This window comes from Melospiza georgiana, chromosome 14 (genome assembly GCF_028018845.1).
Source record: "Melospiza georgiana isolate bMelGeo1 chromosome 14, bMelGeo1.pri, whole genome shotgun sequence".
Lineage (NCBI taxonomy): Eukaryota > Metazoa > Chordata > Aves > Passeriformes > Passerellidae > Melospiza > Melospiza georgiana.
Window position 1 is genome coordinate 3,583,845 of NC_080443.1, and position 69,450 is coordinate 3,653,294.

At 50.9% G+C, this 69,450-nt stretch overlaps 3 protein-coding genes across 3 annotated transcripts in view; all 3 read right to left on the reverse strand.

Annotated features, from left to right (window-relative positions):
* Window positions 1-7,419, reverse strand: part of LOC131089619 (hydrocephalus-inducing protein homolog) — a 21,149-nt gene extending 13,730 nt beyond the window's left edge. The window contains exons 1-8 of the mRNA XM_058034448.1: window positions 7,249-7,419; window positions 4,225-4,350; window positions 3,853-3,972; window positions 3,584-3,718; window positions 3,195-3,394; window positions 1,264-1,388; window positions 493-694; window positions 1-82 (exon numbers count right to left, since the gene is read on the reverse strand). The exon at window positions 1-82 is cut by the window's left edge and continues 102 nt beyond it. Of these exons, the coding sequence (XP_057890431.1) occupies window positions 1-82; window positions 493-694; window positions 1,264-1,388; window positions 3,195-3,394; window positions 3,584-3,718; window positions 3,853-3,972; window positions 4,225-4,350; window positions 7,249-7,419 (1,161 nt within the window). The remainder of the gene's footprint in view (window positions 83-492; window positions 695-1,263; window positions 1,389-3,194; window positions 3,395-3,583; window positions 3,719-3,852; window positions 3,973-4,224; window positions 4,351-7,248) is intronic.
* A 5,345-nt stretch (window positions 7,420-12,764) lies between these two features.
* Window positions 12,765-44,141, reverse strand: LOC131089621 (hydrocephalus-inducing protein-like). Its single transcript, XM_058034449.1, has 29 exons — window positions 44,070-44,141; window positions 43,486-43,623; window positions 42,981-43,158; window positions 37,996-38,180; window positions 34,900-35,025; window positions 34,528-34,611; window positions 34,259-34,393; window positions 33,870-34,069; window positions 31,944-32,068; window positions 31,172-31,373; window positions 30,578-30,761; window positions 30,122-30,221; window positions 29,513-29,631; window positions 28,251-28,474; window positions 27,453-27,520; window positions 26,492-26,727; window positions 25,654-25,754; window positions 23,742-23,877; window positions 23,131-23,295; window positions 21,563-21,715; window positions 19,558-19,796; window positions 18,956-19,211; window positions 17,821-17,964; window positions 17,510-17,653; window positions 16,709-16,836; window positions 16,176-16,524; window positions 15,063-15,161; window positions 14,163-14,372; window positions 12,765-12,959 (listed from the first exon to the last, which is right to left on the reverse strand). Exons 1-29 carry the CDS (start codon window positions 44,139-44,141, stop codon window positions 12,765-12,767), a joined length of 4,695 nt encoding a protein of 1,564 aa, XP_057890432.1.
* A 3,896-nt stretch (window positions 44,142-48,037) lies between these two features.
* On the reverse strand, window positions 48,038-68,730 carry LOC131089622 (hydrocephalus-inducing protein homolog). Its single transcript, XM_058034450.1, has 21 exons — window positions 68,653-68,730; window positions 65,534-65,659; window positions 65,162-65,281; window positions 64,893-65,027; window positions 64,504-64,703; window positions 62,573-62,697; window positions 61,802-62,003; window positions 61,208-61,391; window positions 60,752-60,851; window positions 60,143-60,261; window positions 58,884-59,107; window positions 58,086-58,153; window positions 57,129-57,364; window positions 56,290-56,390; window positions 54,388-54,523; window positions 53,777-53,941; window positions 52,210-52,362; window positions 50,206-50,444; window positions 49,604-49,859; window positions 48,469-48,612; window positions 48,038-48,301 (listed from the first exon to the last, which is right to left on the reverse strand). Exons 1-21 carry the CDS (start codon window positions 68,728-68,730, stop codon window positions 48,038-48,040), a joined length of 3,375 nt encoding a protein of 1,124 aa, XP_057890433.1.
* Between the last annotated feature and the right edge of the window lie 720 nt (window positions 68,731-69,450).

Sequence of the window (69,450 nt, forward strand, 5' to 3'; positions counted from 1 at the left end):
TCGGCAAGTGATGTCCACTTCACGCTCCTTCAGAAAACTATACAACTTGTGCCTTTGCTGCTGGTATATCCTGTGATACTGCCTGCAGGCATAGGAAAGACAAACCCAGCAGGTTGTTTAATAAGCCACGTCTTTGCAGAGAGAAGTGGAAGTGCAGGAGCAGCTCCACAGCAAAGGGCTGACCCTGAGCCATGGGGTCCCAAATGGATCAGAGGGTCACTTGTTCACTCCACACTTGCAAGCTCAGGGGAGCTTTCCAAAGGCAGCAGCCCTCAACAGAACCTTCTGGCTCAAAGCCTCTGCCACAGCTGAGGGAGAATCCATCAGCCACCTCAGGCAGCTTTTCCTGACACACAACTGCTTGGGGGAGGCAGGAGAGATGGGCTGGTTTACTTACCCAAAACCATTCAAAAGCACCAGTACCTCCTGAAGCCATTTGTTAGTTTTACCCTTGGGCACGGAATGTCTCTGAAATGGATCTTTCAAACCCACCTCTGCCTCAGCTGATCCTCCTGTTCCTCAGTATCCACAGCCTTCCACTGGAAGCGGGCTGTGATGTCGCTGCGGTTGTGGATGAGCACAGTTGCGCTGTTTGACATGGTGATGTACGTCTTCTGCAGGGTCACAGTATTCCTGTCCAGCCTGATGTGGGCATCCACAGCTCTGGCATGAAGGCTTGTGTGGGTGTCTTCACCTGGAACAAAGCACAGGGGAGTCTTTGCTCGCCTCACTGGCTGATGGAAGCACAAGGAACAGAGCACACCACAGGCAGCAGAAGAAAGTGTCACAGCTTTTAGCTGAACGAGCAGTTTCATGGATCAGTCCATGGATCACAAGCTGAGAGCTGCATGTGCACAGCATGACGCCATCCTGACAACCTGCCAGCATTTCACCCTCTAGAACAGACCCCTACCAAGCTCCCTCATTTCCAGAGCTTTCAAAGCTTCATTATTCCCAGCCAGCTCCTGGGATTCATCTGGGCTCAGACTTCAAGCTCACCATTCCTGTTGCAGGTGAGCATTTCCCAGGCGAGATGCAAACAACAAATACCAGACATGCTCTCTAGAAATGGCATTTACAAGGAGCTCTACAAGGATCAAGATGACAAACTGCATGACTACAAACTAGATGACTAGAACATGAACCCCATGAAAAGTATCATCATCTCCCTCTTGAAACCCACGGCCACACCAGCCTTTCTGCTTAGAACAGGCTCTGCTCTGAGGGATGCACAGAGTGCCCTGAGCACTGCCCAGCACTCACCTGTGTCGTAGTGCACAACAAGGGACCTGCAATGGTCACCAGTCTTCAGTGGCCGAAATTCCACTGCCACCTCCACGGCGTCACCAACATCCAGAGTTCCCATGGCCGGAGTGACAGAGAAAGGGCTGCAACACAGAGACAGTAGGGCTCTTGGTGGAGATTTGGGGATGTTAACCCTCTTGCAGTCCAGTTCTGCTCACTTGTGCAAGCAAAGAGCAAACCAACCACAGTCAGCAGAAGACAGAACAGACAGGGTCAGAAACAGCCACTGACTCTAGTGTGAGGAGATGCAGCCCTCACAAGATCCTGTGGGATGAAATGACCTCATCTCCCCCATACTCTGTATCCAGCTCTCTGCAATGAGGCTCAAGGGTCATTTGCATCTTGCTTACTCTCATCAGATATCAGCTCCCCTTACTGACAGAGCTGGGCAAAAGTTATGGCCATGGATACCAAGGACAAAGTACTCCTAACATTATTTAGAAACAGAGCTGACCAGTGAGCAAAGCTGGCAATTTTGTGACCAAGTCTCTCAAAGCACCATTCACCTGCACTTTTGGTAGATGCTGTGTGCAAGGAGGTTGCAATCTGTTTCAAGTCCCATGGTACAGTTATCTGCTACAGCCAAACATTCTTTTGTCCACTGGTGTCTTAACTGCCATTATTAAATGATTTGATTTTGGGAGAATTGATCTCATTAAAAGTTGTCTCCCACATCAAGGGAGACAAAAAAAATAGGGCTAATTGAATTGCCTCATGTGTCCACTAACACTTATTGCAGGAAGAAACTCAAATATCATCTAATCTTAACATCTATTACTTTTAAGTGATGGTCAGTTAATTCTGACGTCAAGCGGCATTAACTATTCTAATAAATTCAGTCTGTTAGGTTACAGCAGCTCCATCTCTGTGCTGAAAAATTCTGTCCAGAGTCAGCAGCTCACAAGCTCCATCTTTCCCTCTGTCACTACATCTAGGCTCTATTTCATCTACTTCAAGATTTAATTCCTAAAGTTCAGAAACTCTTTAAATCCCTATCAAGCAGGATCCAACATGCTCTGTAGCACTCAACAGAACTGCTGGCAAGCACATTGTAAAAGGATACCAGACTTTATTGGGGATTTGTTTTGGTGGTGACAAAACAAGATCTGGAAATCCCAGAGAAAAACCGTGCATGGATTTACAAGTTCCTGCCTACATGTTTGCACAGTCCAAAGCAGCAGCCTGTTTGAGCAGCATCTGAGGAGCCTGGATTGGAGCTGCCAATAGCTCTGGCAGGCTTTGGTGGAAGCTCCTCTTGGACCCTCATGTTTCACAGCAGAAAAGTCAATTTGCCTTTTGACCTCTGTTTTGCCAGAGAAAAAAACATCAAGGCCACTCAGCTGCCTGAGGTTAGACAGCAGGTCTGTGCTGCATTCCTGAGCTCAGCTCCTACACCAGGACCTCTGGGATCACACAACCCTCAACACACCACCAGCCAACTGAACTGGTCTCCTTGCAGATACGGTGTCAAAAATGCATTACCCTCTCCAGTTCAGCCAACAGGAGAAACAGTGATTGTCTTCTCATATTGGGCATCTGATGCGGGGACCACTGGAAAGCCACGTGCCTGTGGTCTCCTAGAGAATGGGTCTATTTGGCTGGCAGTGGTGAGTAAGCATTTCAGAAGCTGCTTGTGCTCAGGAGGGTGCAAGCCAGCTACCAACATGTTCCAGCACCCTCCAGGAAATCTGAGACAGAGAAAGCTCAAAGGCTGCATCCTGCTAAGAACACTGAAAGCAAAACCATATGCCACACATCCTGCTCACTTCCAGCCAGGGCTGCGGGGCAGCAGCTCTGATGCTCTGGTTCCTTTTGCTGCTCTTTCCCAACTCTGCCATCACCCAAAGGTGACAGATATCCTTTGTACAAGGACAGATGAGCTGCCTCACCTCTGGGTGCTCAGCTCGTAACGAGCAGGCCGGTTTCCAACATTGTGAACCAGCAGGGTCTTCTGGGTCGTGTACTTGACCGGACAGGTGGAGAAGTCCAGCTGGTCAGGGAAGTCCAGGATGGCTCGGCCACCGATGGCCCAAATTGGCACAATGAACTCTTCATTTTCAGTGGTGCAGAGGAGCTGGTGGAAATAATCCTGTGGCAAAAGAAACTGTCTCAGCACAGAGCCTTTATCTCCATCTTTAGCATGGGCAAAGAGTATCTCCCAGTTCTAGATCCTCTGAAACCAAACAGGTCCTCAAAAGCCAGGCCAGATGCCCTGAGTCCAGCCTTGCAGGTCCACTTTCCACTGCAAACAGCAACCTCTTGGGCCCTCCAGACTCACCTTTCTCTGCCCAGGGGTGAAGAGGATGCGGACAGTGGTGTAGAGGCCTGGTGGCACCTTGCGGCACACGTCATTGGGGCCCACCAGCTGGAAATAAGGTGAGCTCTTCAAGGTGACCTTCACCAAGTGAGGAACCTGCAGGAGAGACATGGAATGATGGTTTTGCCACTTGTGATGGCACAGGTGGACATGCCCTGGTGCCATCCTTAACCACCCTTCTCTGCTCTCCTCTTCCAGCACAGCGTTGAACCTCCAGTCCCAGCACTCACCTTGTCCCTGTTCCTCAGAACCAGCGGCACTTCACAGACCTCACCGGGGCTGTAGTTCTGAAACACCACCTCTGGTGGGCAAGGCTGAAACGAGCGCTGCTCTGGGGCAGCTGCTGAGAACTGCAGGGAGAGGCCAGAGAGAGCAGAGACAGGTTCAGCTGCTGGGAGGAAGATTCTGCTCTGATCCCCAGTGAAGTGCAGACTCTGGGTGAGCACATCAGCCCAGCCCACGCTGGGCAAACAGTGGCTCCTCCACCTCTGCCCTGGGCTGACCAAAAGCTCCTGGACCAGGCTGAGCAGGCTCAAGCCAAGCTGCTCTTTTGGCATCCTCCACCATTATCGCATCAAACAGCAAGGGCAGGGAAAGGCTACCTTGTGATGGGAGGTCCCAGGCTTGTCTTGAGGCTGGACAATGGGAGGCAGACTCAGCTTCTTAGCTCTGGCCAGCCTCTGCTTGGTGTTGAGAGACATCTCCTTCTGGAAGGCAGAGGGAGTCAGCTGGAAGGCAAAAAAGCAGCAAGAGTCTCAGAAATGCCCTTGCTCATGGAGGCTTTTCTTGTTCACTTACTACTGATGAATGATTTATGATCACAGCCACTAGAACAGTTCTGGATGCCCTGGAAGTTTGCTGCTGAAATACTCAGCACCAATAAATGAATAACACAGAGTGGAACACACATACTCCAGCCACATGGCTGTGTCCCATGAGTCTCTCTGTGATTTGATGGGACATGGTTGGGGATTTCTGCTCTTTGAGCATTTGTTTCCTCTTACTTTTCCCTGGATTGAGGCAGTGACCTTTCAGAGAGTGGGGAGGAGCTCTCAGAACTGCCCAAACTCCATCCCTGCACAACACTCAAAACTCACAGCCAGGAGATAGCACTGCTGGCTGAGTCCAAGGGAAGCAAGCAGGAAAAGCTGTACCAAGAGTGAGGTGCACAGGAATGTGTCCAAGTTTTAGCTCTCTCTGTCAATTAGCATTGGTTTTCTCTGTGTGGGCTGACAGAGCCCTGGACAGAAGAAAACAGAGGGATCTCCTTGGCAGAGCCTCAGCAGTGGGGCATCTTCAGCCAAGTGAGCTGCAGACAGCAAGGGACCTTTGTGGCCCTGGCTCCATCCAGTGCTGCCTGCAGGGCTGCATCTGTGCCCACCCAGGAGCTGGGAGGGAACAGCTGCCTTGGGAGCTCTTCCAGCTGGGACCAGCCGTGGCTCTCAAGGCTTTGGGCAGAGTTTGAGCTTTCCCCCTCATGTGCCCGGGTGCCCAAGGGCAGGATGGTCAGAGCAGCACAGGTGAGTGCCCAGCCTGACAGAAGGAATGGCTGTGGCAAAGGGGAAGGAAAGAAGCCCGTGCTGAGGGCTTCAGCTGTACATTGGTTTCCCTTGGCTCTGCTGGCACAGCCAGGCAGGGCGCTGGGCTGTCCCTGACCCATCCCACAGTGTTCCCTACTGCACCAGGACAGCCCCAGCAACAGGAGCACGGCACAAAGGGCTGGGGAGGGGCTCTGCAGCTTCAGAGCACTGCTGGACAGCAGGGCAGGGAGAGCAGGGAGAGCAGGGCAGTTTCCAGCCTTAACACAGCCCCAGGGGCTACTCACAGAATCAGCCTTCAGTCTTTCCCTGAGCAAAATACGAGGTGTTGGTGTCTTTGGCACTCCAGAAGCCATTGTGAAGAGATGATGTCACAGAGGAGTGACAGCGCCTCAACAGAACTGGAAGGAACAACAATGGAACTCTGAAAATCCAGAACCCAATTCATGGCAGACTCAAGGGATATGCTGGTGCTAAAGATTTTATATGATTTGAAAGTAGCTAAGTGCTCATTAGGCATAAGCAGCTAGTGTTGTTAGGCCTTAAGTTGGACTTTATTTGAACTATATGGGTACCTTATTCCATTCAAAGATGGATTGTACTGAAACCTGGAGCTAAAATGCTGAATATTATTAATAGTTTGAACAGACAAAGCTGTAGCTCAAATATTACTTAAAAACAGCATGAGTAGACCTCCTCTTTTTTGGCTAAACACCCCCTGCTCTCTCAGCTGCTCCTCACAGGACTTGTGAGAGATTGGAATGTTATGGTTAATGGCTTAAGTATTGCTATAAAGGACTTTTTGCCCATTGTGACAAAACTATATAAAGAAGCTGAGACCCTCAAGCCCACCATTCCCTGAAAATGCCTCCTGACTGGAACTTGGCACTGGGAGTTAAGCTGCCTAAGGGAACCTGAGACAAGATAAAGCAGACACTGTTGTCCTGTTAGCTGGGGTCTGGGGAGAAGTGAACAAGGCTGAGGGAGAAAAATATATCCCCACTAAAGTCAAATCCAGCAGCTGTCCTGAAAATCAGCTCTGTCTGCCTTCAGGCTGGGGAAGTCATAGCCACAGACTCGTCTGCTGAGGCCAGGTTGGCACACAAACCTCCCATCAACAGAGGGGGAAGGAGGAAATTTTGGGGGTGAGGCACAACCTCTGGTAAGGGGCAGAGGACACCCATCCTCCCCCAGACAAACTGGCTCAGCTCTAAAACCCCCCAGCCCCAGAAGGCCACATCCAGGGGACATTCCCATGAGGGGCAGCTGAGGGGGTGTCATAACCCAGCAAAGACCTCCAAAGTGCCCCCAGAGCCATTCCTGAGGCCTTGCACCAGATGACTGCATGGCATGCAGAGAAACACAACAGATCTGAAAATCCACAACCCAATTCATGGCAGACTCAAAGGACATACTGGTGCTAAAGATTTTATATTATTTGAGAGTAGTAAGAGACAGAGCCAAACTTGCCCCACCCCAGAGAGGTACCTGGGCAGTCCCACCTTGCCCAAATCTGCATTAATCCATTGGAGTCTTACATTTTGTGAGACCTCACCACAGAGACCAGAAGAGGACTGAATGGGATGGGATGGGATCCATGGAATGGTGATATTTTCTACTAAATCTGTCTCTATCACTCTATTCCCTCCTTCCCAGCCCCTTCCCTCCCCCTCTTCTTTTTCTATTTCTTTCTCCCTCTCTCTTCCTCACATTTACTGTTCCATAAAATCCAAACTATTGACTTTTGCACATGGTCTCGGTTTGCACCTTAATCCAGGGGCATCTCCTTAATAATTTTAATAACCAGATTCATAACAACCCACTGAAACTTGAACAGAACTCATTCACCTATAAGTAGTTTAAATACATACTATAGGAAAAAATGTATAGACTAGTATATTTAGGAAATGTTGCATTTCCTCAGTGAGAAAAAAGCACCATCAGCAGACCATGTATTGTTCATCCCCTCAGCTGTACATGCCACCGAACTGAAGACTGGCATTATTCCATCCTGTATTTCCCTTTGGCATTCTCTTTCAGAGCACAGCTGTGACAAACCCAGAAAGTACAACTTGAGTCAATCTTTACCTTCAAACGAAATTCAGGACTCTCTGGCAGAAACCACTGTTCTGCGAGTTTAGGCGTCCCTCGCAGAGCAATGTTTTGCGAGTTCTCGCTCACAGACAGCACTGTTGTGCGAACAGCTCCGCTGGCAGTGGCCGAGTGCCGCCGGTGAGCGCGCCGGGTGCGAATGAGCATCGGGGCGGCTGCGGGGGCTGAGGCCGCGGCGCCGTCACAGACGCTGAGGGCCCGGGCGCGGTTACCGGGCAACCGCGGCACCGAGCCTGGGGCCGGGCCGGGCCGCGCTGCTGGGCGCAGGGCATTGACACTTTGGCTGCTGACTTGGCTTTAGTGCCTCCTGCAGAGTCTTTCTGTATTTATGAAAGTTTAAAATGTGGTGATAAAGGCACCTTTGGCAGGTCTATACCCTGCTCTTTGTATAGCACTAGGATGCCATCCTGGCTGGAGCCCCAGCAGGGCCTGAGGGAGCTGGACAGGGGCTGAGCCTGGAGCAAAGGAGGCTCAGGGGGCCCTTGTGGCTCTGCACAACTCCCTGCCAGGAGGGGACAGCCGGGGGGCCGGGCTGTGCTCCCAGGAACAGGGACAGGAGCAGAGGGAACAGAGAAAACCAGTGCTAATTAACAGAGAGAGCTAAAACTTGGACACATTCCTGTGCACCTCACCCTTGGTACAGCTTTTCTTGCTTGCTTCTCTTGGACTCAGCCAGCAGTTGTATTTCCTGGCTGTGAGTTTTGAGTGTTGTGCAGGGATGAAGTTCGGGCACTTCTGAGAGCTCCTCCCCACTCTCTGAAAAGGTCACTGCCTCAATCCAACGAAATGAAAGAGGAAACATACCCAAAGAGCAGAAATCCCCAACCATGTCCCATCAAATCACGGAGAGACTCATGGGACAGAGCATTGTGGCTGGAGTATGTGTATTACACTCCATATTATTAATTCATTGGTGCTAAGTATAAGTTTAAAATGTGGTGATAAAGGCACCTTTGGCAGGTCTATACCCTGCTCTTTGTATAGCACTAGGATGCTATCCCGGCTGGAGCCCCAGCAGGGGCTGAGGGAGCTGGGCAGGGGCTGAGCCTGGAGCAAAGGAGGCTCAGGGGGCCCTTGTGGCTCTGCACAACTCCCTGCCAGGAGGGGACAGCCGGGGGGCCGGGCTGTGCTCCCAGGAACAGGGACAGGAGCAGAGGGAACGGCCTCAGGCTGGGCTCAGGGTGGGCACCAGCAGGAATTTGCCCATGGAAAGGCTGCTCAGGCCTTGGCAGGGGCTGCCCAGGGAGCTTTGCAGTGCCCATCCCTGCAGGTGTCCCGGGAAGGGCTGGAGGTGGCACTCAGGGCTCTGGGCTGGGGACAAGGTGGGCACTGGGCACAGCTGGGACTCCATGGGCTGGCAGGGATTTCCCAACTCCAATGATTTTGGGTTTCTGTGATAGCAGAGACTTCAGTGACTGTGTGAAACTGATAAGGCCTTAGGAATTTCATGAACTGGATTCCATGGACTGAATTCCATGTGCTGAATTCCATGCCCAGCTGCTATTGGAATGGAAAGGGCTCTCTAGGTGTGCATCTTATGGGTTTCTGTAACACATCCAAGCCGTTGACCTCTGCACTGAGGCTGTCCCAGACCTTTGTGGTCTATCCCAATTCTCATGGATCTCATTGATTTGCTTAAAAGGATCTTGGAAAATCTTTTGTGTTGGCAGTTAAGCTCTGGAAGAGCCTCAAAGTGAGGAGTATCATTAAATCTTTCTAGCTACAAGTTTCTGGAGAGCTTTGTTCCCACTCCCTGTAACTCAGTGTAGCCAAGACTTCATTCAGAAGTTTTACAGACCTCGTGTGTGCCTCCAATTGGTCAGTAGCTTTTTTGCCAATTACTCTATTGATTAGAAAAAGGTATTTTACTTGTCTATCAAATCTCTTTATTCTTAAATTGTTTGTGTATTTTCTTCCCTGATTCTCATGGGATGGATCTAGTGTTTATGCAGGTGTGGTTGTTTTTCACTCAGAAATAGATTGTTATCTTAACAAACCATTCATACCAGGATTGTTTTCACATGGGAACTTGCTAAGTGCTAGCGGCACTTAGAAGAAATGATAGGCCAGCCATGGATCTAACAGAGCAGGACTGATTTTATGAGGCCTTTCTTTAATAATTTTTCTACTTGATTGCAACACAGTGAATTAAAATGTTAGGAAAATTAATCCACAAACACCAGAGGTTTATGTCCAAAAAAGAGACAGAGGCTTTATTTGGCTTTATTTGAATAAAGGGAGAGGCCATGGGGCATTCCCCTGGGATCTCTCCAATTTTTGGAGGACTCAGCCTCGCTTTTTATCCCAATTTCCCAGCCACATTTCCCTTCTCTCTTTCCCCCTTGGATGAGGTATATGAGAGGTACAGACTTCCCAAAACACCTGATACCAGAGATTTCCCTCTAAGGTATAACGCTCCCTTTTCATTTTTAATTCTTATGGAATTTAGGGGTTTTTCTTCCCTATTGTTTCTTTCATCTTTCAATGTCTAATTTCATTTATCAGCAAACCTAAAGTTTATTTGTAAAAGCAAATATCTTTCCCCATTCATCAATCAGTGGAATCCTTCCCATTGTTTCTTTTATCTCCCAGTGCTGGTTTTATCTACCAGCAGACACACAGGTAGTTTGTAAAGACAAATCTGCCATTCCTCTGAAAATCAGTTACCATGATAGCACAATCTGCCCAGTGTGTGATCACAGCTAGAATCCCCATTGCTTGGCACAGCTGGCACGTGTGCAGTTAGTTGGGAGCCAGATGCTGCAAAAAGGGGTGCTGCTGGGGATGCTCCTCTTGTTCAACTCAGCAGCAAAGTGGCACAAGTTAGAGCAGAGATTTTCACTTTAGAATACCTTTGCCTTTGGGAGTGCACCTCACAGAGGCTGCTCTTCTGGAGTCTGAAATGCCATGATGGATGGGAAAGCATCCAGAAGGCAGAGGAAGAGCATCAGGCCGAGCCCTGCAGGGTTCCCTTGCATCTGGCAAGGAGCAAGGGCTGAAAGGCTCCTGCCACCCTCCCCTGTGCCACCTGAGCTCCTTGCATGCCCCAGCAGCTTCCTGGTGCCTCTGGCTGCAGATCCAGCTAAGACCCAGTCATGTCCAGAGATAAAATCCTGAAGCAGCTCCACGGGTGCTGTGTTGCTTTGTCCCTGTGAGTTCTGCAGTTCCAGTCTGTAAACCTGCAGGTTTCTAGCCAAAGCTGCTCATGTCATATTAGACCTGCTTATATTTTATACTGCACTGACAATATGTAGATACTGTATTGGCAATAAGTTCAGTCATAATGACCCACATGATCAGTGCCATACATCTCACACCTGACCAAGAGTGTTCTCTCTGAGCCTGCCACAATCCCCAGGGTTATCTGGGCCCAAGTACCCCAAGGTAACGTGGCTGCTCTCAGACTGTCATCCATGACCATCCTAAGGGTGTCACTGCCTTCATGACAGGGGTTTAGAGCATTAGCTCTCCAATTCCAGGGGCAAGGGACAGGTGGGACTTCAAGTAGTGCTTAAGGGTGGCTATAAAAGCTCCAGGTGCTTCCCAGAGGGGGAAAGGATCCAGTTCTCTGTCCCGAAAAGCTTCACTGGGAGAAGAGGAAGACAGTGCAGGATCTCATGGAGTTTGCACCATGCCTGGGCAGGGCTCAGCCTTCACAGATTTCTTCCCATAAGAGATTCCTTTCTCTGCTTTATTGGTAAACAAGATGTGCCAATGCCAATCCTCGAGGTTCTTATGGCTCTGTAGGTTCTTCAAAGAGCTTCCCAGTTTCCCTTGGTCTTCTCAAGGTTTGTCTTCTGAAGAATATTTGGATGATTCCGTTTCTTTATCCTCAGCTGAAATCTCAAGGTTGGCAGTATCACTGGAGAAGAAACCACATCATCCCCATCATACAGGTGTAGAAATTGACTTTAAAAAAAAAAATATTTTTTCCCTTTAACCTCTGTATTCCAGAACAGGAGAGAAATGTTTTGTAGAATCATACACCAATAAAAAATGAGGGCTATCATGAATAAGGCCATTTGGAGATCACAAAGTTCACCAGTTCAGTTGCCCTTCTTGCCATTTACACAGCAAATGAAGAAGAGTTTGTTGGTTCTTGGCCCTTCACTGACTCTGAATATTCTGCTCACTTTCTAGGTATAAACACTTGAATACAAATATTTCTCTCAGTCACAAAAGAGAACACAGCACAAGCTCTCCAAATGCAGCAAGTGGCCCAGAAATCTGGCAATCTGATTGTGGCAGTACCTATCTGAGAGCTCCAAGTATGGAGGATGGGCTGGCCACAAGCAAAGGCAGCTTTGGGAGGGAGCACAGCTGCCACTCCTCCAATTTCCCAAGTGGGAATAACCCTCCCACCTGTTCTACCAGACCCAGTGTGCTGCTGGGGGAGCCCCTCAGCTGAAGGGGCCCTGGGGAGATGTTGGACACTAGCCTGTTGTTCAGGTGTGACAATCAGTGACCCATCAGTGACTCCATCAGTGACTCCGTCATCACAGATGGTCACAGATGATTCATCCTTTTCCTTTTCTTCTTCCTCTGGGTTTTTTCCTTCTTCTTGCAGTATCTCCTCTTCTGAAGGAAAGAATTATCCATAAATAGAAGACAAGGCACATTGCCAATCCCATTGAAGCTGAGAAGTCACTTCCCCAACAGTGGCCTGTCCCAGAAACAATGGATGCTGCTGCTCCTCTCTGAATCCTCATGTTCATTCTCACTCACAGGGGATCATCTCATCCCCTGCAATGCCACGCACATCCAACCCTGACAAAAGCCCTGCCAGCCTCTCTCACAGCTTTCCCAAGCTTTTCTGCCTGGCTGTCATCTTTCCAGGACTACAACAATGTGCTGGCAAGATCCTGGGAAAAGGATCCTGGGAAAAAGCCTAAATGGACTCAACTGCTCAAAACTCAGGAAGCAGCCAGAGAGGCCAAAGTGTTGGTCTGGCAGCCCTGCAACTTCCAGGCTTGTGGAGATGGGTGTGAGCTGCCTGATGTGTGATGGCAGGGGAAACCAGGGGATCCTCCTGGGAGCCAACACAGTGCTCACCTTTCAGCTTCCTGGGCCGGTACTTGGTAACCCCAGGGAAGGTCCCCTTTCCCTTCAGGGTGATTTCTGCCGGTTCCAGATGAGCCACTTTGACCTGGAAAGTCTTGTGGAAGGCTCCCAGCTGTCCTGGCAGATAATAGACCTTCAACACTTGCTTCTGGCCAGGTGCAAGGGAACCCTGCAGGGACAGGAGAGGAGGAAGGGACTGCATCAGAGCTTTGCTGTGGGATGGCTCAGGGGACAGACAGGGGACAGGTTCTCATGCAGAAGAAATCATCAGACCACATCACTTTCTACCTTCCTTGTGCTCAAAACCCTGGGGTGCACTGTGTGCTCCCGAGCTCTCATGGGCTGCAGTCTCAGCACAGCTGGGGGGTTTCCCCCACTTTTTTCCCTCTTTCCCCCCCCCTTTTTTCCCTCTTTTCCCCCCCTTTTTTCCTTTAATTCTCTCCTGGCTGCCTGACAGAGGGCCAGAGGCAATGACTTGTGCTACTCACTGTGGTGGGCACGACCACGGGCACTCCAGGCAGAGGCTTTGCTGCAGTGCCAGTGCTGCAGTTTGGCACCACGAAGGTGAATTCCATGACCCCGGTGTTGCGCAGGGTCACCTCTGCTTTGAGGACTTTGTTAAACCTCTGCAGAGAGGACAGAGCAGGGAGAAGTTACAGACACAGGCCTGATGCTGGCAACCTCCTGCCTCTTTGATGGCACTGAAAGCACACAGCCACAGTGCAACCACACAGCTACAGAGAGGTGGTAAAACCTTGGAAAGGCCAGAAAGAAATGAACCAGGGGACCAGGTCCTCTGCACTCTGAGGGGCCACCAACAGCCAGGAGAACCAGAGGAGGTGGCACTGAGATGTGTGAGATGAAGCCAAAAGCTTATGGAGTTAAAGAATGGAAGTTGTTGGTTCTGCATGTTGCTGTTTGTGGTTTGGATTTGTTCAGGTTGGTTTGTTGGGTGTTGCTGTGAGCTGGCAGAGGGACGGGTTTGACAACCTGACCTGACCAAAAGGAAGGAGGATGAGAGGGGAGGGGACAGAAAAGTTGGTGGTCAGAGAGAATGGAAGTTCCTGAGTACCAGGAAAGGGGCCAGGGACTGTCCCAAAGGGGATACAAAGATTTCCCTTTTGTTGGAGCGAGTGTTTGCTCCTCTCCGGGGACAGGGAGACACACACCCAGCTCGGCTGAATTATTACTAATGAACAGTTTTGTTTTGCTTTGACAACTTTGTCCCCATTGAATTGTATCTAAAAGTCAGTGCATTTCTGAGAGGCATTCCAGGAGAAAAGGCACTTGCATGCAAATATTGGCAAGAAACAGACAGGTGACAAGAGAGACACACAGAACAACACAGGCAGTGCCAGCAGCTGGAAGTACCTGTGGACTTTAAAGTGAAAAGAAGTAAAGTGGTGATTATTGTGGGACATTGTTTTCAGCTACTGAAGTGACTGAAAGCCCAAGTTCCTCCCTGGATGATTTTGTGGGTCAAGCCAGAGCATTTGACAAGAGCATCTCCTTGGAGCTCAAGCTTTAGGAGCAGATCAGTGGAGGGATATCCCAGGGACAGGTCCCTGTGGACATCTTCCCTGGGAGCCTTGTGCTCCCCAGGCGGCATGGTCAGGTGCCTTGGAGAGGACAGTGTCCTGTCCCTCAGCCAGGGGAAGGGAGGGAGGGGTGGGGATGGCCATTCCAAACCAGCTGGGATGCTGGCCTGTCTCTCACAGGTTGTGTTCCAAGCCCCAGAGCCGGCAGAGGGGCCGAGAGGGGCAGAGAGCCTGGGATGGAGGTGGCCACGATGACAGCCAAGGAGCTGTGGCAGGAGCAGCCTGTGGTACCTGCAGCCCCCAGTCGATCTCCTGCAGGTCCAGCTGGTAGCTGGGGCACGAGGCCTCCCCGGTCAGCACCACCTCGTAGCTGGGGCCTCCCTGCACGTGGCACAGCGCCCGCACACGCGCCACCACGTTGGCGTGCCCAAAGAAGGTGAAGGTGACCTGCTCGCTCTCTCCCGGCTGCAGCTCACCCCACAGCGGCCGCACGTCAAAAACCTGCAGGGAGGGGAGGAGAGATGGAGATGGTGAGAGTGGACATGGATGCAGAAGAGCAGCTGTGTCCTGAAATAAAGCAGAGTCACAGCTGGAGGGGCCTATTCCCCAAACACAGCCAGAATCACCCTGATCTCATCCTGTGTCCGTGCCACTGACCAGTGGAGGGACCGTGGGGAAAATCTTCTCCCATAATCACTTATCCATGAGTATAGACTACATTAGAGTCAACTGGAATGTCTCCTGGCAGCAAGAAATTCTCTCTGCTGCAGAACTTGTCTTTGGAAACACTTCTCACTGTCTTCAGAAAAACAGGAGACTTGGAGGTGGGAGCCCTTGGAGCTGGGGGAAGGCTCATCTGACTTCTGAGGCCTGTCTCCCTCTCTCTGACTTACGTGCTGTTCTCTCAAGCTGCTACAGCCAAAGTTCCTACAAAAATGTCCTGAAAACCACCTGATGAGGTAAATGGGAGCAATGCCCTCCACAGGGGCTGCACAGGGAGCATCCTGGGGCAGCCCTACAAAACATCCCACATGGCCTCTCCAGTGAGCACTGGCTTCAGCAGAGCTTTGTGATGCACTGGGAGGGATGTGAGGCCCCTCTGTGAGCAGTGCTGAGGGCCACCAGTGGCACCGGGGCTACAGAACCACCTCCCACACTGGAAACATGGACGTGAGACAAATTCCCACTTACCTCCTGCATTCCCAGCTTGGGGTGCTCCATCTCTGAGAACCAGCTCAGTCCCCTCATCCTCAGCGGCCTCTGAGACGCCCCAGGAGTGGATGACAGCCCCTGGAAAAAGCACCATGGGCTGCAGTGAGCTGGCTGCTCTGAGCAAGATCACTGTGCTGCTGCAGGCTCCAGCACCTCCCACACCAGGAGCAGCTGGAAAGGGGCCTGGGCACAAACCAAGGGTGACAATGTCCAGGCCATCAGTCGAGTGTGGGCCCAAGCCCAGCCACAGATCAGACCTGGGCTCCATCTGCACCTCCTACATCAAACCTGCCTGAGGGAACTGGGTGCCCCCAGCACTCAGGCAGGGAGGGTTGGAACTACATAATCTCTGGAAGTCCCTTCCAAGCCAAGCCATTCCAGGATTCCAGGATGGCCACCTGAATTTCCCTGGTTTACTTGTGCATACGTGGCAACAATCGGGAAATAAAGATGATTTTGCGCTTCTATTTGAAAACATTCAGCCACACTGTTGTTTCTCCTGATTCAGAAAAACTGTGCAGTGTAGAAACAACTGGTATTTGTGTGTGAGCAGGTACAACCCTTCTCCATAAACTTAATGCCAACACTGGGCTTTTGAGAAACTCTCTGCTTCCTTACATCTTTTTTTTTTTTTAAACTGCATAATAATAAGTGACTTTTTATTGCTCCATAATAAGTGACTTTGCAAAGTCTTGCTCTGGAGCTGTCTCTACAATACTAGTTTTTGGGCAAAGGCAGAGATGTGAGTGCTCTAGCTGGGTTGGGAAGGGGCTACGTGGAGATCAGGACTCTTCATGGACTGACACACATGGGAAGCTGGAGGCCTTCTCATCATGATGCAGACAAAGACCTCATTTTACATTGTAAAGAAATTAAGCCAAAAAGTCCCAAAGTCAGCATAGGTGTGTAGGATCTGAGTGAGCTTCTCTGAGCAAAACTTTCCTATTTCTGCCTCCCCAGACACCCCATGCCCAACTGCCACTTTCAGGGCACAGGACGGAAGGGCAGCAAAAAGGGAGGTTGGCACGAGTATGACTTTTTGGTGGCAAGTTGAGGAGGCAAAGCAAGTGGTAGGTGCACAAGAAAATCCACCTCTGATTCCAGGGAATGCTCTGCATCTTCTGGCTCCTGGTCAGAGTCCTCCTGAGCAGAATCCTCCTGGTCAGAGTCCTCTTGAGCAGGATCTTCCTGGGCAGGATCCTCCAGGGCAGCATCCTCCTGGGCAGGACCTTCCTGAGCAGGATCCTCCAGGGCGGAATCCTCCAGGGCAGAATCCTCCAGGGCAGAATCTTCCTGGGCAGAATCTTCCTGGGCAGAATCCTGCGTTGTTTCTGGGGTTTCAGTTGGCTCCTCCACACTTACAGCCCTGGAGTATCTCCGTAGAAACACTCTCCTCTTGTTTAATGACCGTGGCTTGAATTTAGGTGGTGAAGGGATGAACCTGGAAAATAACATAACTGTGATGGTGGACCTGTCGTGGGGGAGAGAGGTGCCTGCAAGAGCAGCTCCTCACTGCACTGCCGCCCCTGGCTGGGTGCTGGTGTGCTGAGCTCAGTGACAGCCACTCAGAGCCAGGCTGGAGCAGCTCCATGCTCGCAGCAGCATGGGGATGATGATGCTCATACCTGATGGTGTTCACCTGGCTGTCTGTCAGGAATGACCAGTGGTAGTTGACAGGGATTGGGCTGCAGTTGGTCATCTCCATCTTCAACTCTTGTTCAGTGCCATTTATGATGCAGCCAAAGTCCACGGCCTTGGTGGGGAGGTGGAGATTTGGGAAGCAGACTTCCCCCTGAAGAGGGATCTTCTCCACATGAGGATGCTCCATGAAGCTCACCCTGAGAACCTTCTTTACCACCCAGCTGATCAGACTGTTCTTATAAGCTGGGTTAAAGCAGATGCAGAGATGAAGTTCCTTCCCTACACCCACTCTCACAGGCTGCAAGGAGATGAGCAGTAATTAATCACCTGTGGGATGATGTCCCAAGGCCTGACAGCAGCAAACAGGAAATGCTCCAAGTGAGCCCAGCATGGGCTCCTCAGTTCATGGTTCATCTCTCTACAGCAGGGGTCTGACTGCAGGCACCACAGTCCAGCCCAGGATCCCTCAGGCTCCCGTTGCTGTGCTCAGCCCCAATCCAAGGGGGTGGCTGCTGGAGAGCTGGCATGCTTTCCAGGAGACACCTTTACTGCATGCCTTGCCTCAATCTGCTTTCCTGCTCCCCTCTCCTCATGTTTTAGAGCCAGCAGGGATGTTATCAATTCAGATAAGATTTTGATTCCTTCAGCAGCTCTGCTGATTCAGCTCAGGCCAATCCACTGCTGACACTACAGAATGAGCTTCTCAACTTGAGGAGCTCCCAGCAGAAGTGCAGCACCACATCCCTCCTCCTCAAACCCCACTGCACAAGCCCACAGAGGCTCACCTTGCAATTTGCAGGGAGGGGCTTCCGGTTCACATTGCAGACCAGGAAGGGCTGCTCCACGTCCAGCACCACGCTGAATGGCAGGGAGCTGGTGTTTTTTAAGGTCAGTGGCTGGTACTGCAGTGTCAGGACATCACTGGGTTTCTACAGAAACAGGAGACAAGGGAAAACAACCTCAAGTGCCATAGACCTCCTTCCCTTTCCAATGCACTTCACACTTTTCAGCCCCCGAAGTGCATATATTTCTATTTACTTCCAGCCAAGTTAAGAGTTACACCTTTAAATGCCAGGATGCAATCTGGTGACTTTACCTTTTCCACACGGAAAGCGATGGCTCTGGGGGACATTTGCACTGCAGGGCAGATGAAGTTGCAGATGACATCTGTTTGCAGGATCTGTTTCTTTGCTGTCTCTTTCCCCACCACAGCGTGGCACAGCAGCCGCTCCTTCACCTCCTGCACACAAGATTCCCTTGTGTCCCAGTGTGTGCTGGCAGGCCCAACACCCCACACTGCCTTGCCACCCACCCATGGGCCCCATTCCTGTCACTTGTTATTAGGGACTGTAATTAGTCTCTGCTCTCCTCAATAGCTCTCTTTTCTTTCTGTGCTGCCACCTATGTATTCTAAATATCTGTGCCCAGGGCTCCTGGAGCCAGGGAATGCATACCAGACTTAGCTGGCAGCTTCTCTGCAGAGTTTCATTTCCCCTGGAAAGAAAGGTCCAGGTAGGAGAACACTCCCAGACCCTGCTAAAATCTCCCCCTCTGAGCTGCTCTCCAGGGGTGCTGCAGAACCTGGCTGTCCCTGGGACACCAGGGGTGGCTGAGACACTGGGGCAGGCAGTGATAGAAAAGTTGACCAAAGTCAAACTGTCAATTCTGATGATGTCTGGGAACAGTTTCCTGCCTGGATGGACATTGCACTGATCATTAGAGCTGGCACACTGTGTTTGCCCCCTCCAGGACTCATAGCTAGAGCAGCCCTGTGCCCACATTTGTCTTCAGAGGAAAAGCAATGCTGCTCCCAGACGCTCCTGCCATTCCCAGGGCTTTTATTTTACTTCCTAGGTAAAGGGTTTTTCCCTCAGAAAAAGCACTTGACAGTAGTTTAATTTGCTTCCTGCCTGGGCTTCTAGCCTAAGTGCAACTTCTTTTCTCTGCTCTTCCTTTCTGCCTCAGCACATGACACAGGTAAGCCCTGTTTGCCCAAAGGAGCAGTACTTCCTTCAATCTGTATTTTGGGATCAGCAAGTTGGGTTTATGGTAGCTAGGGAAACACAAAAGAGCCTTAGCAACTGATGGTGGCCAGCAAGGAAAGCAACTGGCCCTGAAACAGTTTCTTGAAGTCACTTGCTCCTTGTGCCAGGCCAGTGTCAAGGGGCTGCAGAAGAAGCTGCAGTGGAGGGGATCTGATGGGGAGGGCTCAGCCCTGGGCAGGGCCTCACCTGGACAGTGCTGGAGCAGCCTTCCAGCACCATGTCCACAGTCTGGCCCGGCCTCAGGTCCACCTGCGCTGGGCACAGCTTGAACACGGGGCTGCCAGGCCTGGGCATGGGGGGAGCCCCTTTGCCCGGGGGGCCCGCGGGGGCCGGGGCCCGCGCGCTGCGGCGGAAGGTGCGGAACCCTTCCGTGCTCCAGTAGAGCCGCTGCGTGCGGCGGCCTCTGTTCGTCAGCTGGAAGTGGTAAAAGCAGCGACTGAAGCTGCAAGAGAAGAGAGATGGAAAATGTCACGGGAGCTGTTATTTCCCTGGCATCACTCAGCTTCAGCTTCACCCCGATGGCATTCCCTGACTGCGCACTCTGCAATAAAACCTCTGCCCAAAAGGCTGCCCATGCTCAAAGCTTCAGCCCTGCCAGGTCTTCCAGCTTTTCCATTTCTGTGGCTTTCCAGGATATCTGGATATTTGACATATTTCTCAATGAATTCCTGTGGTTTCATGGAAACAGAGCTGGGACCTTGAGTACTGAAGATCTAGCCTGAAGGGCTATGGAAAAATTGTTCCTTGCTGAACACACAGGAGATGTGGAAGTTTCTAGAGTCTCCTACCTGAAGCAGGACTTCAAGTCGAGCTTCGGAACAAGAGGTTTGTCCGAGACAACTGTGGTGCCAATGCCCACAGCCTGGAGAGGGATGATGGTCACAGGGTTGTTCTCAATGAACACCTTCAGCTTCTCCTGGAATTTCACTGTGTCATTCAGGTTTGCTACGATAGCCACAGACACCTCAGAACTAGGGGGGACCACTCCTTTACTGGGCTCAATCCTCCAGCAGGAACGCTCCACAGCCTGTAGGAAAAGCCAAACACAAAGTTAGATGGAAGCCATGGACCCTGCTCTGCTGTGAGGTGCAGAAAACGGGAAGGCTAAAGAGATGAGTATAAAAACCATAAACGTTTAATTTCCCTAAATGTAAGCTATGGTGTCCAGCACAGCAACTCCCCAAGAGCTTATACAACCTGTATTTTACCTTCCTTTAACAGACTCGGGTCATTAGCCCTGTTTTGCTCAACCCAAGGGAAGCTCCTCCTCAGGAGAAGGTAATTCCCCCTGCTGGCTCTCTTTGGAGCCCTTGCCAAGGGAAGCTGTTTACTCCCTGCTGGCTTCCTGGCAGCGGAGCTGGCTGTGCACAAAGGCTCGTGGCTGGAGGAAGGCAGGACTGCTCAAATCCCAGCCCAGCAGCCACACAGCTGGAGGACACTGCTGAGAGCCTGAAGGATAACTCTGCAAAGCCAGCTGAGCAAAATCCCAAATCTCCTTTCCCAAGGGGCCATCAGTGCTTCTCAACACCCCCTGAAGGACTGAAGCCCTCACTCCCCACCAATCATCAGCTGTAGAGAGGTGCCCCAGGGCCCTCTGCTTTGGAAAAGTCACCTCTAAATGCTTAGAGCAGAGCAGGAAAGCAGGAAGCAGAAAGAAAACTGGACAACATGTGCTCTGTGGGCATGGCCCACTCTTCCCAAGAACTCTTGTCATCTGCTTTCTCATGGACTTCATGGACTGAGCAAGGGAGCTGGAAGGTGCCCAAAGGAGGGGGAAAGGCCTTGCACCAGCACAGCTGTACAGACACAGCTCTGCAGGTCTGGCCCTGGCAGGAGCATGTGAAAGCCAACCTTTACACACCATGAGCACCCAGCCAAGGTGCACTGCTCCCTGCAGAGGCTGAAAGCAGAACTCCATTGTGGAGTCAGGAAAAACTGCCCTGCCAGTCCTCCACTTTGGGATAACATTTATCCCCCAAACAGCTGGAAAAGCAGCAAGAGGAAAATTCACGCCCCTCCTCCTTGGCCCAGGAGGCTGAGCCTGAACTCTCACACAGCACCTGATGATTTATCCACAAATACAAACAAGTCCACTTGATCAGGGCTGGCTTTAACCAGCTCCAGAAGTTGAACCCACCCAATATACAGAAGATCAAATCTCTTTTCAAAGCTTTTTTCAAGCTGTAGCTCCAGCCCTGCAGCTTGTCCCCCTCTGTAACCTCCAGGAATGAAACAACCTTCCTCTGCAGGTGATCTCCAGAGCCATTCTGCAATGCTACAGAGACCACAGGCTCTGGGGGTGCACAGCCCTCACAGGTGCATTTATTTGCAACAGCACCACTGGTTTGACCCACAGGAGTTGTGAAACTTGCCTCCCCATGAGCAGTTTGAGGGCAGATCTCACACCCTGCTTTCTGCCATTAACACAAGTTTGGCACAAATAAATGCAGATGGAATGGGGAGTCCATGGGGAAATCCATGCCCTCTTAGGAGCAAAGGGCCACAGGCTTCTCTTGATCTCAGAGCTCCGAAAACAGGACTTGCACAGCTAAGTATCTTCCATAAAATAAAGAGAGAACTTGCAAACATGATCCAGACTCATTTCTGCTCCAATCTCTCTGCAAACTATTTCACAGAGATGTGACTGAGATCCTGGCTCCTCTTGCTTGCCCTTGGATGGAATATCTTGCTTCCACTCACACAGAACAGTACAGAAACGTTGCATACAAAAACAAGTCAAGGGCTGCTGGTAACCAGCACCTGTCCCTGGAAAACAGCCCCACAGACACTTACCATCTCCACCTGGAAGGCTGCAGGAATCTTACACTGATTGGCGAGGTGGAGAGTTTTGGAACAATCCTCTAGGACTGGGATAGAGCCGAAGTTTATCTCCCTGGGATGGACATAGACAACGGGGCCCTGGCCAACGCACTCTAAACGGATTTCCTGTTCCAGGAAGAAGGTAGGAAAGGTCAAAAGACGCAACAAAGGCAGTTTTAAAAACACAGCCAGCTCCAAGAGCATTCCTAGACTGGGGACAAGGATGGCCCTTGGAAGTTGTCAGTGGTACAGACTGAAACAGAAGGCCTGGAGCAAGTGTGGGGTCTGCAGTGATCCCACCTGAAAGCCACAAGCTCCCATCATCAGAGCACAAAGCACTGCTGTTTGCCATGCTTGCTTCTTCACACCTCTTCCACATGGCTCTTTCCTTTACCTCCTGCCTGCTTCATTCAAATGCTCCACCTTGGCCCAAAGCACCTTCCCAACCTTTGCTGCTGCACAGCCATCCTTGAAGACTCTTTACAATTCAAAAAGCTGCACTGGTGAAAGCAGCACGAGCCAGAAGCAAGGCAGGCTCTTCAGAGTGGAGATGAGGCAAGTTAGCTGCCATCAGTTTGTGCTGATGTGTAATCTTCATATATATGAGTAAGGGGCATCAATTAGTAGTTGCATCATTCAAGCAGTATTTTTTCCTTAAAAAAAAGTCTCAACTGACTTAATAGTCTGAAACTCAAAAGGATTGCTCTTGCAGAGCTAGCACAGATGATGGGACAAGGAACATGGAATTCTTTGCTAAACTATGTCCACATCCTGCAGCACTGCTGCCTTTGTGGGGTGCTCATGGCACAAAGCAGACTATGGAGGGATGAAGAGCATCCATGCCTGGCAGACTGGGCCTGTATTTTGTAGCCACTGGCTGTCATGATATATGCCTCTTTTAGGAGCTCTTTTAGAATCTTCTTTACAATCCTTGGAATCTTCTTCAGAATCTTCAGAGTCCTCTTTTAGGAGGCTTTAGTTCAGGAAATTGCTTGCCTTATCCATTTCCAAACTTGGTGGAAAAAACAAGCAAAGCCTGTGCTCCAGATGCAAGTTGTGCGGACATTCATTTTGTTTTGGGTGGGCTTTTCTTCAGGAGATATGCTGGGTATTTCTCAGACCTGAGGGACCTGGCTTTCAGAGAAGCCTCAGTCCAGCTCTGCACAAAACATTCCTTTAGCAAACAGTGCTTGCTTTAGCAGGATTCAGGGATGTGTTGCTGAACAGCTGTAATGAAGCTGCACTTGTGTTCATCTGATAACATGGCAGAGTACGAGACCCAGGGACTGGTTTGGGTTTCAGCCTGGGCTTGTTATCCCATCTCCCAGATTTGTAACTCTATGCTGGGTCAGGCACTCAGATTGCCACCTGTGAGGCTTCCACTCTTCCTCTTTCCTAGGCATGAGCTGCTGCTTGTGGCACCAGTCCCTTCTGTCCTTGTCCACACCAGCCATAAATCACAAGCTCCTGGAAGAATCCCTGTGCAGTTTACACCCCACTGGGAGGAGTTGCTCAAGGCACACAAGTCCCCTTGCTCTCACCAGTGGGGATCCTGGTCTCCCAAACACGGCCAGCTTGGCAGTGATGCTGCACTGTCCCAGCAACTGGGCCTGGACTGTAATTGGGATCTGCACCGAGCTGTGAGCCTCGATAATCCCAGAGGGTGCAAGGCTGGAGTACCACGCAGCAGCCTCCTCCTTGTGTTCCTGGCAGGGACAGAATCAAAGGCATCTTCAGAACGGAGGAAACTTTAAACTCCTTAACCTCTACCACAAGAGCAACTCCCACACGCTTGTAAAAATTCTCAGGAGAAAGCAAGAAAGCAAAAACCAAGATGCAAGGTGTAGGTGCTCAGCATCCCCAGGGGTCCAAAAGTTGCTGCATCAGAGACACCCACTTGGGTGCTGACAGCTTCCTTGCATCGGATTTTCACTGCCCTCGAAGCTCTGCCACGTGAAAACAAGTCAAGGACTAGACTCTAAACATCTTCCTCAAGATGTTAAACTGCTTCCTAAAGTTTGTATTTAGGTTCCTGTTCTCAGAAAACCTTTAGCTTTGAATAGAAACCAGCAAGGTCTTATCCAAACCCTTTTATTCCCCTAATAACCCCCCCAGTGAAATCTGAGGGGAGGAGATGGATGCAAGGCCAAACCTGAGGGAGAAGACAGTAGCAGCCAGGGAAGTCACTGTCATTCACCAGGGTCACCTTCTCATCATAGAGCACCTTCAAGCAGCAGTGCCCCAGTTCCACGACAGGGTTGAGCACTCGCAGAGTAGGAACGATGCACCTGGGCGAAGAAATGACCCCAGGGGAATGAGAGACACTGGGAGCATGGAGAACTTTTGTCCTCCAAGAGCATGCAATGGAGTGTAAGGTATTTGCAAATCTAACAGAGTAGAGTAGTAGAGCAGTCCTACAGTAGTCCAGAGCTGTCTCAGCAGTGTTGCCCATTCTCTGCCCAAGGACACTTGCAAGGACTCCTGTAACAGTGCCAGTGGTCCCTGAGCTCTGGGGGAGCCTTTCCAGTGAGGACCAGTGCCCACCAAGGCTCAAGGAACACAAGACTCCAGTGTATCAGTGAAAATGACTCCCTTTTCTCCTCCAGCACTGTTGTCCTGCCTGAAAACTGAATTATTTCTTCCAGCAGTGGAGGGCACAAGGCCCACAGTGCAGGTGATCAACTTCTTCCAGTTCCTAGAGCTGCCTCAATTCTTTCCCCCATGGGTCTCTACACTGACTGTCCCCATTTGTGCTTGCTTTACAAAATGGCAGCCCAGGCACTGACTGGATGGCTCTGCCTGGGAGAGGGAACAGCACCAGGGAACTGCATCCCTCTTGGCACTAAACTGACACCCACAGCAGCACAGCAGGATGGAATTCTGCTGCAGCAAGAATGACTTTTGGTCTCAGCTCTGAGAACATGACTCAACAGAGCCAGAGGGAAGCAGTGAAAGCTGAGGTGACCTTCTGACCGGTCCGGCCTTTTGTCTCTGCCTGGTCACGCACAGCATCCTATGCCTTGGGACAGCCCGCGCTCCAAAGGATGAGTGCACTCTTCATATTTTTCGGTCTACATTATTGTTTATGATTTCTTATCTAGAAAATTTTCTTCCAGCCCAACAGAGGTCTGACCAGCAAGGCAGCCAAGGGCACATTGACCTCCCACTGGGCGGTCGTCTATTTTTATACTAAAAACTACGTACAATATATTTACCTTTACTTTCCAATACCTTTTACCCATACTAACAAGTGCACATTCAACATGAACCAATCCCAAAGTGCCAACATCACCACAGAAGATGGACGACAAGAAGAAGAAAGAAGGGCAAGACACGCCCCGATTCCTCCATCTTGTCTCCTACAACCCCCCTGCGCCAAAATCCTAAAACCTGTATTTCCACCCTGTGAATAATTAATTCTTACACCACTTATCCCCAAGTGATTCTATTGTCCTCACACAGGTGGCACATCCCCTGCAGGGTCAAAATCCAACCACCAAGCACTTCTGGCAACATTCCAGGATTTCCGAGCCCCCCAAGGGTTATCTCGGCAACTCTGGACATCAGGAGTGATATGCTGAGTTCCCACAACCTTCCACATCAAGGACTACAGTCCTCTTTGTAAGACCTTTTGCTCTCCCCACTCCTGCCTGGAGCCTCTTCCCCACTGCACACGCACTGCTGAAGGGACCCAGACCCCAGCTCTCAGCAGGCTGCTCACTGTGTTCCAAACCACTGCTGCAGGGTGGTCACAAGCAGCATAAGTTCACCACTTGCAGGAAGAAGGGCAGGCAAGCCTTTGGAAATTTGTTCCAGCTCAAGCACCAAAGCCCAGGCCAACAATTCATGTTATTCCTGCTCCCTTTAGAAAAAGGGCTAGGGCCATGGCTGGCTGTGAGCAGGGGGGTATCTCACTAAGGGCTGCTTTCCTGGCACTGTTCTCATGTCTAGATGGGCAGATCCAGCTCATGAAGCAGCACTTCTCCTTTGGAGCTGCAGCCAGGCAGTGTGCTGGTGCTGGATGCACGAGCAAAGACAAGCAGGTGCAGGAAAGGTGTTGGTACCTGGCTGTGAGGGGCAGTGCAAACACCTTCCTGCCAACATCTTCCACGTCCAGCACCAGCTCCAGATTGTAGTCCCCAACAGTGTTGGGACACAGGGTGACCTGGTAGAAAAGAAATGAAGTGCAGCAAGTATTTCCTAACTCCCAAAATTCTCATTACCCATGTGTACTGTCCTCCAACTCCTGTTCCATGGTAGACAAAGGGAGGATTTGCTTTAATTTTTCTGCTGGTCCCTAAGTAGAGCAACAGTCTTTGAGAGTAAAAAAAGCCCTCTGGCAATATGAGATTTGCTAAAGGGACTAATTTTTCACCTGACTACAATGACATAAATGCAGAAGAAGTCTGTTGTCTCCAATGGAACAAGTCCAGCCTTACAGCAGGAAGCTGAGGGCAGAGTGTGGCCCAGCACATGCTGGGCAGTTTGTGGCTGCAGAGTATTTTCTGTCCCCACTGAGGATTCCTGCAGTGAATACAACTCATCTGCTGCCCAGGAGATGAGAAACAAGACCAGGAAGAGAAGAAAACTGCTTTCCACAATGATATCTCTCTCTTTAACAGCAACTTTCTGTTTTCATCCTTCCTCTGCCCACTTGCAATCAAATAAATTGTTCTCAAAAACACAAGAATGGCTTCAGGACTTGACCATATGGTATTGATCTCAGCGTATGATTTTGGAAAAAAACAGTGCTCCTGAGGAACATCCCAGGTAACCCATCTAGCAGAGGCCTCCCAGCAGTGCAGATCTCTCACTCCCAGGATGCTCAAAGCTGGCACCAGAGCTGAAGCCCTCCCACACTGCAGTGAAGCCTCAGCCCCAGCAGCTGGACTCTTCCCATACCTTGATATCCTGGGATCCCAGGGCACGGACGGTCCCGCTGTGGGGGTTTATGGTAAATTCCTGTAATCTCCTCAGAACACGAACTTCCTTCCTCCACAACTGGCTGCTGGGTTTGCCTATCTGAGTAGTGCTGCTAACACTGGGCACTCCCAAGCCATCCCCAGGAATGTAGAGGGAGAAGCCCATGGGCGTCAGGGAGGTGTTAAACAGGCAACACTTCAAGGTGTGAGGAAAACCTAAGAAAATGACACAAATCCCCATTTAGGCATCAATACCTCGTGATTGCTGGTGTGAATATCCTGCTGGTAGGATAAAACTGTGCTTGGATTTTTTTTACTTCTTTGTTATCTGAACTACAGCTCATTGCAGTGGATCTACGGCTTGGCTGGCCAGCTATGTGTGGAGCAGACATCTCCCAGCCTGCTTACCAAGAGTCATTTAAACCCAGATGGGGAGGAAAAACCAACTGCAGGCACAGCCCAGGGCTTCTCCATGCCCATCAACAGTGACTGCAGCAGGGAGGCAGGAGAGGCACAAAAAGGATGTCACGCTCTCAAATGCCACTGAGGTAACACATGCAGACAACATTCAGCAGCACAGTTTAAAGAAACAAAGATTAAAGAGCTGCTCCCAGCTGAAGAAACTTTAGGAATGAAATCAGATTAAGCAGGATGAATCTGCTATTACAGAACCATATTCCTGCCCGGTGCCTTTATTTATTGTGCCACTTACTAAAAGGGAAACAAGAAGTGGCCAAACAGTGATGCTGACTTTTTATTCCTTTGGTCCTGTTTGATCTCATGATGACAAAAGGGTACCTGAGGTACCAGCAGCCCTGAATGAACACCCTGAAGAGGCTGTGGTGGAGGAACATGAGTGATGAATGCTCTTATGTTCAAGGGCTCCATTTCAGCACCACAGCAAGCTCTGACACTGTGGTGCCAGCCCAGGGCACACTCACCAAAGGCGATGTCACCGAAGTGCAGGGCGGGCACATCAAAATGGAAAGTGGGTCCCATCACAGAGCCCCTGCAGGGACAAAGGCAGGGAGGCAGTGCCTCTGTTAAAGGGAATCACAAAGGGTTTGGGTGTCCTTAGGGAAAGAGTGGATAAATGCTGCTGTCAGAGCCAGCCTGGGTTTCAAATCACCCCAGCACCCTGTGCTCAGCACAGCACCCACGGGGGCAGGAGGCAGCCAAAGCAAAGTGCTCAGCAGCTGACAGATGCCCCAGTCCTTGGCACAGTTCCTGCTGCACAGTTCCTGACTCCCACATCAGCCCTTTGCTGGCTGTGCCAAGGAGGCACCAGAGCCCTCTGTGCACAGGAGCTGGGAGCACAGCTTGTCCCCACAGCATGGCTGGGAGAGGGGAGCTGAGGCTGCTGCTGCCCATCTGGCAGGGATTATTCACAGGAGTTTTTGCAAACACTGCTGCTGCTGCAGAATGACCCAGGCTGGCCCATCTCAAAGCCCTGGGGACCTTGCTGGGTGTTCAGGTGGGACATCCCAGAGCAGCTGCTGCCCAAAGCTGATCCATCCCACTGCCTGCAACAGCCTAAGCAGGAGACATCCCTGCAGGAAGGAGTCATTGCAGCTCCTGGGTACCCACACAGGGCAGCAGGCACCCCACACTAAAGGGATGCCAGAGCCACCTCAGGCAACACCTTTTTTCTCTGCTCCACCACAAAATGAGGCAGATGGAAGATGATTACCCAGAGACTGCTACAGATGTGCCCAACAAGCTCCCAAAGCCCTCCTCACCTGATAGTGAAGATCACAGGCTTAGGGGATTCAGCCACATGGAAATAGAATTGTTCCTCAAACTCCCCCCGGATGGTGGGACAGAAGGAGACCCGGATGGCCTGGAGCTTCTCTGGTGCCACGATGCCCTCCTGGGGCAGGAAGGTGAAGCAGGAGCCCATGGCTGTGGTTGGAGGGATGAGTTTGAAGGGAGCCTCAATAGGCCCCTTGTTGATCAGGTATGCCTGCAGCAGCAGAAAAGCAAAGTGGAAATACATGAGGAATGTTCCTTTCCTACAGAAGTCTGAGTCACTTTCAAATTAAACTATTAACACCAGTAAAAGACAGAAGATGCCTTGTGCTGCTGCATGGCAGAAGCCAAAAATACAACATTGAAATACAGCTTTGTGTAGCTTTGGGGTTTTCATGCAAAGCAGTGATAACTTCATACAACCAGAGCCACTCTGGGGTTTTCCCACTGGCAGAGACAGTCCAGTTTGACCTGCAGCACAGAGGGGCTGCTCAGCATCACCCAGTTCATTCACACCTGGCCCTTAGAGCAGCACTGGGCATCACAGCATTACCAGTGACATCACCACAGAGATTTCAAACGTGTCCAACCCCACCATGGGCAGGGCACGTTCAGCTTCCATTGCAGCCCAACCTGTTTACAGCAGGAGTGGGAGAAACCAGAAGCAAAGATGTAGGAAGTTCCTTTGCCTCCTTCCCAGAAACACTTTGCTCTTTCTAGAGCCAGAGGTACATCATGGCTGAGGTGTGGTGAGGGGCTGGTCAGCAAGGGAAAGCACTGCCAAGGGCTTTGACCAGCGCTGAGCCAGGAGGGTGGATGGTTTTCCTCTGACTCCCACGAATATGCAGGAGGGACATGGCTGAAAACTGTTTGCAATGGACTTGAACTCAAATGCAGCCAGTTTGTTCCAGCTGCTTTTGGACAGCCTGAGCACAAAGGTGATTTGTGTCTGGGACTGGAACAAAAGCCTCTGAACATGCAGCTTTTTGACCCAGTGTTGGTTTCATGTGTCAGGTGGTTTTGCAGGAAGCCTCCCAGCTGATCTCCAAAGAAGGCTGCCCAACAGCAGGGCCTGGGGTCTCACGAACAACAGACACACCTTTCTGACCCCATCCAAAAGATCCAGATTCCAAGAAATCCCCCCAAAATTGACCAGCATCACAACTACCCAAGTTGCCAGGAATTCCACAGGTCCACAAGGCTCACTGCTACCCTAGGAGTCAGCAGGACCCACCCCAATCTCTCTGCTTACCTCATATCTGTGGGTTACTCTGACAAAAACCTCCCCGATGTTCAGTTCCTCAAAGTGGAAATGGACCCGGGGCCCGAGGCCTTCCCCCATGAGGAGCAGGGGCAGCCTGTTCTCACGGCCTGGGGAGAGATTTCTATTTCAGTACAGGAATTCCTTCTGCTCTCCTGCGTTTTCCAGGCTGCCTTAGTGCTAGTCCCTGACTCTGTGCTGCATGGCACCAGCTCCTGATGTCCCAGGAGCAGATATGGACCCTTCCCTTCCCTCAGGAGATGCAGTACATCCATAGACACCATCCTTTCTTCTACCCCTGTGCTGAGTGTGGAACTTTAGGAAATGCCAGAAATTTTGTTCTTCCTCCTTCTGGGTGCACCTCAGAGTGTTTTCCCCAAGGGAGGAGGAGCAGACTAAATACAGGCAGCATTCAGAACAGCTGAGAGGGAAAAAATCAAAATAGAGGAGATGCCCTGGAAGCTGCAGGGACAGTGGGCATGTGCCAGCAGGGCCCTGCTGAGCACAGACCCTCCCCAGCCATGGCACAGGAGCCCAGTGACCTGGGGGAGTGTTTGCAGCTGCCTTCACTGCAGAGAGGGGCAGGGGAAGGAGCCGTACCTGAGATGTCACAGTAAACTGTTCGCTCATAGACCTGGGCTGCCTGGGGCGTGAAGAACACGCTGATTTCAGCCGAGCACTTCGGCATGATCTCACCCTCCTAAAGCAGAAGGACACAGCAAAACCTTTATCTTCAGACACCACAATTCTTGTTTTCAACCACAGTCCTGTAAGCTGTTCTTTAGAGCATCAGTGACAAGCAAGGAGTGAGTAACACTCATCAATAACACTGAGAACAGAGTTTAGAAGCTTTTGTCAGGCTCCTGCTGCCTGCCAGGAGCCCACAGGGCAGAAATGCTTTTTGCAACCAGCTCTCTGACCTCACCAGAATCCCGATGACTTCTCTCCTGGCACACAAAGCCAGCTGAGGCAGGGATCAGTCAAGTGACCTTAGTCAGGGATGAGGAGGAAGAGGAAGGAGAGAAGCAGGAAGGGAGGTTCTCAGCCATCATTTACCTTTGGCACAAGGGAGAAAATGTCATCGTCTAACAGCATGGGATCTCCTCTGATCTTTGCTACCTCACTCTGGAAGGTGTGGTTGAGAAGAGCAAGGCGTTCTCGGCAAGTGATGTGCACTTCACGCTCCTTCAGAAAACTATACAACTTGTGCCTTTGCTGCTGGTATATCCTGTGATACTGCCTGCAGGCATAGGAAAGACAAACCCAGCAGGTTGTTTAATAAGCCACGTCTTTGCAGAGAGAAGTGGAAGGGCAGGAGCAGCTCCAGAGCAAAGGGCTGACCCTGAGCCATGGGGTCCCAAATGGATCAGAGGGTCACTTGTTCACTCCACACTTGCAAGCTCAGGAGAGTTTTCCAAAGGCAGCAGCCCTCAACAGAACCTTCTGGCTCAAAGCCTCTGCCACAGCTGAGGGAGAATCCATCAGCCACCTCAGGCAGCTTTTCCTGACACACAACTGCTTGGGGGAGGCAGGAGAGATGGGCTGGTTTACTTACCCAAAGCCATTCAAAAGCACCAGTACCTCTTGAAGCCATTTGTTAGTTTTACCCTTGGGCACGGAATGTCTCTGAAATTGATCTTTCAAACCCACCTCTGCCTCAGCTGATCCTCCTGTTCCTCAGTATCCACAGCCTTCCACTGGAAGCGGGCTGTGATGTCGCTGCGGTTGTGGATGAGCACAGTTGCGCTGTTTGACATGGAGATGTACGTCTTCTGCAGGGTCACAGTATTCCTGTCCAGCCTGATGTGGGCATCCACAGCTCTGGCATGAAGGCTTGTGTGGGTGTCTTCACCTGGAACAAAGCACAGGGGAGTCTTTGCTCACCTCACTGGCTGATGGAAGCACAAGGAACAGAGCACACCACAGGCAGCAGAAGAAAGTGTCACAGCTTTTAGCTGAACGAGCAGTTCCATGGATCAGTCCATGGATCACAAGCTGAGAGCTGCATGTGCACAGCATGACGCCATCCTGACAACCTGCCAGCATTTCACCCTCTAGAACACACCCCTACCAAGGCTCCCTCACTTCCAGAGCTTTCAAAGCTTCATTATTCCCAGCCAGCTCCTGGGATTCATCTGGGCTCAGACTTCAAGCTCACCATTCCTGTTGCAGGTGAGCATTTCCCAGGCGAGATGCAAACAACAAATACCAGACATGCTCTCTAGAAATGGCATTTACATGGAGCTCTACGAGGATCAAGATGACAAACTGCATGACTTCAAACCAGATGACTAGAACATGAACCCCATGAAAAGTATCATCATCTCCCTCTTGAAAGCCACGGCCACACCAGCCTTTCTGCTTAGAGCAGGCTCTGCTCTGAGGGATGCACAGAGTGCCCTGAGCACTGGCCAGCACTCACCTGTGTCATAGTGCACAACAAGGGACCTGCAATGGTCACCAGTCTTCAGTGGCCGAAATTCCACTGCCACCTCCACGGCGTCACCAACATCCAGAGTTCCCATGGCCGGAGTGACAGAGAAAGGGCTGCAACACAGAGACAGTAGGGCTCTTGGTGGAGATTTGGGGATGTTAACCCTCTTGCAGTCCAGTTCTGCTCACTTGTGCAAGCAAAGAGCAAACCAACCACAGTCAGCAGAAGACAGAACAGACAGGGTCAGAAACAGCCACTGACTCTAGTGTGAGGAGATCCAGCCCTCACAAGATCCTGTGGGATGAAATGACCTATCTCCCCCATGCTCTGTATCCAGCTCTCTGCAATGAGGCTCAAGGGTCATTTGCATCTTGCTTACTCTCATCAGATATCAGCTCCCCTTACTGACAGAGCTGGGCAAAAGTTATGGCCATGGATACCAAGGACCAAGTACTCCTAACATAATTTACAAACAGAGCTGACCAGTGAGCAAAGCTGGCAATTTTGTGACCAAGTCTCTCAAAGCACCATTCACCTGCACTTTTGGTAGATGCTGTGTGCAAGGAGGCTGCAATCTGTTTCAAGTCCCATGGTACAGTTATCTGCTACAGCCAAACATTCTTTTGTCCACTGGTGTCTTAACTGCCATTATTAAATGATTTGATTTTGGGAGAATTGATCTCATTAAAAGCTGCCTCCCACACCAAGGGAGACAAAAAAAATAGGGCTAATTGAATTGCTCATGTGTCCACTAACACTTATTGCAGGAAGAAACTCAAATATCATCTAATCTTAACATCTATTACTTTTAAGTGATGGTCAGTTAATTCTGACGTCAAGCAGTATTAACTATTCTAATAAATTCAGTCTGTTAGGTTACAGCAGCTCCATCTCTGTGCTGAAAAATTCTGTCCAGAGTCAGCAGCTCACAAGCTCCATCTTTCCCTCTGTCACTACATCTAGGCTCTATTTCATCTACTTCAAGATTTAATTCCTAAAGTTCAGAAACTCTTTAAATCCCTATCAAGCAGGATCCAACATGCTCTGTAGCACTCAACAGAACTGCTGGCAAGCACATTGTAAAAGGATACCAGACTTTATTGGGGATTTATTTTGGTGGTGACAAAACAAGATCTGGAAATCCCAGAGAAAAACCGTGCATGGATTTACAAATTCCTGCCTACATGTTTGCACAGTCCAAAGCAGCAGCCTGTTTGAGCAGCATCTGAGGAGCCTGGATTGGAGCTGCCAATAGCTCTGGCAGGCTTTGGTGGAAGCTCCTCTTGGACCCTCACGTTTCACAGCAGAAAAGTCAATTTGCCTTTTGACCTCTGTTTTGCCAGAGAAAAAAAACATCAAGGCCACTCAGCTGCCTGTGGTTAGACAGCAGGTCTGTGCTGCATTCCTGAGCTCAGCTCCTACACCAAGACCTCTGGGATCTCATAACCCTCAACACACCACCAGCCAACTGAACTGGTCTCCTTGCAGGTATGGTGTCAAAAATGCATTACCCTCTCCAGTTCAGCCAACAGGAGAAACAGTGATTGTCTTCTCATGTTGGGCATCTGATGCGGGGACCACTGGAAAGCCACGTGCCTGTGGCCTCCTAGAGAATGGGTCTATTTGGCTGGCAGTGGTGAGTAAGCATTTCAGAAGCTGCTTGTGCTCAGGAGGGTGCAAGCCAGCTACCAACATGTTCCAGCACCCTCCAGGAAATCTGAGACAGAGAAAGCTCAAAGGCTGCATCCTGCTTAAACCATGAGAAGCAACGGCAAACCCCACACGTCCTGCTCACTTCCAGCCAGGGCTGCGGGGCAGCAGCTCTGATGCTCTGGTTCCTTTTGCTGCTCTTTCCCAACTCTGCCATCACCCAAAGGTGATATCCTTTGCACAAGGACAGATGAGCTGCCTCACCTCTGGGTGCTCAGCTCGTAACGAGCAGGCCGGTTTCCAACATTGTGAACCAGCAGGGTCTTCTGGGTCATGTACTTGACCGGACAGGTGGAGAAGTCCAGCTGGTCAGGGAAGTCCAGGATGGCTCGGCCACCGATGGCCCAAATTGGCACAATGAACTCTTCATTTTCAGTGGTGCAGAGGAGCTGGTGGAAATAATCCTGTGGCAAAAGGAACTGTCTCAGCACAGAGCCTTTATCCCCATCTTAAGCACAGGCAAAGAGCATCTCCCAGTTCTAGATCCTCTGAAACCAAACAGGTCCTCAAAAGCCAGGCCAGATGCCCTGAGTCCAGCCTTGCAGGTCCACTTTCCACTGCAAACAGCAACCTCTTGGGCCCTCCAGACTCACCTTTCTCTGCCCAGGGGTGAAGAGGATGCGGACAGTGGTGTAGAGGCCCGGTGGCACCTTGCGGCACACGTCATTGGGGCCCACCAGATGGAAATAAGGTGAGCTCTTCAAGGTGACCTTCACCAAGTGAGGAACCTGCAGGAGAGACATGGAATGATGGTTTTGCCACTTGTGATGGCACAGGTGGACATGCCCTGGTGCCATCCTTAACCACCCTTCTCTGCTCTCCTCTTCCAGCACAGCGTTGAACCTCCAGTCCCAGCACTCACCTTGTCCCTGTTCCTCAGAACCAGTGGCACTTCACAGACCTCACCAGGGCTGTAGTTCTGAAACACCACCTCTGGTGGACAAGGCTGAAACGAGCGCTGCTCTGGGGCAGCTGCTGAGAACTGCAGGGAGAGGCCAGAGAGAGCAGAGACAGGTTCAGCTGCTGGGAGGAAGATTCTGCTCTGATCCCCAGTGAAGTGCAGACTCTGGGTGAGCACATCAGCCCAGCCCACGCTGGGCAAACAGTGGCTCCTCCACCTCTGCCCTGGGCTGACCAAAAGCTCCTGGACCAGGCTGAGCAGGCTCAAGCCAAGCTGCTCTTTTGGCATCCTCCTCAATTATCGCATCAAACAGCAAGGGCAGGGAAAGGCTACCTTGTGATGGGAGGTCCCAGGCTTGTCTTGAGGCTGGACAATGGGAGGCAGACTCAGCTTCTTAGCTCTGGCCAGCCTCTGCTTGGTGTTGAGAGACATCTCCTTCTGGAAGGCAGAGGGAGTCAGCTGGAAGGCAAAAAAACAGCAAGAGTCTCAGAAATGCTCATGGAGGCTTTTCTTGTTCACTTATTACTGATGAATGATTTGTGATCACAGCCACTAGCACAGTTCTGGAAGCCCTGGAAGTTTGCTGCTGAAATACTCAGCACCAATAAATGAATAACACAGAGTGGAACACACATACTCCAGCCACATGGCTGTGTCCCATGAGTCTCTCTGTGATTTGATGGGACATGGTTGGGGATTTCTGCTCTTTGAGCATTTGTTTCCTCTTACTTTTCCCTGGATTGAGGCAGTGACCTTTCAGAGAGTGGGGAGGAGCTCTCAGAACTGCCCAAACTCCATCCCAGCACAACACTCAAAACTCACAGCCAGCAGATAGCACTGCTGGCTGAGTCCAAGGGAAGCAAGCAGGAAAAGCTGTACCAAGAGTGAGGTGCACAGGAATGCGTCCAAGTTTTAGCTCTCTCTGTCAATTAGCATTGGTTTTCTCTGTGTGGGCTGACAGAGCCCTGGACACAAGAAAACAGAGGGATCTCCTTGGCAGAGGCTCAGCAGTGGGGCATCTTCAGCCAAGTGAGCTGCAGACAGCAAGGGACCTTTGTGGCCCTGGCTCCATCCAGTGCTGCCTGCAGGGCTGCATCTGTGCCCACCCAGGAGCTGGGAGGGAACAGCTGCCTTGGGAGCTCTTCCAGCTGGGACCAGCCGTGGCTCTCAAGGCTTTGGGCAGAGTTTGAGCTTTCCCCCTCACGTGCCCGGGTGCCCAAGGGCAGCATGGTCAGAGCAGCACAGGTGAGTGCCCAGCCTGACAGAAGGAATGGCTGTGGCAAAGGGGCAGGAAAGAAGCCCATGCTGAGGGCTTCAGCTGTACATTGGTTTCCCTTGGCTCTGCTGGCACAGCCAGGCAGGGCGCTGGGCTGTCCCTGACACATCCCACAGTGTACCCTACTGCACCAGGACAGCCCCAGCAACAGGAGCACGGCACAAAGGGCTGGGGAGGGGCTCTGCAGCTTCACAGCACTGCTGGACAGCAGGGCAGGGAGAGCAGGGAGAGCAGGGCAGTGCCAGCCTTAACACAGCCCCAGGGGCTACTCACAGAATCAGCCTTCAGTCTTTCCCTGAGCAAAATACGAGGTGTTGGTGTCTTTGGCACTCCAGAAGCCATTGTGAAGAGATGATGTCACAGAGGAGTGACAGCGCCTCAACAGAACTGGAAGGAACAACAATGGAACTCTGAAAATCCAGAACCCATTTCATGGCAGACTCAAGGGATATACTGGTGCTAAAGATTTTATATGATTTGAACGTAGCTAAGTGCTCATTAGGCATAAGCAGCTAGTGTTGTTAAGCCTCTAGTTGGACTTTATTGCAACTATATGGGTACCTTATTCCATTCAAAGATGGATTGTACTGAAACCTGGAGCTAAAATGCTGACTATTAATAATAGTTTGAACAGACAAAGCTGTAGCTCAAATATTACTTAAAAACAGCATGACTAGACCTCCTCTTTTTTGGCTAAACACCCCCTGCTCTCTCAGCAGCTCCTCACAGGGCTTGTGAGAGACTGGAATGTTATGGTTAATGGCCTAAGTATTGCTATAAAGGACTTTTTACCCATTGTGACAAAATTGAATAAAGAAGCTGAGACCCTCAAGCCCACCATTCCCTGAAAATGCCTCCTGACTGGAACTTGGCACTGGGAGTTAAGCTGCCTAAGGGAACCTGAGACAAGATAAAGCTGACACTATTGTCCTGTTAGCTCAGGTCTGGGGAGAAGTGAACAAGGCTGAGGGAGAAAAATATATCCCCACTAAAGTCAAATCCAGCAGCTGTCCTGAAAATCAGCTCTCTCTGCCTTCAGGCTGGGGAAGTCATAGCCACAGACACGTCTGCTGAGGCCAGGTTGGCACACAAACCTCCCATCCACAGAGGGGGAGGAGGAAATTTTGGGGGTGAGGCACAACCTCTGGTAAGGGGCAGAGGACACCCATCCTCCCTCAGACAAACTGGCTCAGCTCTAAAACCCCCCAGCCCCAGAAGGCCACATCCAGGGGACATTCCCATGAGGGGCAGCTGAGGGGGTGTCACAACCCAGCAGAGACCTCCAAAGTGCCCCCAGAGCCATTCCTGAGGCCTTGCACCAGATGACTGCATGGCATGCAGAGAAACACAACAGATCTGAAAATCCACAACCCAATTCATGGCAGACTCAAAGGACATACTGGTGCTAAAGATTTTATATTATTTGAGAGTAGTAAGAGACAGAGCCAAACTTGCCCCATCCCAGGGAGGTACCTGGGCAGTCCCACCTTGCCCAAATCTGCATTAATCCATTGGAGTCTCACATTTTGTGAGACCTCACCACAGAGACCAGAAAAGGACTGAATGGGATGGGATCCATGGAATGGTGATATTTTCTACTAAATTTGTCTCTGTCACTCTATTCCCTCCTTCCCAGCCCCTTCCCTCCCCCTCTTCTTTTTCTATTTCTTTCTCCCTCTCTCTTCCTCACATTTACTGTTCCATAAAATCCAAACTATTGACTTTGACACATGGTCTCGGTTTGCACCTTAATCCAGGGGCATCTCCTTAATAATTTTAATAACCAGATCATAACAACCCACTGAAACTTGAACAGAACTCATTCACCTATAAGTAGTTTAAATACATACTATAGGAAAAAATGTATAGACAAGTATATTTAGGAAATGTTGCATTTCTTCGGTGAGAAAAAAGCACCATCAGCAGACCATGTATTGTTCATCCCCTCAGCTGTACATGCCACCAAACTGAACACTGGCATTATCCCATCCTGTATTTCCCTTTGGCATTCTCTTTCAGATGTGACAAAACCAGAAAGTACAACTTGAGTCAATCTTTACCTTCAAACGAAATTCAGGACTCTCTGGCAGAAACCACTGTTCTGCGAGTTTAGGCGTCCCTCGCAGAGCAATGTTTTGCGAGTTCTCGCTCACAGACAGCACTGTTGTGCGAACAGCTCCGCTGGCAGCGGCCGAGTGCCGCCGGTGAGCGCGCCGGGTGCGAATGAGCATCGGGGCGGCTGCGGGCGCTGAGGCCGCGGCGCCGTCACAGACGCTGAGGGCCCGGGCGCGGTTACCGGGCAACCGCGGCACCGAGCCTGGGGCCGGGCCGGGCCGCGCTGCCGGGCGCAGGGCATTGGCACTTTGGCTGCTGACTTGGCTTTAGTGCCTCCTGCAGAGTCCTTCTGTATTTATGGAAGTTTAAAATGTGGTGATAAAGGCACCTTTGGCAGGCCTATACCCTGCTCTTTGTATAGCACTAGGATGCTATCCCGGCTGGAGCCCCAGCAGGGGCTGAGGGAGCTGGGCAGGGGCTGAGCCTGGAGCAAAGGAGGCTCAGGGGGCCCTTGTGGCTCTGCACAACTCCCTGCCAGGAGGGGACAGCCGGGGGGCCGGGCTGTGCTCCCAGGAACAGGGACAGGAGCAGAGGGAACAGAGAAAACCAGTGCTAATTATCAGAGAGAGCTAAAACTTGGACACATTCCTGTGCACCTCACTCTTGGTACAGCTTTTCTTGCTTGCTTCTCTTGGACTCAGCCAGCAGTTGTATTTCCTGGCTGTGAGTTTTGAGTGTTGTGCAGGGATGAAGTTCGGGCACTTCTGAGAGCTCCTCCCCACTCTCTGAAAAGGTCACTGCCTCAATCCAACGAAATGAAAGAGGAAACAGACCCAAAGAGCAGAAATCCCCAACCATGTCCCATCAAATCATGAAGAGACTCATGGGACAGAGCCATGTGGCTGGAGTATGTGTATTACACTCCATATTATTAATTCATTGGTGCTAAGTATAAGTTTAAAATGTGGTGATAAAGGCACCATTGGCAGGTCTGTACCCTGCTCTTTGTACAGCACTAGGATGCTATCCCGGCTGGAGCCCCAGCAGGGGCTGAGGGAGCTGGGAAGGGGCTGAGCCTGGAGCAAAGGAGGCTCAGGGGGCCCTTGTGGCTCTGCACAACTCCCTGCCAGGAGGGGACAGCCGGGGGGCCGGGCTGTGCTCCCAGGAACAGGGACAGGAGCAGAGGGAATGGCCTCAGGCTGGGCTCAGGGTGGGCACCAGCAGGAATTTGCCCATGGAAAGGCTGCTCAGGCCTTGGCAGGGGCTGCCCAGGGAGCTTTGCAGTGCCCATCCCTGCAGGTGTCCCGGGAAGGGCTGGAGGTGGCACTCAGGGCTCTGGGCTGGGGACAAGGTGGGCACTGGGCACAGCTGGGACTCCATGGGCTGGCAGGGATTTCCCAACTCCAATGATTTTGGGTTTCTGTGATAGCAGAGACTTCAGTGACTGTGTGAAACTGATAAGGCCTTAGGAATTTCATGAACTGGATTCCATGGACTGAATTCCATGTGCTGAATTCCATGCCCAGCTGCTGTTGGAATGGAAAGGGCTCTCTAGGTGTGCATCTTATGGGTTTCTGTAACACATCCAACCCGTTGACCTCTGCACTGAGGCTGTCCCAGACCCTTGTGGTCTATCCCAATTCTCATGGATCTCATTTATTTGCTTAAAAGGATCTTGGAAAAGCTTTTGTGTTGGCAGTTAAGCTCTGGAAGAGGCTCAAAGTGAAGAATATCATTAAATCTTTCTAGCTACAAGTTTCTGGAGAGCTTTGTTCCCACTCCCTGTAACTCAGTGTAGCCAAGACTTCATTTAGAAGTTTTACAGACCTCGTGTGTGCCTCCAATTGGTCAGTAGCTTTTTTGCCAATTACTCTATTGATTAGAAAAAGGTATTTTACTTGTCTATCAAATCTCTTTATTCTTAAATTGTTTGTGTATTTTCTTCCCTGATTCTCATGGGATGGATCTAGTGTTTATGCAGGTGTGGTTGTTTTTCACTCAGAAATAGATTGTTATCTTAACAAACCATTCATACCAGGATTGTTTTCACATGGGAACTTCCTAAGTGCTAGCTGCACTTAGAAGAAATGATAGGCCAGCCATGGATCTAACAGAGCAGGACTGATTTTATGAGGCCTTTCTTTAATAATTTTTTCTACTTGATTGCAACACAGTGAATCAAAACGTTAGGAAAAAGTAATCCACAAACACCAGAGGTTTTATGTCCAAAAAGGAGACAGAGGCTTTATTTGGCTTTATTTGAATAAAGGGAGAGGCCATGGGGCATTCCCCTGGGATCTCTCCAATTTTTGGAGGACTCAGCCTCCCTTTTTATCCCAATTTCCAGCCACATTTCCCTTCTCTCTTTCCCCCTTGACTGAGGTATATGAGAGGTACAGACTTCCCAAAACACCTGATCCCAAAGATTTCCCTCTAAGGTATAACCCTCCCTTTTCATTTTTAATTCTTATTGAATTTAGGGGTTTTTCTTCCCTATTGTTTCTTTCATTTTCAATGTCGAATTTCATTTATCAGCAAACCTAAAGTTTATTTGTAAAAGCAAATATCTTTTTCCAAACATCAATCAGTGGAACCCTTCCCTTTGTTTCTTTTATCTCCCAGTGCTGGTTTTATCTACCAGCAGACACACAGGTAGTTTGTAAAGACAAATCTGCCATTCCTCTCAAAATCAGTTACCATGATAGCACAATCTGCCCAGTGTGTGATCACAGCTAGAATCCCCATTGCTTGGCACAGCTGGCACGTGTGCAGTTAGTTGGGAGCCAGAGAGCTGCAAAAAGGGGTGCTGCTGGGGATGCTCCTCTTGTTCAACTCAGCAGCAAAGTGGCACAAGTTAGAGCAGTGATTTTCACTTTAGAATACCTTTGCCTTTGGGAGTGCACCTCACAGAGGCTGCTCTTCTGGAGTCTGAAATGCCATGATGGATGGGAAAGCATCCAGAAGGCAGAGGAAGAGCATCAGGCCGAGCCCTGCAGGGTTCCCTTGCATCTGGCAAGGAGCAAGGGCTGAAAGGCTCCTGCCACCCTCCCCTGTGCCACCTGAGCTCCTTGCATGCCCCAGCAGCTTCCTGGTGCCTCTGGCTGCAGATCCAGCTGAGACCCAGCCATGTCCAGAGATAAAATCCTGAAGCAGCTCCACAGGTGCTGTGTTGCTTTGTCCCTGTGAGCTCTGCAGTTCCAGTCTGTAAACCTGCAGGTTTCTAGCCAAAGCTGCTCATGTCATATTAGACCTGCTTATATTTTATACTGCACTGACAATATGTAGATACTGTATTGGCAATAAGTTCAGTCATAATGACCCACATGATCAGTGCCATACATCTCACACCTGACCAAGAGTGTTCTCTCTGAGCCTGCCACAATCCCCAGGGTTATCTGGGCCAAAGTACCCCAAGGTAACGTGGCTGCTCTCAGACTGTCATCCATGACCATCCTAAGGGTGTCACTGCCTTCATGACAGGGGTTTAGAGCCTTAGCTCTCCAATTCTGGGGGCAAGGGACAGGTGGGACTTCAAGTAGTGGTTAAGGGTGGCTATAAAAGCTCCAGGTGCTTCCCAGAGGGGGAAAGGATCCAGTTCTCTGTCCTGAAAAGCTTCACTGGGAGAAGAGGAAGACAGTGCAGGATCTCATGGACTTTGCACCATGCCTGGGCAGGGCTCAGCCTTCACAGATTTCTTCCCATAAGAGATTCCTTTCTCTGCTTTATTGGTAAACAAGATGTGCCAATGCCAATCCTCGAGGTTCTTATGGCTCTGTAGGTTCTTCAAAGAGCTTCCCAGTTTCCCTTGGTCTTGTCAAGGTTTGTCTTCTGAAGAATATTTGGATGATTCAGTTTCTTTATCCTCAGCTGAAATCTCAAGGTTGGCAGTATCACTGGAGAAGAAACCACATCATTCCCATCATACAGGTGTAGAAATTGACTTTAAAAAAAAAAAAAATTTTCCCCTTAACCTCTGTATTCCAGAACAGGAGAGAAATGTTTTGTAGAATCATACACCAATAAAAAATGAGGGCTATCATGAATAAGGCCATTTGGAGATCACAAAGTTCACCAGTTCAGTTGCCCTTCTTGCCATTTACACAGCAAATGAAGAAGAGTTTGTTGGTTCTTGGCCCTTGACTGACTCTGAATATTCTGCTCACTTTCTAGGTATAAACACTTGAATACAAATATTTCTCTCAGTCACAAAAGAGAACACAGCACAAGCTCTCCAAATGCAGCAAGTGGCCCAGAAATCTGGCAATCTGATTGTGGCAGTACCTATCTGAGAGCTCCAAGTATGGAGGATGGGCTGGCCACAAGCAAAGGCAGCTTTGGGAGGGAGCACAGCTGCCACTCCTCCAATTTCCCAAGTGGGAATAACCCTCCCACCTGTTCCACCAGACCCAGTGTGCTGCTGGGGGAGCCCCTCAGCTGAAGGGGCCTGGGGAGATGTTGGACACTAGCCTGTTGTTCAGGTGTGACAATCAGTGACCCATCAGTGACTCCATCAGTGACTCCGTCATCACAGATGGTCACAGATGATTCATCCTTTTCCTTTTCTTCTTCCTCTGGGTTTTTTCCTTCTTCTTGCAGTATCTCCTCTTCTGAAGGAAAGAATTATCCATAAATAGAAGACAAGGCACATTGCCAATCCCATTGAAGCTGAGAAGTCCCACTTCCCCAACAGTGGCCTGTCCCAGAAACAATGGATGCTGCTGCTCCTCTCTGAACCCTCATGTTCATTCTCACTCACAGGGGATCATCTCATCCCCTGCAATGCCACGCACATCCAACCCTGCCAAAAGCCCTGCCAGCCTCTCTCACAGCTTTCCCAAGCTTTTCTGCCTGGCCATCATCTTTCCAGGACTACAACAATGTGCTGGCAAGATCCTGGGAAAAGGATCCTGGGAAAAAGCCTAAATGGACTCAACTGCTCAAAACTCAGGAAGCAGCCAGAGAGGCCAAAGTGTTGGTCTGGCAGCCCTGCAACTTCCAGGCTTGTGGAGATGGGTGTGAGCTGCCTGATGTGTGATGGCAGGGGAAAGCAGGGGATCTTCCTGGGAGCCAACACAGTGCTCACCTTTCAGCTTCCTGGGCCGGTACTTGGTAACCCCAGGGAAGGTCCCCTTTCCCTTCAGGGTGATTTCTGCCGGTTCCAGATGAGCCACTTTGACCTGGAAAGTCTTGTGGAAGGCTCCCAGCTGTCCTGGCAGATAATAGACCTTCAACACTTGCTTCTGGCCAGGTGCAAGGGAACCCTGCAGGGACAGGAGAGGAGGAAGGGACTGCATCAGAGCTTTGCTGTGGGATGGCTCAGGGGACAGACAGGCTGAGGGGACAGGTTCTCATGCAGAAGAAACCATCAGACCACATCACTTTCTACCTCCCTTGTGCTCAAAACCCTGGGGTGCAGTGTGTGCTCCTGAGCTCTCACAGGGCTGCAGCCCCAGCACAGCTTGGGGTTTCCCCCCACTTTTTTCCCTCTTTTCCCCCCACTTTTTTCCCTCTTTTCCCCCCCTTTTTTCCTTTAATTCTCTCCTGGGCTGCCTGACAGAGGGCCAGAGGCAATGACTTGTGCTACTCACTGTGGTGGGCACGACCACGGGCACTCCAGGCAGAGGCTTTGCTGCAGTGCCAGTGCTGCAGTTTGGCACCACGAAGGTGAATTCCATGACCCCGGTGTTGTGCAGGGTCACCTCTGCTTTGAGGACTTTGTTAAACCTCTGCAGAGAGGACAGAGCAGGGAGAAGTTACAGACACAGGCCTGATGCTGGCAACCTCCTGCCTCTTTGATGGCACTGAAAGCACACAGCCACAGTGCAACCACACAGCTACAGAGAGGTGGTAAAACCTTGGAAAGGCCAGAAAGAAATGAACCAGGGGACCAGGTCCTCTGCACTCTGAGGGGCCACCAACAGCCAGGAGAAACAGAGGAGGTGGCACTGAGATGTGTGAGATGAAGCCAAAAGCTTATGGAGTTAAAGAATGGAAGTTGTTGGTTCTGCATGTTGCTGTTTGTGGTTTGGATTTGTTCAGGTTGGTTTGTTGGGTGTTGCTGTGAGCTGGCAGAGGGACGGGGTTGACAACCTGACCTGACCAAAAGGAAGGAGGATGAGAGGGGAGGGGACAGAAAAGTTGGTGGTCAGAGAGAATGGAAGTTCCTGAGTACCAGGAAAGGGGCCAGGGACCGTCCCAAAGGGGATACAAAGATTGCCCTTTTGTTGGAGGTGTGTTTGCTCATCTCCAGGGGCAGGTAGACACACACCCAGCTCGGCTGAATTATTACTAATGAACAGTTTTGTTTTGCTTTGACAACTTTGTCCCCATTGAATTGTATCTAAAAGTCAGTGCATTTCTGAGAGGCATTCCAGGAGAAAAGGCACCTGCATGCAAATATTGGCAAGAAACAGACAGGTGACAAGAGAGACACACAGAACAACACAGGCAGTGCCAGCAGCTGGAAGTATCTGTGGACTTTAAAGTGTAAAGAAGTAAAGTGGGGATTATTGTGGGACATTGTTTTCAGGTACTGAAGTGACTGAAAGCCCAAGTTCCTCCCTGGATGATTTTGTGGATCAAGCCAGAGCATTTGACAAGAGCATCTCCTTGGAGCTCAAGCTTTAGGAGCAGATCAGTGGAGGGATATCCCAGGGACAGGTCCCTGTGGACATCTTCCCTGGGAGCCTTGTGCTCCCCAGGCGGCAGGGTCAGGTGCCTTGGAGAGGGCAGTGTCCTGTCCCTCAGCCAGGGGAAGGGAGGGAGGGGTGGGGATGGCCATTCCAAACCAGCTGGGATGCTGGCCTGTCTCTCACAGGTTGTGTTCCAAGCCCCAGAGCCAGCAGAGGGGCCGAGAGGGGGAGAGAGCCTGGGACGGAGGTGGCCACGATGGCAGCCAAGGAGCTGTGGCAGGAGCAGCCTGTGGTACCTGCAGCCCCCAGTCGATCTCCTGCAGGTCCAGCTGGTAGCTGGGGCACGAGGCCTCCCCGGTCAGCACCACCTCGTAGCTGGGGCCTCCCTGCACGTGGCACAGCGCCCGCACACGCGCCACCACGTTGGCGTGCCCAAAGAAGGTGAAGGTGACCTGCTCGCTCTCTCCCGGCTGCAGCTCACCCCACAGCGGCCGCACGTCAAAAACCTGCAGGGAGGGGAGGAGAGATGGAGATGGTGAGAGTGGAAATGGATGCAGAAGAGCAGCTGTGTCCTGAAATAAAGCAGAGTCACAGCTGGAGGGGCCTATTCCCCAAACACAGCCAGAATCACCCTGATCTCATCCTGTGTCCGTGCCACTGACCAGTGGAGGGACCATGGGGAAAATCTTCTCCCATAATCACTTATCCATGAGTATAGACTACATTAGAGTCAACTGGAATGTCTCCTGGCAGCAAGAAATTCTCTCTGCTGCAGAACTTGTCTTTGGAAACACTTCTCACTGTCTTCAGAAAACCAGGAGACTTAGAGGTGGGAGCCCTTGGAGCTGGGGGAAGGCTCATCTGACTTCTGAGGCCTTTCTCCCTCTCTCTGACTTACGTGCTGTTCTCTCAAGCTGCTACAGCCAAAGTTCCTACAAAAATGTCCTGAAAACCACCTGATGAGGTAAATGGGAGCAATGCCCTCCACAGGGGCTGCACAGGGAGCATCCTGGGGCAGCCCTACAAAACATCCCACATGGCCTCTCCAGCGAGCACTGGCTTCAGCAGAGCTTTGTGATGCACTGGGAGGGATGTGAGGCCCCTCTGTGAGCAGTGCTGAGGGCCACCAGTGGCACTGGGGCTACAGAACCACCTCCCACACTGGAAACATGGACGTGAGACAAATTCCCACTTACCTCCTGCATTCCCAGCTTGGGGTGCTCCATCTCTGAGAACCAGCTCAGTCCCCTCACCCTCAGCGGCCTCTGAGACGCCCCAGGAGTGGATGACAGCCCCTGGAAAAAGCACCACGGGCTGCAGTGAGCTGGCTGCTCTGAGCAAGATCACGCTGCTGCAGGCTCCAGCACCTCCCACACCAGGAGCAGCTGGAAAGGGGCCTGGGCACAAACCAAGGGTGACAATGTCCAGGCCATCAGTCGAGTGTGGGTCCAAGCCCAGCCACAGATCAGACCTGGGCTCCATCTGCACCTCCTACATCAAACCTGCCTGAGGGAACTGGGTGCCCCCAGCACTCAGGCAGGGAGGGTTGGAACTACATAATCTCTGGAAGTCCCTTCCAAGCCAAACCATTCCAGGATTCCAGGATGGCCACCTGAATTTCCCTGGTTTACTTGTGCATACATGGCAAAAATCAGGAAATAAAGATGATTTTGTGCTTCTATTTGAAAACATTCAGCCACACTGTTCATATAGGGCTTTGTTTCTCCTGATTCAGAAAAACTGTGCAGTGTAGAAACAACTGGTATTTGTGTGTGAGCAGGTACAACCCTTCTCCATAAACTTAATGCCAACACTGGGCTTTTGAGAAACTCTCTGCTTCCTTACATCTTTTTTTTTTTTTTTTTTTAAACTGCATAATAATAAGTGACTTTTTATTGCTCCATAATAAGTGACTTTGCAAAGTCTTGCTCTGGAGCTGTCACTACAATACTAGTTTTTGGGTGAAGGCAGAGATGTGAGTGCTCTAGCTGGGTTGGGAAGGGGCTACGTGGAGATCAGGACTCTTCATGGACTGACATGGGAAGCTGGAAGCCTTCTCATCATGATGCAGATAAAGACCTCATTTTACATTGTAAAGAAAATATGCCAAAAAATCCCAAATTCAGCATAGGTGTGTAGGATCTGAGTGAGCTTCTCTGAGCAAAACTTTCCTATTTCTGCCTCCCCAGACACCCCATGTCCAACTGCCACTTTCAGGGCACAGGACGGAAGGGCAGCAAAAAGGGAGGTTGGCACGAGTATGACATTTTGGTGGCAAGTTGAGGAGGCAAAGCAAGTGGTAGGTGCACAAGAAAATCCACCTCTGATTCCAGGGAATGCTCTGCATCTTCTGGCTCCTGGTCAGAGTCCTCCTGAGCAGAATCCTCCTGATCAGAGTCCTCTTGAGCAGGATCCTCCTGGGCATGATCCTCCAGGGCAGAATCCTCCAGGGCAGAATCCTCCAGGACAGAATCCTCCAGGGCAGAATCTTCCTGGGCAGAATCTTCCTGGGCAGAATCCTGCGTTGTTTCTGGGGTTTCAGTTGGCTCCTCCACACTTTCAGTCCTGGAGTATCTCCATGGAAACACTCTCCTCTTCTTTGATGACCGTGGCTTGAATTTAGGTGGTGAAGGGATGAACCTGGAAAATAACATAACTGTGATGGTGGACCTGTAGTGGGGGAGAGAGGTGCCTGCAAGAGCAGCTCCTCACTGCACTGCAGCCCCTGGCTGGGTGCTGGTGTGCTGAGCTCAGTGACAGCCACTCAGAGCCAGGCTGGAGCAGCTCCATGCTCGCAGCAGCATGGGGATGATGATGCTCATACCTGATGGTGTTCACCTGGCTGTCTGTCAGGAATGACCAGTGGTAGTTGACAGGGAGTGGGCTGCAGTTGGTCATCTCCATCTTCAACTCTTGTTCAGTGTCATTTATGATGCAGCCAAAGTCCACGGCCTTGGTGGGGAGGTGGAGATTTGGGAAGCAGACTTCCCCCCGAAGAGGGATCTTCTCCACATGAGGATGCTCCATGAAGCTCACCCTGAGAACCTTCTTTACCACCCAGCTGATCAGACTGTTCTTATAAGCTGGGTTAAAGCAGATGCAGAGATGAAGTTCCTTCCCTACACCCACTCTCACAGGCTGCAAGGAGATGAGCAGTAATTAATCACCTGTGGGATGATGTCCCAAGGCCTGACAGCAGCAAACAGTAAATGCTCCAAGTGAGCCCAGCATGGGCTCCTCAGTTCATGGTTCATCTCTCTACAGCAGGGGTCTGACTGCAGGCACCACAGTCCAGCCCAGGATCCCTCAGGCTCCCGTTGCTGTGCTCAGCCCCAATCCAAGGGGGTGGCTGCTGGAGAGCTGGCATGCTTTCCAGGAGACACCTTTACTGCATGGCTTGCCTCAATCTGCTTTCCTGCTCCCCTCTCCTCCTCATGTTTTAGAGCCAGCATGGATGTTACCAATTCAGATAAGATTTTGATTCCTTCAGCAGCTCTGCTGATTCAGCTCAGGCCAATCCACTGCTGACACTACAGAATGAGCTTCTCAACTTGAGGAGCTCCCAGCAGAAGTGCAGCACCACATCCCTCCTCCTCACACCCCACTGCACAAGCCCACAGAGGCTCACCTTGCAATTTGCAGGGAGGGGCTTCCGGTTCACATTGCAGACCAGGAAGGGCTGCTCCACGTCCAGCACCACGCTGAATGGCAGGGAGCTGGTGTTTTTTAATGTCAGCGGCTGGTACTGCAGTGTCAGGACATCACTGGGTTTCTACAGAAACAGGAGACAAGGGAAAACAACCTCAAGTGCCATAGACCTCCTTCCCCTTCCAATGCACTTCACACTTTTCAGCCCCAGAAGTGCATATATTTCTATTTACTTCCAGCCAAGTTAAGAGTTACACCTTTAAATGCCAGGATGCAATCTGGTGACTTTACCTTTTCCACACGGAAAGCGATGGCTCTGGGGGACATTTGCACTGCAGGGCAGATGAAGTTGCAGATGACATCTGTTTGCAGGATCTGTTTCTTTGCTGTCTCTTTCCCCACCACAGCGTGGCACAGCAGCCGCTCCTTCACCTCCTGCACACAAGATTCCCTTGTGTCCCCGTGTGTGCTGGCAGGCCCAACACCCCACACTGCCTTGCCACCCACCCATGGGCCCCATTCCTGTCACTTGTTATTAGGGACTGTAATTAGTCTCTGCTCTCCTCAATAGCTCTCTTTTCTTTCTGTGCTGCCACCTATGTATTCTAAATATCTGTGCCCAGGGCTCCTGGAGCCAGGGAATGCATACCAGACTTAGCTGGCATCTTCTCTGCAGAGTTTCATTTCCCCTGGAAAGAAAGGTCCAGGTAGGGGAACACTCCCAGACCCTGCTAAAATCTCCCCCTCTGAGCTGCTCTCCAGGGGTGCTGCAGAACCTGGCTGTCCCTGGGACACCAGGGGTGGCTGAGACACTGGGGCAGGCAGTGATAGAAAAGTTGACCAAAGTCAAACTGTCAATTCTGACGATGTCTGGGAACAGTTTCCTGCCTGGATGGACATTGCACTGATCATTAGAGCTGGCACACTGTGTTTTCCCCCTCCAGGACTCATAGCTAGAGCAGCCCTGTGCCCATGTTTGTCTTCAGAGGAAAAGCAATGCTGCTCCCAGACGCTCCTGCCATTCCCAGGGCATTTGTTTTACTGCCTGGGTAAAGGGTTTTTCCCTCAGAAAAAGCACTTGACAGTAGTTTAATTTGCTTCCTGCCTGGGCTTCTAGCCTAAGTGCAACTTCTTTTCTCTGCTCTTCCTTTCCGCCTCAGCACATGACACAGGTAAGCCCTGTTTGCCCAAAGGAGCAGTACTTCCTTCAGTCTGTATTTTGGGATCAGCAAGTTGGGTTTATGGTAGCTAGGGAAACACAAAAGAGCCTTAGCAACTGATGGTGGCCAGCAAGGAAAGCAACTGGCCCTGAAACAGTTTCCTGAAGTCACTTGCTCCTTGTGCCAGGCCAGTGTCAAGGGGCTGCAGAAGAAGCTGCAGTGGAGGGGATCTGATGGGGAAGGCTCAGCCCTGGGCAGGGCCTCACCTGGACAGTGCTGGAGCAGCCTTCCAGCACCATGTCCACAGTCTGGCCCGGCCTCAGGTCCACCTGCGCTGGGCACAGCTTGAACACGGGGCTGCCAGGCCTGGGCATGGGGGGAGCCCCTTTGCCCGGGGGGCCCGCGGGGGCCGGGGCCCGCGCGCTGCGGCGGAAGGTGCGGAACCCTTCCGTGCTCCAGTAGAGCCGCTGCGTGCGGCGGCCTCTGTTCGTCAGCTGGAAGTGGTAAAAGCAGCGACTGAAGCTGCAAGAGAAGAGAGATGGAAAATGTCACGGGAGCTGTTATTTCCCTGGCATCACTCAGCTTCAGCTTCACCCCGATGGCATTCCCTGACTGCGCACTCTGCAATAAAACCTCTGCCCAAAATGCTGCCCAGGCTCAAAGCTTCAGCCCTGCCAGGTCTTCCAGCTTTTCCATTTCTGTGGCTTTCCAGGATATCTGGATATTTGACATATTTCTCAATGAATTCCTGTGGTTTCATGGAAACAGAGCTGGGACCTTGAGTACTGAAGATCTAGCCTGAAGGGCTATGGAAAAATTGTTCCTTGCTGAACACACAGGAGATGTGGAAGTTTCTAGAGTCTCCTACCTGAAGCAGGACTTCAAGTCGAGCTTTGGAACAAGAGGTTTGTCTGTGACAACTGTGGTGCCAATGCCCACAGCCTGGAGAGGGATGATGGTCACAGGGTTGTTCTCAATGAACACCTTCAGCTTCTCCTGGAATTTCACTGTGTCATTCAGGTTAGCTACGATAGCCACGGACACCTCAGAACTAGGGGGGACCACTCCTTTACTGGGCTCAATCCTCCAGCAGGAACGCTCCACAGCCTGTAGGAAAAGCCAAACACAAAGTTAGATGGAAGCCATGGACCGTGCTCTGCTGTGAGGTGCAGAAAACGGGAAGGCTAAAGAGATGAGTATAAAAACCATAAACGTTTAATTTCCCTAAATGTAAGCTATGGTGTCCAGCACAGCAACTCCCCAAGGGCTTATACAACCTGTATTTTACCTTCCTTTAACAGACTTGGGTCATTAGCCCTGTTTTGCTCAACCCAAGGGAAGCTCCTCCTCAGGAGAAGGTAATTCCCCCTGCTGGCTCTCTTTGGAGCGCTTGCCAAGGGAAGCTGTTTACTCCCTGCTGGCTTCCTGGCAGCGGAGCTGGGTGTGCACAAAGGCTCATGGCTGGAGGAAGGCAGGACTGCTCAAATCCCAGCCCAGCAGCCACACAGCTGGAGGACACTGCTGAGAGCCTGAAGGATAACTCTGCAAAGCCAGCTGAGCAAAATCCCAAATCTCCTTTCCCAAGGGGCCATCAGTGCTTCTCAACACCCCCTGAAGGACTGAAGCCCTCACTCCCCACCAATCATCAGCTGTAGAGAGGTGCCCCAGGGCCCTCTGCTTTGGAAAAGTCACCTCTAAATGCTTAGAGCAGAGCAGGAAAGCAGGAAGCAGAAAGAAAACTGGACAACATGTGCTCTGTGGGCATGGCCCACTCTTCCCAAGAACTCTTGTCATCTGCTTTCTCATGGACTTCATGGACTGAGCAAGGGAGCTGGAAGGTGCCCAAAGGAGGGGGAAAGGCCTTGCACCAGCACAGCTGTACAGACACAGCTCTGCAGGTCTGGCCCTGGCAGGAGCATGTGAAAGCCAACCTTTACACACCATGAGCACCCAGCCAAGGTGCACTGCTCCCTGCAGAGGCTGAAAGCAGAACTCCATTGTGGAGTCAGGAAAAACTGCCCTGCCAGTCCTCCACTTTGGGAAAACATTTATCCCCCAAACAGCTGGAAAAGCAGCAAGAGGAAAATTCACGCCCCTCCTCCTTGGCCCAGGAGGCAGAACCTGAACTCTCACACAGCACCTGATGATTTATCCACAAATACAAACAAGTCCACTTGATCAGGGTTGGCTTTAACCAGCTCCAGAAGTTGAACCCACCCAATATACAGAAGATCAAATCTCTTTTCAAAGCTTTTTTCAAGCTGTAGCTCCAGCCCTGTGGCTTGTCCCCCTCTGTAACCTCCAGGAATGAAACAACCTTCCTCTGCAGGTGATCTCCAGAGCCATTCTGCAATGCTGCAGAGACCACAGGCTCTGGGGGTGCACAACCCTCACAGGTGTATTTGTTTGCAACAGCACCACTGGTTTGACCCACAGGAGTTGTGAAACTTGCCTCCCCATGAGCAGTTTGAGGGCAGATCTCACACCCTGCTTTCTGCCATTAACACAAGTCTGGCACAAACAAATGCAGATGGAATGGGGAGTCCATGGGGAAATCCATGCCCTCTTAGGAGCAAAGGGCCACAGCTTCTCTTGATCTCAGAGCTCCAAAACCAGGACTTGCACAGCTAAGTATCTTCCATAAAATAAAGAGAGAACTTGCAAACATGATCCAGACTCATTTCTGCTCCAATCTCTCTGCAAACTATTTCACAGAGGCGTGCCTGAGATCCTGGCTCCTCTTGCTTGCCCTTGGATGGAATATCTTGCTTCCACTCACACAGAACAATACAGAAACGTTGCATACAAAAACAAGTCAAGGGCTGCTGGTAACCAGCACCTGTCCCTGGAAAACAGCCCCACAGACACTTACCATCTCCACCTGGAAGGCTGCAGGAATCTTACACTGATTGGCGAGGTGGAGAGTTTTGGAACAATCCTCTAGGACTGGGATAGAGCCAAAGTTTATCTCCCTGGGATGGACATAGACAACAGGGCCCTGGCCAACGCACTCTAAACGGATTTCCTGTTCCAGGAAGAAGGTAGGAAAGGTCAAAAGACGCAACAAAGGCAGTTTTAAAAACACAGCCAGCTCCAAGAGCATTCCTAGACTGGGGACAATGATGGCCCTTGGAAGTTGTCAGTGGTGCAGACTGAAACAGAAGGCCTGGAGCAAGTGTGGGGTCTGCAGTGATCCCACCTGAAAGCCACAAGCTCCCATCATCAGAGCACAAAGCACTGCTGTTTGCCATGCTTGCTTCTTCACACCTCTTCCACATGGCTCTTTCCTTTACCTCCTGCCTGCTTCATTCAAATGCTCCACCTTGGCCCAAAGCACCTTCCCAACCTTTGCTGCTGCACAGCCATCCTTGAAGACTCTTTACAATTCAAAAAGCTGCTCTGGTGAAAGCAGCACGAGCCAGAGGCAAGGAGGCTCTTCAGAGTGGAGATGAGGCAAGTTAGCTGCCTTCAGTTTGTGCTGATGTGTAATCTTCATATATATGAGTAAGGGGCATCAATTAGTAGTTGCATCATTCAAGCAGTATTTTTTCCTTAAAAAAAAGTCTCAACTGACTTAATAGTCTGAAACTCAAAAGGATTGTTCTTGCAGAGGTAGCACAGATGATGGGACAAGGAACATGGAATTCTTTGCTAAACTATGTCCACATCCTGCAGCACTGCTGCCTTTGTGGGGTGCTCATGGCACAAAGCAGACTATGGAGGGATGAAGAGCATCCATGCCTGGCAGACTGGGCCTGTATTTTGTAGCCACTTGCTGTTATGATATGTGCCTCTTTTAGGAGCTCTTTTAGAATCTTCTTTACAGTCCTTGGAATCTTCTTCAGAATCTTCAGAGTCCTCTTTTAGGAGGCTTTAGTTCAGGAAATTGCTTGCCTTATCCATTTCCAAACTTGGTGGAAAAAACAAGCAAAGCCTGTGCTCCAGATGCAAGTTGTGTGGACATTCATTTTGTTTTGGGTGGGCTTTTCTTGAGGAGATATGCTGGGTATTTCTCAGACCTGAGGGACCTGGCTTTCAGAGAAGCCTCAGTCCAGCTCTGCACAAAACATTCCTTTAGCAAACAGTGCTTGCTTTAGCAGGATTCAGGGATGTGATGCTGAACAGCTGTAATGAAGCAGCACTTGTGTTCATCTGATAACATGGCAGAGTACGAGACCCAGGGACTGGTTTGGGTTTCAGCCTGGGCTTGTTATCCCATCTCCCAGATTTGTAACTCTATGCTGGGTCAGGCACTCAGATTGCCACCTGTGAGGCTTCCACTCTTCCTCTTTCCTAGGCATGAGCTGCTGCTTGTGGCACCAGTCCCTTCTGTCCTTGTCCACACCAGCCATAAATCACAAGCTCCTGGAAGAATCCCTGTGCAGTTTACACCCCACTGGGAGGAGTTGCTCAAGGCACACAAGTCCCCTTGCTCTCACCAGTGGGGATCCTGGTCTCCCAAACACGGCCAGCTTGGCAGTGATGCTGCACTGTCCCAGCAACTGGGCCTGGACTGTAATTGGGATCTGCACCGAGCTGTGAGCCTCGATAATCCCCGAGGGTGCAAGGCTGGAGTACCACGCAGCAGCCTCCTCCTTGTGCTCCTGGCAGGGACAGAATCAAAGGCATCTTCAGAACGGAGGAAACTTTAAACTCCTTAACCTCTACCACAAGAGCAACTCCCACACGCTTGTAAAAATTCTCAGGAGAAAGCAAGAAAGCAAAAACCAAGATGCAAGGTGTAGGTGCTCAGCATCCCCAGGGGTCCAAAAGTTGCTGCATCAGAGACACCCACTTGGGTGCTGACAGCCTCCTTGCATCGGATTTTCACTGCCCTCGAAGCTCTGCCACGTGAAAACAAGTCAAGGACTAGACTCTAAACATCTTCCTCAAGATGTTAAACTGCTTCCTAAAGTTTGTATTTAGGTTCGTGTTCTCAGAAAACCTTTAGCTTTGAATAGAAACCAGCAAGGTCTTATCCAAACCCTTTTATTCCCCTAATAACCCCCCCAGTAAAATCTGAGGGGAGGAGATGGATGCAAGGCCAAACCTGAGGGAGAAGACAGTAGCAGCCAGGGAAGTCACTGTCATTCACCAGGGTCACCTTCTCATCATAGAGCACCTTCAAGCAGCAGTGCCCCAGTTCCACGACAGGGTTGAGCACTCGCAGAGTAGGAACGATGCACCTGGGCGAAGAAATGACCCCAGGGGAATGAGAGACACTGGGAGCATGGAGAACTTTTGTCCTCCAAGAGCATGCAATGGAGGATATCTGCAAATCTAACAGAGTAGAGTAGTAGAGCAGTCCTACAGTAGTCCAGAGCTGTCTCAGCAGTGTTGCCCCTTCTCTGCCCAAGGACACTTGCAAGGACTCCCGTAACAGTGCCAGTGGTCCCTGAGCTCTGGGGGAGCCTTTCCAGTGAGGACCAGTGCCCACCAAGGCTCAAGGAACACAAGACTCCAGTGTATCAGTGAAAATGACTCCCTTTTCTCCTCCAGCACTGTTGTCCTGCCTGAAAACTGAATCATCTCTTCCAGCAGTGAAGGGCACAAGGCCACAGTGCAGGTGATCAACTTCTTCCAGTTCCTAGAACTCCCTCAATTCTTTCCCCCATGGGTCTCTACACTGATTGTCCCCATTTGTGCTTGCTTTACAAAATGGCAGCCCAGGCACTGACTGGATGGCTCTGCCTGGGAGAGGGAACAGCACCAGGGAACTGCATCCCTCTTGGCACTAAACTGACACCCACAGCAGCACGGCAGGATGGAATTCTGCTGCAGCAAGAATGACTTTTGGTCTCAGCTCTGAGAACATGACTCAACAGAGCCAGAGGGAAGCAGCGAAAGCTGAGCTGAACTTCTGACCGGTCCGGCCTTTTGTCTCTCCCCGGTCACGCACAGCATCCTATGCCTTGGGACAGCCCGCGCTCCAAAGGATGAGTGCACTCTTCATATTTTTCGGTCTTCAGTATTGTTTATGATTTCTTATCTACAAAATTTGCTTCCAGCCCAACAGAGGTCTGACCAGCAAGGCAGCCAAGGGCACATTGACCTCCCACTGGGCGGTCGTCTATTTTTATACTAAAACCTACGTACAATATATTTACCTTTACTTTCCAATACCTTTTACCCATACTAACAAGTGCACATTCAACATGAACCAACCCCAAAGTGCCAACATCACCACAGAAGATGGACGACAAGAAGAAGAAAGAAGAAGGGCAAGACACGCCCCGATTCCTCCATCTTGTCTCCTACAACCTCCCTGCACCAAAATCCTAAAACCTGTATTTCCACCCTGTGAATAATTAATTCTTACACCACTTATCCCCAAGTGATTCTATTGTCCTCATACACATCCCCTGCAGGGTCAAAATCCAACCACCAAGCACTTCTGGCAACATTCCAGGATTTCCGAGCCCCCCAAGGGTTATCTCGGCAACTCTGGACATCAGGAGTGATATGCTGAGTTCCCACAACCTTCCACATCAAGGACTACAGTCCTCTTTGTAAGACCTTTTGCTCTCCCCACTCCTGCCTGGAGCCTCTTCCCCACTGCACACGCACTGCTGAAGGGACCCAGACCCCAGCTCTCAGCAGGCTGCTCACTGTGTTCCAAACCACTGCTGCAGGGTGCTCACAAGCAGCATAAGTTCACCACTTGCAGGAAGAAGGGCAGGCAAGCCTTTGGAAATTTGTTCCAGCTCAAGCACCAAAGCCCAGGCCAACAATTCATGTTATTCCTGCTCCCTTTAGAAAAAGGGCTAGGGCCATGGCTGGCTGTGAGCAGGGGGGTATCTCACTAAGGGCTGCTTTCCTGGCACTGTTCTCATGTCTAGATGGGCAGATCCAGCTCATGAAGCAGCACTTCTCCTTTGGAGCTGCAGCCAGGCAGTGTGCTGGTGCTGGATGCCCGAGCAAAGACAAGCAGGTGCAGGAAAGGTGTTGGTACCTGGCTGTGAGGGGCAGTGCAAACACCTTCCTGCCAACATCTTCCACGTCCAGCACCAGCTCCAGATTGTAGTCCCCAACAGTGTTGGGACACAGGGTGACCTGGCAGAAAAGAAATGAAGTGCAGCAAGTATTTCCTAACTCCCAAAATTCTCATTACCCATGTGTGCTGTCCTCCAACTCCTGTTCCATGGTAGACAAAGGGAGGATTTGCTTTAATTCTTCTGCTGGTCCCTAAGTAGAGCAACAGTCTTTGAGAGTAAAAAAAGCCCTCTGTCAATATGAGATTTGCTAAAGGGACTAATTTTTCACCTGACTGCAATGACATAAATGCAGAAGAAGTCTGTTGTCTCCAATGGAACAAGTCCAGCCTTACAGCAGGAAGCTGAGGGCAGAGTGTGGCCCAGCACATGCTGGGCAGTTTGTGGCTGCAGAGTATTTTCTGTCCCCACTGAAGATTCCTGCAGTGAATACAACTCATCTGCTGCCCAGGAGATGAGAAACAAGACCAGGAAGAGAAGAAAACTGCTTTCCACCATGATATCTCTCTCTTTAACAGCAACTTTCTGTTTTCATCCTTCCTCTGCCCACTTGCAATCAAATAAATTGTTCTCAAAAACACAAGAATGGCTTCAGGACTTGACCATATGGTATTGATCTCAGTGTATGATTTTGGAAACAAAACAGTGCTCCTGAGGAACATCCCAGGTAACCCAGCTAGCAGAGGCCTCCCAGCAGTGCAGATCTCTCACTCCCAGGATGCTCCAAGCTGGCACCAGAGCTAAAGCCCTCCCACACTGCAGTGAAGCCTCAGCCCCAGCAGCTGGACTCTTCCCATACCTTGATATCCTGGGATCCCAGGGCACGGACGGTCCCGCTGTGGGGGTTTATGGTAAATTCCTGTAATCTCCTCAGAACACGAACTTCCTTCCTCCACAACTGGCTGCTGGGTTTGCCTATCTGAGTAGTGCTGCTAACACTGGGCACTCCCAAGCCATCCCCAGGAATGTAGAGGGAGAAGCCCATGGGCGTCAGGGAGGTGTTAAACAGGCAACACTTCAAGGTGTGAGGAAAACCTAAGAAAATGACACAAATTCCCATTTAGGCATCAATACCTCGTGATTGCTGGTGTGAATATCCTGCTGGTAGGATAAAACTGTGCTTGGATTTTACTTCTTTGTTATCTGAACTACAGCTCATTGCAGTGGATCTAGGGCTTGGCTGGCCAGCTATGTGTGGAGCAGACATCTCCCAGCCTGCTTACCAAGAGTCATTTAAACCCAGATGGGGAGGAAAAACCAACTGCAGGCACAGCCCAGGGCTTCTCCATGCCCATCAACAGTGACTGCAGCAGGGAGGCAGGAGAGGCACAAAAAGGATGTCACGCTCTCAAATGCCACTGAGGTAACACATGCAGACAACATTCAGCAGCACAGTTTAAAGAAACAAAGATTAAAGAGCTGCCCCCAGCTGAAGAAACCTTAGGAATGAAATCAGATTAAGCAGGATGAATCTGCTATTACAGAACCATATTGCTGCCCGGTGCCTTTCTTTATTGTGCCACTTACTAAAAGGGAAACAAGAAGTGGCCAAACAGTGATGCTGACTTTTTATTCCTTTGGTCCTGTTTGATCTCATGATGGCAAAAGGGTACCTGAGGCACCAGCAGCCCTGAAGGAACACCCTGAAGAGGCTGTGGTGGAGGAACACGAGTGATGAATGCTCTTATGTTCAAGGGCTCTATTTCAGCACCACAGCAAGCTCTGACACTGTGGTGCCAGCCCAGGGCACACTCACCAAAGGCGATGTCACCGAAGTGCAGGGCGGGCACATCAAAATGGAAAGTGGGTCCCATCACAGAGCCCCTGCAGGGACAAAGGCAGGGAGGCAGTGCCTCTGTTAAAGGGAATCACAAAGGGTTTGGGTGTCCTTAGGGAAAGAGTGGATAAATGCTGCTGTCAGAGCCACCCTGGGTTTCAAATCACCCCAGCACCCTGTGCTCAGCACAGCACCCACGGGGGCAGGAGGCAGCCAAAGCAAAGTGCTCAGCAGCTGACAGATGCCCCAGTCCTTGGCACAGTTCCTGCTGCACAGTTCCTGACTCCCACATCAGCCCTTTGCTGGCTGTGCAAAGGAGGCACCAGAGCCCTCTGTGCACAGGAGCTGGGAGCACAGCTTGTCCCCACAGCATGGCCATGAGAGGGGAGCTGAGGCTGCTGCTGCCCATCTGGCAGGGATTATTCACAGGAGTTTTTACAAACACTGCTGCTGCTGCAGAATGACCCAGGCTGGCCCATCTCAAAGCCCTGGGGGCCTTGCTGGGTGTTCAGGTGGGACATCCCAGAGCAGCTGCTGCCCAAAGCTGATCCATCCCACTGCCTGCAACAGCCTAAGCAGGAGACATCCCTGCAGGGAGGAGTCATTGCAGCTCCTGGGTACCCACACAGGGCAGCAGGCACCCCACACTAAAGGGATGCCAGAGCCACCTCAGGCAACACCTTTTTTCTCTGCTCCACCACAAAATGAGGCAGATGGAAGATGATTACCCAGAGACAGCTACAGATGTGCCCAACAAGCTCCCAAAGCCCTCCTCACCTGACAGTGAAGATCACAGGCTTAGGGGATTCAGCCACATGGAAATAGAATTGTTCCTCAAACTCCCCCCGGATGGTGGGACAGAAGGAGACCCGGATGGCCTGGAGCTTCTCTGGTGCCACGATGCCCTCCTGGGGCACGAAGGTGAAGCAGGAGCCCATGGCTGTGGTTGGAGGGATGAGTTTGAAGGGAGCCTCAATAGGCCCCTTGTTGATCAGGTATGCCTGCAGCAGCAGAAAAGCAAAGTGGAAATAGAGGAATGTTCCTTTCCTACAGAAGTCTGAGTCACTTTCAAATTAAACTATTAACACCAGTTAAAGACAGAAGATGCCTTGTGCTGCTGCATGGCAGAAGCCAAAAATACAACATTGAAATACAGCTTTGTATAGCTTTGGGTGTTTCATGCAATGCAGTGATAACTTCATATAACCAGAGGCGCTCTGGGGTTTTCCCACTGGCAGAGACAGTCCAGTTTGACCTGCAGCACAGAGGGGCTGCTCAGCATCACCCAGTTCATTCACACCTGGCCCTTAGAGCAGCACTGGGCATCACAGCATTACCAGTGACATCACCACAGAGATTTCAAACGTGTCCAACCCCACCATGGGCAGGGCACGTTCAGCTTCCATTGCAGCCCAACCTGTTTACAGCAGGAGTGGGAGAAACCAGAAGCAAAGATGTAGGAAGTTCCTTTGCCTCCTTCCCAGAAACACTTTGCTCTTTCTAGAGCCAGAGGTACATCAAGGCTGAGGTGTGCTGAGGGGCTGGTCAGCAAGGGAAAGCACTGCCAAGGGCTTTGACCAGCGCTGAGCCAGGAGGGTGGATGGTTTTCCTCTGACTCCCACGAATATGCAGGAGGGACATGGCTGAAAACTGTTTGCAATGGACTTGAACTCAAATGCAGCCAGTTTGTTCCAGCTGCTTTTGGACAGCCTGAGCACAAAGGTGATTTGTGTCTGGGACTGGAACAAAAGCCTCTGAACATGCAGCTTTTTGACCCAGTGTTGGTTTCATGTGTCAAGTGGTTTTGCAGGAAGCCTCCCAGCTGATCTCCAAAGAAGGCTGCCCAAAAGCAGGGCCTGGGATCTCATGAACAACAGACACACCTTTCTGACCCCATCCAAAAGATCCAGATTCCAAGAAATCCCCCCAAAATTGACCAGCATCACAACTACCCAAGTTGCCAGGAATTCCACAGGTCCACAAGGCTCACTGCTACCCTAGGAGCCAGCAGGACCCACCCCAATCCTGCTGCTTACCTCATATCTGTGGGTTACTCTGACAAAAACCTCCCCGATGTTCAGTTCCTCAAAGTGGAAATGGACCTGGGGCCCGAGGCCTTCCCCCATGAGGAGCAGGGGCAGCCTGTTCTCACGGCCTGGGGAGAGATTTCTATTTCAGTACAGGAATTCCTTCTGCTCTCCTGCATTTTCCAGGCTGCCTTAGTGCTAGTCCCTGACTCTGTGCTGCATGGGACCAGCTCCTGATGTCCCAGGAGCAGATATGGACCCTTCCCTTCCCTCAGGAGATGCAGTACATCCATAGACACCATCCTTTCTTCTACCCCTGTGCTGAGTGTGGAACTTTAGGAAATGCCAGAAATTTTGTTCTTCCTCCTTCTGGGTGCACCTCAGAGTGTTTTCCCCAAGGGAGGAGGAGCAGACTAAATACAGGCAGCATTCAGAACAGCTGAGAGGGAAAAAATCAAAATAGAGGAGATGCCCTGGAAGCTGCAGGGACAGTGGGCATGTGCCAGCAGGGCCCTGCTGAGCACAGACCCTCCCCAGCCATGGCACAGGAGCCCAGTGACCTGGGGGAGTGTTTGCAGCTGCCTTCACTGCAGAGAGGGGCAGGGGAAGGAGCCGTACCTGAGATGTCACAGAAAACTGTTCGCTCATAGACCTGGGCTGCCTGGGGCGTGAAGAACACGCTGATTTCAGCCGAGCACTTCGGCATGATCTCACCCTCCTAAAGCAGAAGGACACAGCAAAACCTTTATCTTCAGACACCACAATTCTTGTTTTCAACCACAGTCCTGTAAGCTGTTATCTAGAGCGTCAGTGACAAGCAAGGAGTGAGTAATACTCATCAATAACACTGAGAACAGAGTTTGGAAGCTTTAGTCAGGCTCCTGCTGCCTGCCAGGAGCCCACAGGGCAGAAATGCTTTTTGCAACCAGCTCTCTGACCTCACCAGAATCCTGATGACTTCTCTGCTGGCACACAAAGCCAGCTGAGGCAGGGATCAGTCAAGTGACCTTAGTCAGGGATGAGGAGGAAGAGGAAGGAGAGAAGCAGGAAGGGAGGTTCTCAGCCATCATTTACCTTTGGCACAAGGGAGAAAATGTCATCGTCTAACAGCATGGGATCTCCTCTGATCTTTGCTACCTCACTCTGGAAGGTGTGGTTGAGAAGAGCAAGGCGTTCTCGGCAAGTGATGTCCACTTCACGCTCCTTCAGAAAACTATACAACTTGTGCCTTTGCTGCTGGTATATCCTGTGATACTGCCTGCAGGCACAGGAAAGACAAACCCAGCAGGTTGTTTAATAAGCCACGTCTTTGCAGAGAGAAGTGGAAGTGCAGGAGCAGCTCCACAGCAAAGGGCTGACCCTGAGCCATGGGGTCCCAAATGGATCAGAGGGTCACTTGTTCACTCCACACTTGCAAGCTCAGGAGAGCTTTCCAAAGGCAGCAGCCCTCAACAGAGCCTTCCTGCTCAAAGCCTCTGCCACAGCTGAGGGAGAATCCATCAGCCACCTCAGGCAGCTTTTCCTGGCACACAACTGCTTGGGGGAGGCAGGAGAGATGGGCTGGTTTACTTACCCAAAGCCATTCAAAAGCACCAGTACCTCTTGAAGCCATTTGTTAGTTTTACCCTTGGGCACGGAATGTCTCTGAAATTGATCTTTCAAACCCACCTCTGCCTCAGCTGATCCTCCTGTTCCTCAGTATCCACAGCCTTCCACTGGAAGCGGGCTGTGATGTCGCTGCGGTTGTGGATGAGCACAGTTGCGCTGTTTGACATGGTGATGTACGTCTTCTGCAGGGTCACAGTATTCCTGTCCAGCCTGATGTGGGCATCCACAGCTCTGGCATGAAGGCTTGTGTGGGTGTCTTCACCTGGAACAAAGCACAGGGGAGTCTTTGCTCACCTCACTGGCTGATGGAAGCACAAGGAACAGAGCACACCACAGGCAGCAGAAGAAAGTGTCACAGCTTTTAGCTGAGCGAGCAGTTCCATGGATCAGTCCATGGATCACAAGCTGAGAGCTGCATGTGCACAGCATGACACCATCCTGACAACCTGCCAGCATTTCACCCTCTAGAACAGACCCCTACCAAGCTCCCTCATTTCCAGAGCTTTCAAAGCTTCATTATTCCCAGCCAGCTCCTGGGATTCATCTGGGCTCAGACTTCAAGCTCACCATTCCTGTTGCAGGTGAGCATTTCCCAGGTGAGATGCAAACAACAAATACCAGACATGCTCTCTAGAAATGGCATTTACATGGAGCTCTACGAGGATCAAGATGACAAACTGCATGACTACAAACTAGATGACTAGAACATGAACCCCATGAAAAGTATCATCATCTCCCTCTTGAAACCCACGGCCACACCAGCCTTTCTGCTTAGAACAGGCTCTGCTCTGAGGGATGCACAGAGTGCCCTGAGCACTGCCCAGCACTCACCTGTGTCATAGTGCACAACAAGGGACCTGCAATGGTCACCAGTCTTCAGTGGCCGAAATTCCACTGCCACCTCCACGGCGTCACCAACATCCAGAGTTCCCATGGCCGGAGTGACAGAGAAAGGGCTGCAACACAGAGACAGTAGGGCTCTTGGTGGAGATTTGGGGATGTTAACCCTCTTGCAGTCCAGTTCTGCTCACTTGTGCAAGCAAAGAGCAAACCAACCACAGTCAGCAGAAGACAGAACAGACAGGGTCAGAAACAGCCACTGACTCTAGTTTGAGGAGATGCAGCCCTCACAAGATCCTGTGGGATGAAATGACCTCATCTCCCCCATACTCTGTATCCAGCTCTCTGCAATGAGGCTCAAGGGTCATTTGCATCTTGCTTACTCTCATCAGATATCAGCTCCCCTTACTGACAGAGCTGGGCAAAAGTTATGGCCATGGATACCAAGGACCAAGTACTCCTAACATTATTTAGAAACAGAGCTGACCAGTGAGCAAAGCTGGCAATTTTGTGACCAAGTCTCTCAAAGCACCATTCACCTGCACTTTTGGTAGATGCTGTGTGCAAGGAGGCTGCAATCTGTTTCAAGTCCCATGGTACAGTTATCTGCTACAGCCAAACATTCTTTTGTCCACTGGTGTCTTAACTGCCATTATTAAATGATTTGATTTTGGGAGAATTGATCTCATTAAAAGTTGCCTCCCACATCAAGGGAGACAAAAAAAATAGGGCTAATTGAATTGCCTCATGTGTCCACTAACACTTATTGCAGGAAGAAACTCAAATATCATCTAATCTTAACATCTATTACTTTTAAGTGATGGTCAGTTAATTCTGACGTCTAACAGCATTAACTGTTCTAATAAATTCAGTCTGTTAGGTTACAGCAGCTCCATCTCTGTGCTGAAAAATTCTGTCCAGAGTCAGCAGCTCACAAGCTCCATCTTTCCCTCTGTCACTACATCTAGGCTCTATTTCATCTACTTCAAGATTTAATTCCTGAAGTTCAGAAACTCTTTAAATCCCTATCAAGCAGGATCCAACATGCTCTGTAGCACTCAACAGAACTGCTGGCAAGCACATTGTAAAAGGATACCAGACTTTATTGGGGATTTGTTTTGGTGGTGACAAAACAAGATCTGGAAATCCCAGAGAAAAACCGTGCATGGATTTACAAGTTCCTGCCTACATGTTTGCACAGTCCAAAGCAGCAGCCTGTTTGAGCAGCATCTGAGGAGCCTGGATTGGAGCTGCCAATAGCCCTGGCAGGCTTTGGTGGAAGCTCCTCTTGGACCCTCATGTTTCACAGCAGAAAAGTCAATTTGCCTTTTGACCTCTGTTTTGCCAGAGAAAAAAACATCAAGGCCACTCAGCTGCCTGAGGTTAGACAGCAGGTCTGTGCTGCATTCCTGAGCTCAGCTCCTACACCAGGACCTCTGGGATCTCATAACCCTCAACACACCACCAGCCAACTGAACTGGTTTCCTTGCAGGTACGGTGTAAAAAATGCATTACCCTCTCCAGTTCAGCCAACAAGAGAAACAGTGATTGTCTTCTCATATTGGGCATCTGATGCGGGGACCACTGGAAAGCCGCGTGCCTGTGGCCTCCTAGAGAATGGGTCTATTTGGCTGGCAGTGGTGAGTAAGCATTTCAGAAGCTGCTTGTGCTCAGGAGGGTGCAAGCCAGCTATCAACATGTTCCAGCACTCTCCAGGAAATCTGAGACAGAGAAAGCTCAAAGACTGCATCCTGCTTAAACCATGAGAAGCAACGGCAAACGCCACACGTCCTGCTCACTTCCAGCCAGGGCTGCGGGGCAGCAGCTCTGATGCTCTGGTTCCTTTTGCTGCTCTTTCCCAACTCTGCCATCACCCAAAGGTGACAGATATCCTTTGTACAAGGACAGATGAGCTGCCTCACCTCTGGGTGCTCAGCTCGTAACGAGCAGGCCGGTTTCCAACATTGTGAACCAGCAGGGTCTTCTGGGTGCTGTACTTGACCGGACAGGTGGAGAAGTCCAGCTGGTCAGGGAAGTCCAGGATGGCTCGGCCACCGATGGCCCAAATTGGCACAATGAACTCTTCATTTTCAGTGGTGCAGAGGAGCTGGTGGAAATAATCCTGTGGCAAAAGAAACTGTCTCAGCACAGAGCCTTTATCTTCATCTTTAGCATGGTCAAAGAGTATCTCCCAGTTCTAGATCCTCTGAAACCAAACAGGTCCTCAAAAGCCAGGCCAGATGCCCTGAGTCCAGCCTTGCAGGTCCACTTTCCACTGCAAACAGCAACCTCTTGGGCCCTCCAGACTCACCTTTCTCTGCCCAGGGGTGAAGAGGATGCGGACAGTGGTGTAGAGGCCCGGTGGCACCTTGCGGCACACGTCATTGGGGCCCACCAGCTGGAAATAAGGTGAGCTCTTCAAGGTGACCTTCACCAAGTGAGGAACCTGCAGGAGAGACATGGAATGATGGTTTTGCCACTTGTGATGGCACAGGTGGACATGCCCTGGTGCCATCCTTAACCACCCTTCTCTGCTCTCCTCTTCCAGCACAGCGTTGAACCTCCAGTCCCAGCACTCACCTTGTCCCTGTTCCTCAGAACCAGCGGCACTTCACAGACCTCACCGGGGCTGTAGTTCTGAAACACCACCTCTGGTGGGCAAGGCTGAAACGAGCGCTGCTCTGGGGCAGCTGCTGAGAACTGCAGGGAGAGGCCAGAGAGAGCAGAGACAGGTTCAGCTGCTGGGAGGAAGATTCTGCTCTGATCCCCAGTGAAGTGCAGACTCTGGGTGAGCACATCAGCCCAGCCCACGCTGGGCAAACAGTGGCTCCTCCACCTCTGCCCTGGGCTGACCAAAAGCTCCTGGACCAGGCTGAGCAGGCTCAAGCCAAGCTGCTCTTTTGGCATCCTCCTCAATTATCGCATCAAACAGCAAGGGCAGGGAAAGGCTACCTTGTGATGGGAGGTCCCAGGCTTGTCTTGAGGCTGGACAATGGGAGGCAGACTCAGCTTCTTAGCTCTGGCCAGCCTCTGCTTGGTGTTGAGAGACATCTCCTTCTGGAAGGCAGAGGGAGTCAGCTGGAAGGCAAAAAACCAGCAAGAGTCTCAGAAATGCCCTTGCTCATGGAGGCTTTTCTTGTTCACTTACTACTGATGAATGATTTATGATCACAGCCACTAGAACAGTTCTGGATGCCCTGGAAGTTTGCTGCTGAAATACTCAGCACCAATAAATGAATAACACAGAGTGGAACACACATACTCCAGCCACATGGCTGTGTCCCATGAGTCTCTCTGTGATTTGATGGGACATGGTTGGGGATTTCTGCTCTTTGGGCATTTGTTTCCTCTTACATTTCCCTGGATTGAGGCAGTGACCTTTTCAGAGAGTGGGGAGGAGCTCTCAGAACTGCCCAAACTCCATCCCAGCACAACACTCAAAACTCACAGCCAGCAGATAGCACTGCTGGCTGAGTCCAAGGGAAGCAAGCAGGAAAAGCTGTACCAAGAGTGAGGTGCACAGGAATGTGTCCAAGTTTTAGCTCTCTCTGTCAATTAGCATTGGTTTTCTCTGTGTGGGCTGACAGAGCCCTGGACAGAAGAAAACAGAGGGATCTCCTTGGCAGAGCCTCAGCAGTGGGGCATCTTCAGCCAAGTGAGCTGCAGACAGCAAGGGACCTTTGTGGCCCTGGCTCCATCCAGTGCTGCCTGCAGGGCTGCATCTGTGCCCACCCAGGAGCTGGGAGGGAACAGCTGCCTTGGGAGCTCTTCCAGCTGGGACCAGCCGTGGCTCTCAAGGCTTTGGGCAGAGTTTGAGCTTTCCCCCTCACGTGCCCGGGTGCCCAAGGGCAGGATGGTCAGAGCAGCACAGGTGAGTGCCCAGCCTGACAGAAGGAATGGCTGTGGCAAAGGGGAAGGAAAGAAGCCCATGCTGAGGGCTTCAGCTGTACATTGGTTTCCCTGGGCTCTGCTGGCACAGCCAGGCAGGGCGCTGGGCTGTCCCTGACACATCCCACAGTGTTCCCTACTGCACCAGGACAGCCCCAGCAACAGGAGCACGGCACAAAGGGCTGGGGAGGGGCTCTGCAGCTTCAGAGCACTGCTGGACAGCAGGGCAGGGAGAGCAGGGAGAGCAGGGCAGTTTCCAGCCTTAACATAGCCCCAGGGGCTACTCACAGAATCAGCCTTCAGTCTTTCCCTGAGCAAAATACGAAGTGTTGGTGTCTTTGGCACTCCAGAAGCCATTGTGAAGAGATGATGTCACAGAGGAGTGACAGCGCCTCAACAGAACTGGAAGGAACAACAATGGAACTCTGAAAATCCAGAACCCAATTCATGGCAGACTCAAGGGATATACTGGTGCTAAAGATTTTATATGATTTGAAAGTAGCTAAGTGCTCATTAGGCATAAGCAGCTAGTGTTGTTAAGCCTCTAGTTGGACTTTATTTGAACTATATGGGTACCTTATTCCATTCAAAGATGGATTGTACTGAAACCTGGAGCTAAAATGCTGAATATTAATAATAGTTTGAACAGACAAAGCTGTAGCTCAAATATGACTTAAAACCAGCATGAGTAGACCTCCTCTTTTTTGGCTAAACACCCCCTGCTCTCTCAGCTGCTCCTCACAGGACTTGTGAGAGATTGGAATGTTATGGTTAATGGCTTAAGTATTGCTATAAAGGACTTTTTACCCATTGTGACAAAACTATATAAAGAAGCTGAGACCCTCAAGCCTACCATTCCCTGAAAATGCCTCCTGACTGGAACTTGGCACTGGGAGTTAAGCTGCCTAAGGGAACTTGAGAGAAGATAAAGGTGACACTATTGTCCTGTTAGCTCAGGTCTGGGGAGAAGTGAACAAGGCTGAGGGAGAAAAATATATCCCCACTAAAGTCAAATCCAGCAGCTGTCCTGAAAATCAGCTCTGTCTGCCTTCAGGCTGGGGAAGTCATAGCCACAGACTCGTCTGCTGAGGCCAGGTTGGCACACAAACCTCCCATCCACAGAGGGGGAAGGAGGAAATTTTGGGGGTGAAACACAACCTCTGGTAAGGGGCAGTGGACACCCATCCTCCCTCAGACAAACTGGCTCAGCTCTAAAACCCCCCAGCCCCAGAAGGCCACATCCAGGGGACATTCCCATGAGGGGCAGCTGAGGGGGTGTCATAACCCAGCAGAGACCTCCAGAGTGCCCCCAGAGCCATTCCTGAGGCCTTGCACCAGATGACTGCATGGCATGCAGAGAAACACAGCAGATCTGAAAATCCAAAACCCAGTTCATGGCAGACTCAAAGGACATACTGGTGCTAAAGATTTTATATTATTTGAGAGTAGTAAGAGACAGAGCCAAACTTGCCCCACCCCAGGGAGGTACCTGGGCAGTCCCACCTTGCCCAAATCTGCATTAATCCATTGGAGTCTCACATTTTGTGAGACCTCACCACAGAGAAGACCAGAAGAGGACTGAATGGGATGGGATGGGATCCATGGAATGGTGATATTTTCTACTAAATCTGTCTCTATCACTCTATTCCTTCCTTCCCGGCCCCTTCTCTCCCCCTCTTCTTTTTCTATTTCTTTCTCCCTCTCTCTTCCTCACATTTACTGTTCCATAAAATCCAAACTATTGACTTTGACACATGGTCTCGGTTTGCACCTTAATCCAGGGGCATCTCCTTAATAATTTAATAACCAGATCATAACAACCCACTGAAACTTGAACAGAACTCATTCACCTATAAGTAGTTTAAATAAATACTATAGGAAAAAATGTATAGACAAGTATATTTAGGAAATGTTGCATTTCCTCAGTGAGAAAAAAACACCATCAGCAGACCATGTATTGTTCATCCCCTCAGCTGTACATGCCACCGCACTGAAGACTGGCATTATTCCATCCTGTATTTCCCTTTGGCATTTTCTTTCAGAGCACAGATGTGACAAAATCAGAAAGTACAACTTGAGTCAATCTTTACCTTCAAACGAAATTCAGGACTCTCTGGCAGAAACCACTGTTCTGCGAGTTTAGGCGTCCCTCGCAGAGCAGCGTTTTGCGAGTTCTCGCTCACAGACAGCACTGTTGTGCGAACAGCTCCGCTGGCAGTGGCCGAGTGCCGCCGGTGAGCGCGCCGGGTGCGAATGAGCATCGGGGCGGCTGCGGGCGCTGAGGCCGCGGCGCCGTCACAGACGCTGAGGGCCCGGGCGCGGTTACCGGGCAACCGCGGCACCGAGCCTGGGGCCGGGCCGGGCCGCGCTGCTGGGCGCAGGGCATTGGCACTTTGGCTGCTGACTTGGCTTTAGTGCCTCCTGCAGAGTCCTTCTGTATTTATGGAAGTTTAAAATGTGGTGATAAAGGCACCATTGGCAGGTCTGTACCCTGCTCTTTGTATAGCACTAGGATGCTATCCCGGCTGGAGCCCCAGCAGGGGCTGAGGGAGCTGGGAAGGGGCTCAGCCTGGAGCAAAGGAGGCTCAGGGGGCCCTTGTGGCTCTGCACAACTCCCTGCCAGGAGGGGACAGCCGGGGGGCCGGGCTGTGCTCCCAGGAACAGGGACGGGAGCAGAGGGAACAGAGAAAACCAGTGCTAATTAACAGAGAGAGCTAAAACTTGGACACATTCCTGTGCACCTCACTCTTGGAACAGCTTTTCTTGCTTGCTTCTCTTGGACTCAGCCAGCAGTTGTATTTCCTGGCTGTGAGTTTTGAGTGTTGTGCAGGGATGAAGTTCGGGCAGTTCTGAGAGCTCCTCCCCACTCTCTGAAAAGGTCACTGCCTCTCAATCCAACGAAATGAAAGAGGAAACAGACCCAAAGAGCAGAAATCCCCAACCATGTCCCATCAAATCACGGAGAGACTCATGGGACAGAG

Bases quoted from the DNA above. Each gene is read 5' to 3' on its own strand.
- LOC131089621 (XM_058034449.1), bottom strand. From the start codon at position 44,141: ATGAGCAAACACACCTCCAACAAAAGGGCAATCTTTGTATCCCCTTTG. The intron at 34,394-34,527 runs GTGAGTGCTGGG...TCTCTCCTGCAG, and splicing joins TTCTGAGGAACAGGGACAAG to GTTCCTCACTTGGTGAAGGT. The intron at 26,728-27,452 runs GTGAGTGTGCCC...TCATTTTCTTAG, and splicing joins CTTCGGTGACATCGCCTTTG to GTTTTCCTCACACCTTGAAG.
- LOC131089622 (XM_058034450.1), bottom strand. From the start codon at position 68,730: ATGCTCATTCGCACCCGGCGCGCTCACCGGCGGCACTCGGCCACTGCC. The intron at 60,852-61,207 runs GTAAATGATGGC...CTTCTGCTTTAG, and splicing joins TTTTCTCCCTTGTGCCAAAG to GAGGGTGAGATCATGCCGAA. The intron at 48,302-48,468 runs GTAAAGTCACCA...CTGTTTCTGTAG, and splicing joins TCGCTTTCCGTGTGGAAAAG to AAACCCAGTGATGTCCTGAC.